This window comes from Lolium perenne, chromosome 2 (assembly GCF_019359855.2).
Source record: "Lolium perenne isolate Kyuss_39 chromosome 2, Kyuss_2.0, whole genome shotgun sequence".
Taxonomy (NCBI): Eukaryota; Viridiplantae; Streptophyta; class Magnoliopsida; order Poales; family Poaceae; genus Lolium; species Lolium perenne.
Window position 1 is genome coordinate 282485829 of NC_067245.2, and position 60948 is coordinate 282546776.

At 43.5% G+C, this 60948-nt stretch overlaps 2 protein-coding genes and 1 long non-coding RNA gene across 3 annotated transcripts; all 3 read right to left on the reverse strand.

Annotated features, from left to right (window-relative positions):
• Window positions 1–38643: 38643 nt before the first annotated feature.
• On the reverse strand, window positions 38644–42130 carry LOC127330738 (uncharacterized). The gene is made up of 4 exons (XR_007869408.2): window positions 42075–42130; window positions 41084–41200; window positions 40170–40203; window positions 38644–40088 (listed from the first exon to the last, which is right to left on the reverse strand). It is a non-coding gene; the product is annotated as an uncharacterized lncRNA (long non-coding RNA).
• Window positions 42131–53207: 11077 nt separating this feature from the next.
• LOC127336573 (E3 ubiquitin-protein ligase Os04g0590900) lies at window positions 53208–55265 on the reverse strand. Its single transcript, XM_051363400.2, has 2 exons — window positions 54997–55265; window positions 53208–54845 (listed from the first exon to the last, which is right to left on the reverse strand). The coding sequence occupies exon 2, from the start codon at window positions 54814–54816 to the stop codon at window positions 53635–53637; it is 1182 nt and encodes a 393-aa protein (XP_051219360.1). The 5' UTR covers window positions 54817–54845; window positions 54997–55265; the 3' UTR covers window positions 53208–53634.
• A 3136-nt stretch (window positions 55266–58401) lies between these two features.
• On the reverse strand, window positions 58402–60679 carry LOC127336574 (28 kDa ribonucleoprotein, chloroplastic). Its single transcript, XM_051363401.2, has 5 exons — window positions 60244–60679; window positions 60021–60119; window positions 59519–59794; window positions 58804–59034; window positions 58402–58696 (listed from the first exon to the last, which is right to left on the reverse strand). The coding sequence occupies exons 1-4, from the start codon at window positions 60565–60567 to the stop codon at window positions 58879–58881; spliced, it is 855 nt and encodes a 284-aa protein (XP_051219361.1). The 5' UTR covers window positions 60568–60679; the 3' UTR covers window positions 58402–58696; window positions 58804–58878.
• Between the last annotated feature and the right edge of the window lie 269 nt (window positions 60680–60948).

The following is a 60948-nucleotide window of genomic DNA, read 5'->3' on the forward strand; positions in this document are numbered from 1 at the left end:
TCGACCTTCTTCGGGTGTGATACACCATTGTGTTGTCGTCAGAAACCCACCGGCGGGCAGCGACGGGCAACACCGTAGAGCCGGGAACAACCTAGAGCTGCGGCTGGCTGAGGTCCCTCCGAGCGACGGCCCGCAAAGCCTTCTGGTCACACATCCGATGCTGATGCAAGGGCATGCCACCAGACCTATACCTGGTCAGGAAGGTGATGGAGATGCCTCGCTTAGTTTCCTGCATGGCATACACGTAAACATTAAATACGAGCCTCGATCGGCTCTCAGGTTATCCTGTGAATCGGCTCAGGGAGCCGATCCACCCATGATTCGTACGAGGTGCACGAATATATGGTGGTCCTGCTTGATCAAGATAAAGCTAATGAGATCTACGACGATTTAGGGTTTTCACCGCATAATCGGATCATCCTACTCACGGTTGGGCCTCGCGGCCACGCACGGTGATCGTAAGCCGATCCTAAACAAGGCCTAAAAACCAACACAAGGTTGATCCCCGGAACATCCTGTTTAGGGCCAGCGAACGACACCCTACGTGCCGCTGGATCCTCCACCCCTTTGTAAGGCCTAACTATTGCAGATATTAAACTAATCCTTGTAGAACAAGGAGCAATCGTAACGGATCAGATCTACTAAATAACGATCAAGCGGGGTGCCGCCCCCACACCTAAGATAGGTGTGAGGGCGGCTAGACATGCAAGGGTTGCACTACGATAGCATGTTACGCGAAGAACTATGCTAACCCTAACACATCTATGATAACTACGCTGCTCGCCATCAACAAGGCTTCAGTACGAGCAACGCATGAACAACGTGGAGCTTGTGCTGCCTAGATCGCAAGATGCGATCTAGGCAGCATGTTGCTTACCGGTAGAAACCCTCGAGAGGAAGGAGTTGGCGATGCGCCGAGATTGATTTGTTGGTTGAAGGTTGGTTGTTGTTTATTCCATAAACCCTAGATACATATTTATAGTCCAAATGGACTTTCTAATTTAGGCGTGCACCTAACCGTGCACGGGTAAAACTCTATCTAAGATACGATCTATTATATTACAGATATATGGGCAATCTAGCCCAACTTTGCATATAAGGCCGATCTACGTATTTTCTTCGTATATAATCTTCAGGCCCATCTTGATCGTGGCCCACCTCTGACTTGGTCAAATTTTGGTGATAACACATGCCCCCCTGGTTTTGGAATTATCAATTCCAAAATCACTCCGTTTTTTCTTCGTCGGGTCATGTCATGGCAGAGCAGAACCGTCGCAGCATTCTTCATCATGATGCCCTGTCTTCTCAACTATTCCGCGTGATTTGACCGTTGTCTTTGGGCACCGCCTCCTCGGAAACTGCTGTGGCATTGAATTTTTTTTTTACCATAGCCCCTTTATTTAACCGCTCTGAGCAGTTTGCCACTTCATCATCCTGCTCTGTTCTAGCCATCGGCACCCAAAAAACCCTCTTCCCATGTAGCAATGTCTTCTTCTCCCTCCGTCTCCTCCGACCTTTCTTTCCAATCTTCTTCCCCAAGCGAGCCAATGTCGGAGCCCAAGTGGGACTTCAATCTCATGTCAGACGGCGACATGCCCCTGACCGATGAGGAGGGCGACCTCCACCTCCTCGTTGAAGGGGAACTGGAGAGCGAAAACGAGGATGACCTCTCCTCCTGGAGGAATCCCACTTCCCATGATAAGGAAGAGGAAGACGAGGATGCGGAGGAAGAAAAGGAGGAGGATGATTCCTCCTCCTCCACTGGATACCCGCCAGCGAAGCGCCTCCGTGTCTGGGCAGATAGTGAAGATGACGATGACGACGCAGAGGAAGAAGCTCCGGTCGAGGGCTGGAGCAGCAGTGACGAGGAGTTCTCCGGAAGCAGCGCCGGTGACAGCTACGATGCCGACGACGAGGTCAGCGAGGATTAGTGACATAGCATCAGTAGTATGCGAGCAATCGGCTCTTCTTTTGTTCCTCTTTGAGCAATCGGCTCTTCATTGTAAAAAACCCTCCTTTGTTAATGAAGAAGCATTTCCAGTCAATTGTTTTGCCGATAGTCAAAGTCACACAATCCCCAAAAAGAGCCGATGGCATCGCATCGGTCTCTATCATAAAAACACGAGTAACGTCGACCTAGCCGCCCTCCAAACGGTAACCTGCGACCTCCATCTGAAAAGGCAAACTCAGATCCCCAAATCGCCGCCTGAGCAGTTCCAACCCACAACCACCTACACAGATCTCAACCGCGCCGCCCCCAGTTCCTTCAACGCATCCCATGGCGGAACCATCCAATACCGATACCACGGCTTCCGGACTGAAGGTAATCCTCAACCTCCTCTCGTCGTTCGACTTGACATGGGATTAATGGCAAACACCTGAATTAATGTCTCGCTCTGCTACTAATTTAGGTTTCAGACATTCTTCTGCCACATCCTTCTCTCGCAAATTCGATGTGCCTCGGTCCTCGTTCTTCTGAGAGTCCTGCCCTGTTAATTTCGTGCGAAGCTAACAGAATCCCCTTTGTGAGCCAGAACCTAGATCTGACTTCCTGGGCCGACTGCTTGCGAGCCTGGCCTAATCCTCCTGAGGGTTGGGTGGCATGGTACAATAGAGTATCAAAAACCCACTATGCCACTTGGGAAACCATAGGGATAGCCGATGCCCTGTCATTATCATTATCTCCTCTTGAGAAGAATGAGAACATCCTGAAAACCATCGGCTACTTCTGGTCTGATGCATTGAACTGCTTCATGTTTGGTCATGGCCCTATGACACCGACCCTGCTGGATGTGGCCATGATCATAGGGCTAGACATTGCATCCCCTAGCCCTTCTGCATTCAAACTGCCAAAAGTCCCTTTCACTCTTTCCTCTAAAAAAGAGTGTACCAGCTGGGGCGCCTACCTCAATCGTTATATGAAAACCAAAGGCCCCGTGACAGAGAGGGAGCACACAGCCTTCCTGAATTTCTGGCTGGAGCACTTCATATTCTGCGGCCCATCACTTGCTCCCACCAAGAATTACCTCTCCCTGGCCTATGAACTTGCTAAAGGCACCCAACTCGGCCTAGGCAAACTATTTCTTGGAGAGATTTATCGATCCCTTCAATTGATGTCTGTCAAACTGTTCTCTCGAAAGACAGTTAAAACTGGCGGCCCCTGGTGGTTCATTCAATTGTGGGCCCAACTATACTTCCAAAACCAAATCCCAGACTTCCCATCGCTGACCACCTGCACCTTTCCGGATGTAAATGGAAAGGAAATTCGATGCACCAGCTACGGCCAAGCCCTGTATGGTCTCCCGGGCAGCAGGCTGATCCCCAAGGAAGCAGCAGGGTGGTTTAAGATTTTCTTCCAAGGTTTGGACAACCCCCTGTTCCACCCTTATACTAAATCGGCAAATTTTGAAAACCCAGTCTCTTTCCGATTGGATGACTTTGCCGATGACGCCAGCACACAGCATTTGTACTCCCTCATGATTCGTCCCTGCTTCCTCCCTGTTGGCATGAGTACCTCGAACCGGATCATCAAACCCGGTTATGAGTGTTATCAACCAGTAGTAGCAGCCCGACAGCTTGGTCTCGGACAGGTGCCTCCACACTTCTTCTTACACCACCTGACAGCAAGTAGAGCTGAACTGCCTGACATCCTTACTGCCCAAAGGTGTTATACCTTCTTTGATGCTTTGGCCATCCCAATTCCCCACAACCTCCGTTTCTCCTTCACTACCGATGGTTTTGAAACTTGGTGGTATATGTGGAAGACCCACGTCTTCAGGAGGGCTCTAGGACCGCTGCTGAGAGAGCTTGACGCCGAATATGACATCCCTGCAGACCAGGTACCATCACTTAAGCATTTCTTGTAACCGCACCATGGTGATCATCTGTGACCTGACTCTTCTCCTGGCAGCAACAAGATGGTCCGGCTCCCACACAAGCCGACGGTTCCCCTTTCGTATTCCTTCCTCCGGCACCAGTGGTTCTCTTCTACCAGAGTTCGCCACCCCTGAAGAAAGTCATAATGCAGAGTCAGCCGATTTCACCGAAATCGGCTCCCAAGAGTAAAGCATCTTCGGGGCCAGTTGCCCCCCGAGCCTCGATTCAGGCGAGGACGGCAGTGAGGAAGGTGGCTGCCAGAAAAACCCTGAAGCGTAAGGCTCCTACCCAAGAAAGCCCACGTGTAATTTGGCTCAGACCCCGTCCATATTTATCCACCTTCAAAGACTTTTTACAATACGCTCGTATTCCTTTTCTACAGACTTCCACCGAAGAAACCTCCAGCAGGGCCGAAGATTCCAGTCAGGGGGACTCGAGCTCGGGCAATTCTGAGAGGTCCACCACCCAGAGCCAGACGGCTTCACCAGCGCCGGCTTCCAAGAAAAGGTCGATCACTGAACCTCCTGCTCCCCACGCCCCGATCAGATCGGGGTCACGCACGAAGCGCCGCTGCGTCAAAAGGGCTCGTAAGAACCCACGAGCCTCTCCATCAAGCCAGGAGGTCTCAAACGTAATTATCTCCCCGGTCATACTTCATGCTTTCCCATCGTCATGGGTGGATCGGCTAATCACTTCCTCTTGCAGGCCGAAGAAACTTCTAGCGGAGACGTTGAGGAGATACCGATGCCGTCCGCCACCCTGGACCTAGCCACCTCGGCGATCGCGGCTGCCCAAGTGGCTGACCCATCCCAGTCCACAGAAAAGCCGATCGTCACGACATCGGCTGTTCCTCCTACAATGGGAGAGGTATGCCCCTCCTCCTTGGCTCCATCAATTTCTTCATTGCATGCTAACTCACTTTGTTTGCCCTATCAGGGTTGTGATCTCTCGAGCTTGCTGACGTTCGATCCAGAATCCATCGAACCCACTCCTCCCAAGGCAAGCGGAGAGCCGAGTCCTAGTACGGTCCATGGTCCACTCCAGCGTCTCAAAGACTTGCTTTCTGCCTCAACTGAGACTTTGATTGAAAATTCCGAGGAAGCCAAAGGCATCCTCGAGGACATCCAGCCCCATCTCCCTATGACACTCCAAGTGAAGCTCTGGCCCGCTGTTACCCTGTCGGTCTTTAAGTCAAGGGTGCAATCGGCTCGACAAAGGATTACTCTTCGCCGCTCCCAGCTTTCGCTGAGAGCCGATATTGCTGAAAAGTGTCAACGGCTCAATGAGAAGAAGGCTGCTCTGGACGCCAAGACGGACACTTCTGCCAATCGCGCCGAACTCGAGACCCAGCGCAAGGAGCTGGAGAGTCTTGAAGAGAGGGTAAGGGTGACCAAACAGCTCATCCAAGACAAGGAAGCCCTTATTGCCCGTTCTCAAGACGAAGCAAAAGGCCTCACAGCCGATCTGAAGGCCGATCTGGCTGAAATTCGTACCCTGAGCAATCAGCTGGTGACGGGTAAGGACGAGGATGACGAGGCTGAGATCGCTGAGGCGGATCGCATCCGTGTTGACGCCCTTCTCGCCCTCGGCGTATTTCTTCAGTAGGGCCTTCAGAGACAGATGATGTTTCGCTGGACTGGATCTTTCTGTACTTGCTACATCTGTACTTGCAAAGTGTTTTTTTTTATTGGCCGATTTTCCGTCGGCTCCTGACATTCCTTGCCCATGCGTCTGTCTACTGATCATGTGCCTCCCCCGAGCCAAATCTGTCAGGTGACTGCAGATATCGGCCCTGTATCATGCCAAGGCACTGTATTTGCACGCCGGCTCCGTTGGGATTCGTGTAGCCGACGTGGCCGCCGTTCATTAGATCACCGTTGAACCCAAGCCGACCGTGTGGTGAGGATAATTTTAGCCGATTCGCTGGATCGAAGCGCTCCCTGAAGGCTTTGTAATATCCTTACATAGATCTTCGGAGGTCAACCCCAATGTTATTACTACACGGCCTTCGTCACGTCGATGCGCTTGTCGTCCCACCGGGCGTGCCAGAATGTGTTGTCGTCAGAAACCCACCGGCGGGCAGCGACGGGCAACACCGTAGAGCCGGGAACAACCTAGAGCTGCGGCTGGCTGAGGTCCCTCCGAGCGGCGGCCCGCAAAGCCTTCTGGTCACACGTCCGATGCTGATGCAAGGGCGTGCCACCTGACCTATACCTGGTCAGGAAGGTGATGGAGATGCCTCGCTTAGTTTCCTGCATGGCATACACTTAAACATTAAATACGAGCCTCGATCGGCTCTCAGGTTATCCTGTGAATCGGCTCAGGGAGCCGATCCACCCATGATTCGTACGAGGTGCACGAATATATGGTGGTCCTGCTTGATCAAGATAAAGCTAATGAGATCTACGACGATTTAGGGTTTTCACCGCATAATCGGATCATCCTACTCACGGTTGGGCCTCGCGGCCACGCACGGTGATCGTAAGCCGATCCTAAACAAGGCCTAAAAACCAACACAAGGTTGATCCCCGGAACATCCTGTTTAGGGCCAGCGAACGACACCCTACGTGCCGCTGGATCCTCCACCCCTTTGTAAGGCCTAACTATTGCAGATATTAAACTAATCCTTGTAGAACAAGGAGCAATCGTAACGGATCAGATCTACTAAATAACGATCAAGCGGGGTGCCGCCCCCACACCTAAGATAGGTGTGAGGGCGGCTAGACATGCAAGGGTTGCACTACGATAGCATGTTACGCGAAGAACTATGCTAACCCTAACACATCTATGATAACTACGCTGCTCGCCATCAACAAGGCTTCAGTACGAGCAACGCATGAACAACGTGGAGCTTGTGCTGCCTAGATCGCAAGATGCGATCTAGGCAGCATGTTGCTTACCGGTAGAAACCCTCGAGAGGAAGGAGTTGGCGATGCGCCGAGATTGATTTGTTGGTTGAACGTTGGTTGTTGTTTATTCCATAAACCCTAGATACATATTTATAGTCCAGCGGACTTTCTAATTTAGGCGTGCACCTAACCGTGCACGGGTAAAACTCTATCTAAGATACGATCTATTATATTACAGATATATGGGCAATCTAGCCCAACTTTGCATATAAGGCCGATCTACGTATTTTCTTCGTATATAATCTTCAGGCCCATCTTGATCGTGGCCCACCTCTGACTTGGTCAAATTTTGGTGATAACACATTGCAAGACTCCCGATATACTCCTCTTGTAAAGCTCGCCCTTAACCACGGTGAAGGCTTTGGATCGTCGAATAATTCGCCTTGCTTCTACCGGATCTTCGGGTATTTCCTTCCTTGAGATATATGCAATATAAGCTTGCATCCAAGGGACTTGCACCACCATCACTTCGTGTGACTCTTTGTCATCTCCCGATATATTTGCTTCTATTGCTGCAGGAGCCCCCGAGCCCTTCTCGACTTTTTCCTTTTTCTTTGGCTGTTTTTTCACCTTGGTCGACCTTTCGCTTATCTCTTCCCAAAATACTCCAGGTGGTATCGCCAAACATTGAGATCCGATGTTTGCCAGGACGTCGGCTTCATCATTGCTGAGTCTGCTGATATGATTCACTTCGCATCCGTCGAAAAGCTTCTCAAGTTCATTGTATAATTCTTTGTATGCTATCATACCGTCGTTGACTGCATCGCATTGATTCATCACCTGTTGAGCCACTAACTGGGAGTTACCGAAGATTTTTAATCGTGTCGCACCACAAGCTTTCACCATCTTCATCCCATGTATTAGTGCTTCATACCTGCTTCGTTGTTGGAGGCGTTAGAGAACATCATCCGTAGTACATACTTCAATTTGTCTCCTTGTGGTGAAACTAGTATCACGCCTGCTCCAGCTCCTTCTAACCTTTTGGACCCGTCGAAATTCATAGTCCAAGTTCTCGACAAATCTGGGGGTCCCGTATTTTGCAGTTCCATCCACTCTGCGACGAAGTCTGGCAATATCTGTGACTTTATTGCTTTTCTTTTTTCATATGTGATGTCCCGAGGGGAAAGCTCTATTCCCCATAGGGAGACACGACCCGTAGCTTCTGGGTTATTCAGTATATTGGACAAAGGCGCTTCATTGACTACTATTATCGGGTGTGCCGAGAAATAGTGTCGCAAATTTCTTGTTGTTGTAAATACTCGGTACGCCAGCTTCTGATAATGCGGGTATCGCTGTTTTGAAGGAGATAAAACTTCACTAATAAAATATACCGGCCTCTGTACTCCATGAAGTTTTCCTTCTTCTTCGCGCTCGACCACAAGCACTATGTTGACCACCTGAGGTGTGGCCGCGATATATAGCAAAAGAGGTTCTTTTTCCTTTGGTGCCACCAATATTGGTGGTGTCGAGATTGTGCGTTTGAGATCCTCGAAAGCTCTATCTGCTTCTTCGTTCCATTCAAATTTTTCTCCTTGCTTAATCAAGGCATAAAACGGCAACGCCTTTTCTCCTAGTCTGGCGATGAATCCGCTTAAAGCTGCGACTCGTCCAATTAACTGTTGTATCTCTTTTAACTTTGTTGGCTTCCTCATCGTCACGATGGCCTGAATTTTCTCCGGGTTAGCTTCAATTCCTCTTGCTGACACCAGGAACCCGAGAAGTTCTCCTGCGGGGACACCGAAAGAACACTTCGTCGGATTGAGCTTGAGGCAGAACTTGTCGAGGTTGTCGAGGGTTTCCCTGAGATCATCGATCAAAGTTGACCCCTTCTGTGTTGTTATGACGACATCGTCGATGTATACTTGAACGTTCTTGCCAATTTGTGTGGCAAGACATTTTTGCATCATCCGATGATATGTTGCAACCGCGTTTTTCAACCCGAAGGACATTGTTCTGTAGCAAAACACGCCATAAGGAGTAATGAAAGCTGTTTTGACTTCATCTTCTTCCTTTAATCGAATCTGGTTATAACCAGAATATGCAGCCAAGAAGGAAAAACGTTCGCAACTTGCCGTGGAGTCGATAATTTGATCGATCCTTGGGAGGGGAAAGTGATCCTTTGGACAATGTTTATTGAGACACGTGAAGTCGACGCACATGCGAAGGACCTCTGTGTTTTTCTTCGGGACCAGCACTGGGTTTGCTACCCACGTGGCCTCTGTGTGTATCTCTTTGATGAACCCAGCTTCTCTGAGTCGATTGATTTCTGACAGCATAGCTTTTCGGTTTGGCTCCGAAAAACGCCACAAGGGTTGTCTGATTGGCCTAGCCAATGGATCCAAGTTTAGGGGGTGCTCGGCAAGTTCCCTGGGTACTCCTGGCATGTCAGCTGGACACCATGCGAAGATTTCCCAGCGCTCACGGAGGAACTCGACGAGCGCGCTTTCCTATGCGAGGTCCATGTTTGTGGCGATAGCTGTCGTCTTCTTCAGATCTGTCGGGTGTATCTATACTCCCTTCGAGTTCTTGGTAGTATCAAAGGTTGGTTCTTTGAGAGGCCTTCCGACATCTGGCAACACGTTGTAATCTGTTGTCAGCTTTGAAGCCATGTATTCTGCCTGCATCCCGAAGGTTTCTGACAGTCGGTGAAAATCCTTGTCGCACTTATCTGCTACCGCAAAGCGGCCTTTCACTGTAATTGGTCCTTTGGGTCCAGGGAGCCTCCATAACAGGTATGTATAGTGTGGTACTGCCATGAATCTGGCATATCCAGGTCATCCCAATAGAGCGTGGTACTGTGACGGGAAATCCACGACTTCGAACTCCAGCCTTTCTATCCTGTAATTCTCTCGGGTTCCAAACTGAACGTCGAGATTGATCTTCCCCAATGGATAACTTGGCTTGTCTGGTGTGATACCATGGAAACGCGTATCCGTTGGTTTTAAGTTTGCCAGGGATATATTCATCTTCCTCAATGTATCTGCGTACATAAGGTTTAAACTGCTGCCTCCATCTATGAATACTCGTGAGACGTCAAATCCTGCGATCACCGCTGGTAAGATCAAAGCTGATGGCCCTGGTCGAGGGACTTGTTGCGGGTGGTCTGCGATGGTAAAGCCAATATCTTGTCCCGACCAATTTAAGTACTCAATCATTGGTGGAGGCATCTTCTCTGCCATAAAGACCTGTCGCGAAATTACTTTTTGAGCTCTATTTGATGGCTTGGCCTTCTGAATCATCGACACTGCGTCTCCATTGGTGTCAATATAAGGAGGTGGATTTGGTGTTGCCGCTATTTGTAACTGGTGTCGGTTTGCGTCTGTGATCGCGGGAGGAGGTGGAAGGTGAACCTCACTCCTTGGCCCCTAGGGGTATCTGTTTGCTGCCTGTGCATTGGCATGCCCTGCAAATCTGTTCAACGCCTGAAAAGTTCGACAATCTTTCTGCAAGTGTCCTGACTGCCTTTTTCCATTGTTGTCGAGATAAAAGTGCATTTGGCATGGTCCGTTCATCATATCCTCGGGAGATATGTATGGCCTCTGGAACCTTGGACCATTATTTTGCCTACTTGGACTTGGGCCGTCCTTGTAGTCGTTGCGCTGCTCCCCGCTGTTTTGATAATCATCGCGATTGTTTCCTCCGTTATTTCCTCGAAAGCCAGCCGATATTTGGCCGGGAGAATCATAATCTGAGGACTGTTGAGGGAATCGTCGTCTATTTTGGAAATTTCGGTTGCGGTCCTCCTGAGGCGACCTGTGCCGTTTGTTGTGAACATCATCTTCTCCATCTGCCCACCTATTCGCTATTTCCATGAGTGCTGCTATTGTCTTTGGATTGGTTCTCCCCAAATCCTCAACAAAGTCTCTTCTTCGGATACCAGCGACAAATTTGTCTATCGCCCTCTCGTCAGATATATTTTCTGCCGAGTTTTTTTATGATGTTCCACCTCTGGATATATGTTCTCATTGACTCGTCGTATTTCTGCCTGCAAGCCCTCAATTGCTCCAATGATACAGGCTTCTTGCACGCGGACCGAAAATTCTTTACGAATATGTCCTCGAAACTTTCCCAGCTGTCGATAGACCCAGGAGACAGCTTCTTTATCCATGATCATGCGGCACCACTCAGGTGCACTTGAATGCTCTGCATCGCTGTTGCTCTGGTTCCACCCACTAACTTTACCGTCTCGAGATAGTCGATTAACCAATCCTCAGGATCTTGTGATCCATCAATTTTTTTGTTATTATCGGGTAACTTAAACCCTGATGGAACTCGAGTTCTGCGGACTCGTCTCGTAAAGCACGGGAGTCCACACATATCTTCTTCATCAACCTCTGGTGAGTGTTGACGTTCCCTTCTTTCCTGTCTCGCTCTATCCACTCTTGCTTGCGTTGCTGTGTCTCTTGGTCCATTTGTTCTCGCCGGATCCTAAACCGCTGCTGCGGGTCGTGGACTATTTTGCCTTACAGATCCTTCGGGAGGCGTATTTGCGAACGCTGTTCCCATGACTCCAACTCCTGCCATGGCCATGTTATACAATGCTTCTCTTGGGTCTCCGGGAGGTGGCCTGGATGCAAGGATGAAAGCTTGTGTCGCCATGTATCCCGCTTCTGGTGTTTTGGGAATAATATTCCCCCTCGTGTCGATCGACATAAAGGACATGTCGAGGTTTTGAATTAAATTCTCTCTGTCAGCCTCAGGTATGTTTTGCAGCCGAGATCTTGCTCTATTTCGAGCTGCTCTGTGACTATCTCCCGAAGTACCTGATTGTCGGCTCAACTCTGCCCTTCGCCTGCTTGACTCGGCAGCTGCCTCCCTTCTTCTATTCAGATCAACTGTCTGTTTTTGTAATTCTCGTCCAACACGGGCGAGTCTGTATTGGTATGCTTGCAATTCTTCCGCCGTAGCAGTTGTGTTCATTGGTTCCGTACCATCCATGGCTCTTGCGGCTCTATCCCACGCTGCTTGTGGGAGTTGAACCCTTAGACGCGGTGTAGGCCCAACATATTTAGTGCCTAAACCTCGCCTGAGATCAGCGGGATCGACATATGGGTTTCCCGCATCGTCGAAAGCCTCTGACGTCTCCTCCGCGCGACTTGCTTCTCCAACTACATAGATTTGATGATATTTTGAAGCTATACCTTTGCTGGGATTTGGTGGGATTTGGTGAAGACCTCTCGAACAAAAGCAGATCTGTCGATGAGGTTATAGCTGTCGACGCTGTCCGAGTCGCTGCTTATATTGGAGTCCGCGAACGACTCAAAGGATATGCCGCCGAAGATCTTGATAATTTCCCCGCTTGTGGACGACTTGTCGAGACGCAACGATGATATTTCTTTGGCGTCGACCTTGAGCGATGATGATGTTCCCGAAAAATCGGAATCGGCCGCCGATAATCCCGACGATATCGGAACCTCGAGACGATACGATCCTTCCTTCTCGACGCGGAAGTGGAACTTTCCGAACGTCATCTCCATAGGCTCCTCCATATACGCATATGCATCCAAACGGGAGGGCGGGTGAGGAATAAAATCGACTAAATCAGTTTCGATCCGTTTACCTCGATCCATCGCGTTGCTTGCTACCGAGGAAGTTGACGATTTTGAACGTGCAATCAAGATCAGCTCCTTGTCGCCTCTAGTCCCCACAGATGGCGCCAATTGACAAGGAATCGACTTGTCAATGCCTACAAGTTGTAGACTAGGGTTTCGTTGGAAGTAGAGGGCAAGTAGATCTCGAGGGTTTCAGCCGGAAAAGTACTCGACTGCTTATGAAAACTAGGGTTGCGTGAACAATGACTTGATCCTCTCTTTGTCCCTCGACTCCCCCTTATATAGGAGGCGGAGCCGAGGGTTTCGTATTACACAAGTTTACATATTCCGGGAGACTCTTTGAGTCCAACCGCAAAGTTACAAATCTCTTTATTCCTAATACAACTCTATCTTTCCTTATCAACTAATTGGGCTTCCGATCTTCATATTCTTCGACTTCATGGGCCTTCAGTAAACCCCGGGTACCATCCTCGGCAGGCCCATTGGGGATGCCTATGTCAATCACGGATAAATAGGAACCCAAAATTCACATCTGCGGGGACTTGAATCCATATGTTGGGTTCCTACCACCATTCCCCCAACCAAGTGAACTAAGCCTAACCTTCATTTGTATAGGACATGCTACACAAATAAAACTTGATGTCATCAAAGATTCATTTAGTTCAAAATTATAACGAATTCATCTCGCGACCCATAAGTTAAATTTGTCTGTCATTTTCTCGTTGGTTTGGTTGTGATTGGGCTTCTATAAATAGATCACATGCTAATACCATGTAATATTTCTTTCGTTGACTTGTATAACATTGCAATGCCTAATAACATAGAAATCGTTTGCCGGTACTGATACGTCTCAAACGTATCTATAATTTCTTATGTTCCATGCTACTTTTATGATGATACTCACATGTTTTATACACATTATATGTCATTATTATGAATTTTCCGGCACTAACCTATTGACGAGATGCCGAAGAGCCAGTTGCTGTTTTCTGCTGTTTTTGGTTTCAGAAATCCTAATAAGGAAATATTCTCGGAATTAGACGAAATCAACGCCCAGGGGCTTATTTTTCCACGAAGCTTCCAGAAGACCGAGGGAGATACGAAGCGGGGCCACGAGGCGACGCCACACTAGGGCGGCGCGGCCCAGGTCCTGGCCGCGCGGCCCTAGCATGTGGGTCCCTCGTGACGCCCCCTGATACGTCTCCAACGTATCGATAATTTCTTATGTTCCATGCCACATTATTGATGTTATCTACATGTTTTATGCACACTTTATGTCATATTTGTGCATTTTCTGGAACTAACCTATTAACAAGATGCCGAAGTGCCAGTTGCTGTTTTCTGCTGTTTTTGGTTTCAGAAATCCTAGTAAGGAAATATTCTCGGAATTGGACGAAATCAACGCCCAGGGGCCTATTTTGCCACGAAGCTTCTAGAAGACCGAAGACGAAACGAAGTGGGGCCATAGGGTGCCCAAACCCTAGGGCGGCGCGGCCCACCCCCTGGCCGCGCCGGCCTATGGTGTGGGGCCCCTGTGCCCCCTCCTGACTTGCCCTTCCGCCTACTTAAAGCCTCCGTGAAGAAACCCCCAGTACCGAGAGCCACGATACGGAAAACCTTCCAGAGACGCCGCCAACGCCGATCCCATCTCGGGGGATCCAGGAGATCGCCTCCGGCACCCTGCCGGAGAGGGGAATCATCTCCCGGAGGACTCTACGCCGCCATGGTCGCCTCCGGTGTGATGAGTGAGTAGTCTACCCCTGGACTATGGGTCCATAGCAGTAGCTAGATGGTTGTCTTCTCCCCATTGTGCTATCATTGTCGGATCTTGTGAGCTGCCTAACATGATCAAGATCATCTATCTGTAATTCTATATGTTGCGTTTGTTGGGATCCGATGAATAGAGAATACTTGTTATGTTGATTATCAAAGCTATGTCTATGTGTTGTTTATGATCTTGCATGCTCTCCGTTATTAGTAGATGCTCTGGCCAAGTTGATGCTAGTAACTCCAAGAGGGAGTATTTATGCTCGATAGTGGGTTCATGTCTCTGTGAATCTGGAGGGGTGACAAGAACCTCTAAGGTTATGGATGTGTTGTTGCCACTAGGGATAAAACATTGGTGCTATGTTCAAGGATGTAGTCACTAGTTACATTACGCGCAATACTTAATGCAATTGTCTGTTGTTAGCAACTTAATACTGGAGGGGGTTCGGATGATAACCTGAAGGTGGACTTTTTAGGCATAGATGCATGCTGGATGGCGGTCTATGTACTTTGTCGTAATGCCCAATTAAATCTCACTAGACTCATCATGATATGTATGTGCATGGTCATGCCCTCTTTATTTGTCAATTGCCCAACTGTAATTTGTTCACCCAACATGCTGTTTGTCTTATGGGAGAGACACCTCTAGTGAACTGTGGACCCCGGTCCAATTCTCTTTACTGAAATACAATCTACTGCAATCGTTCTCTACATTTTCTGCAAACAATCATCTTCCACACAATACGGTTAATCCTTTGTTACAGCAAGCCGGTGAGATTGACAACCTCACTGTTTCGTTGGGGCAAAGTACTTTGGTTGTGTTGTGCAGGTTCCACGTTGGCGCCGGAATCCCTGGTGTTGCGCCGCACTACATCCCGCCGCCATCAACCTTCAACGTGCTTCTTGGCTCCTCCTGGTTCGATAAACCTTGGTTTCTTTCTGAGGGAAAACTTGCTGCTGTGCACATCATACCTTCCTCTTGGGGTTCCCAACGAACGTGTGAGTTACACGCCATCAAGCTAAATTTCTGGCGCCGTTGCCGGGGAGATCAAGACACGCTGCAAGGGGAGTCTCCACTTCTCAGTCTCTTTACTTTGTTTTTGTCTTGCTTAGTTTTATTTACTACCTTGTTTGCTGCACTAAATCAAAATACAAAAAAAAATTAGTTGCTAGTTTTACTTTATTTGCTATCTTGTTTGCTATATCAAAAACACACAAAAAATTAGTTTACTTGCATTTACTTTACTTGATTCATCATGTTTCCTTTTAATTTTACCACAAAAGACATACCGGTAGGACGTGGGTCTATAATTGGGAGAAATAATATAGGGGAATTTTTCAACCATGTCAGTACTGTTGACGATTTTGAGGATAGACACTTGGTAGACCTTGCCCCTACCTATGAAATTGCTGCTGCTGCTTTAGTTCGCATGTTGGAAACTAAATTTGTTAATCTCAATCCTATAATCCAACACATGTTTCTCACACTTGGTGATATGGAAGAAGGGGAAAAGAAAGATTTTGTTTTGGAAACCCTTCTTAGAGAATTTGGTGGTATAGCGAGAGAGGCTAGAAAGGTCTTTGCTAAATTTAATATGCTTGGTTCTTACACCAATTTTGTTAGTCTCTTTGAAAAGATGGACATGGATAGAATAAGATACACTAATAATATTGATGATGGTGGGGAGATCAAAGCACCAATACCATGTAAACTCTTAGCTATGAATGATGCACTAGAAAATAACTATGCTTGGCTTGTTCCTGAAAATTTGTTTGATGAGAGTAGCACACCTAAGACTAATGAACAGGGAGATGCTAAAACTTATGTATCTAATATACTATGCCTGGTTGAGAAAACTCCACACCCCACTGACAACACTTCGTCTCTCGATAATACTTGATGCACACTTTCTGCGCCTAGCTGAAAGGCGTTAAAGAAAAGCGCTTATGGGAGACAACCCATGTTTTTACCTACAGTACTTTGTTTTTATTTTGTGTCTTGGAAGTTGTTTACTACTGTAGCAACCTCTTCTTATCTTAGTTTAGTGTTTTGTTGTGCCAAGTAAAGTCTTTGATAGAAAAGTAAGTACTAGATTTGGATTACTGCGCAGTTCCAGATTTCTTTGCTGTCACGAATCTGGGTCTACCTCCCTGTAGGTAGCTCAGAAAATTAAGCCAATTTACGTGCATGATCCTCAGATATTTACGCAACTTTCATTCAATTTGAGCATTTTCATTTGAGTAAGTCTGGTGCCATTTTAAAATTCGTCAATACGAACTGTTCTGTTTTGACAGATTCTGCCTTTTATTTCGCATTGCCTCTTTTGCTATGTTGGATGAATTTCTTTGATTCACTAATGTCCAGTAGCATTATGCAATGTCCAGAAGTGTTAAGAATGATTGTGTCACCTCTGAATATGTTAATTTTTATTGTGCACTAACCCTCTAATGAGTTGTTTCGAGTTTAGTGTGGAGGAAGTTTTCAAGGATCAAGAGAGGAGTATGATGCAACATGATCAAGGAGAGTGAAAGCTCTAAGCTTGGGGATGCCCCGGTGGTTCACCCCTGCATATTCTAAGAAGACTCAAGCGTCTAAGCTTGGGGATGCCCAAGGCATCCCCTTCTTCATCGACAACATTATCAGGTTCCTCCCCTGAAACTATATTTTTATTCCGTCACATCTTATGTGCTTTGCTTGGAGCGTCGGTTTGTTTTTGTTTTTGTTTTGTTTGAATAAAATGGATCCTAGCATTCACTTTATGGGAGAGAGACACGCTCCGCTGTAGCATATGGACAAGTATGTCCTTGGTTTCTACTCATAGTATTCATGGCGAAGTTTCTCCTTCGTTAAATTGTTATATGGTTGGAATTGGAAAATGATACATGTAGTAATTGCTATAAATGTCTTGGGTAATGTGATACTTGGCAATTGTTGTGCTCATGTTTAAGCTCTTGCATCATATGCTTTGCACCCATTAATGAAGAAATACATAGAGCATGCTAAAATTTGGTTTGCATATTTGGTTTCTCTAAGGTCTAGATAATTTCTAGTATTGAGTTTGAACAACAAGGAAGACGGTGTAGAGTCTTATAATGTTTTCAATATGTCTTTTATGTGAGTTTTGCTGCACCGGTTCATCCTTGTGTTTGTTTCAAATAAGCCTTGCTAGCCTAAACCTTGTATCGAGAGGGAATACTTCTCATGCATCCAAAATACTTGAGCCAACCACTATGCCATTTGTGTCCACCATACCTACCCACTACATGGTATTTTCCGCCATTCCAAAGTAAATTGCTTGAGTGCTACCTTTAAAATTCCATCATTCACCTTTGCAATATATAGCTCATGGGACAAATAGCTTAAAAACTATTGTGGTATTGAATATGTAATTATGCACTTTATCTCTTATTAAGTTGCTTGTTGTGCGATAACCATGTTCACTGGGGACGCCATCAACTATTCATTGTTGAATTTCATGTGAGTTGCTATGCATGTTCGTCTTGTCTGAAGTAAGAGCGATCTACCACCTTATGGTTAAGCATGCATATTGTTAGAGAAGAACATTGGGCCGCTAACTAAAGCCATGATCCATGGTGGAAGTTTCAGTTTTGGACATATATCCTCAATCTCAAATGAGAAAATTATTAATTGTTGTTACATGCTTATGCATAAAAGAGGAGTCCATTATCTGTTGTCTATGTTGTCCCGGTATGGATGTCTAAGTTGAGAATAATCAATAGCGAGAAATCCAAATGCGAGCTTTCTCCTTAGACCTTTGTACAGGCGGCATAGAGGTACCCCTTTGTGACACTTGGTTAAAACATGTGCATTGTGATGATCCGGTAGTCCAAGCTAATTAGGACAAAGTGCGGGCACTATTAGTACACTATGCATGAGGCTTGCAACTTATAGGATATAATTTACATGATACATATGCTTTATTACTACCGTTGACAAAATTGTTTCATGTTTTCAAAATCAAAGCTCTAGCACAAATATAGCAATCGATGCTTTTCCTCTATGGAGGACCATTCTTTTACTTTCAATGTTGAGTCAGTTCACCTATTTCTCTCCACCTCAAGAAGCAAACACTTGTGTGAACTGTGCATTGATTCCTACATATTTGCTTATTGCACTTATTATATTACTCTATGTTGACAATATCCATGAGATATACATGTTACAAGTTGAAAGCAACCGCTGAAACTTAATCTTCTTTTGTGTTGCTTCAATGCCTTTACTTTGATTTATTGCTTTATGAGTTAACTCTTATGCAAGACTTATTTATGCTTGTCTTGAAGTGCTATTCATGAAAAGTCTTTGCTATATGATTCACTTGTTTACTCATGTCATATACATTGTTTTGATCGCTACATTCACTACATATGCTTTACAAATAGTATGATCAAGGTTATGATGGCATGTCACTCCAGAAATTATCTTTGTTATCATTTTACCTGCTCGGGACGAGCAGAACTAAGCTTGGGGATGCTGATACGTCTCCAACGTATCGATAATTTCTTATGTTCCATGCCACATTATTGATGTTATCTACATGTTTTATGCACACTTTATGTCATATTTGTGCATTTTCTGGAACTAACCTATTAACAAGATGCCGAAGTGCCAGTTGTTGTTTTCTGCTGTTTTTGGTTTCAGAAATCCTAGTAAGGAAATATTCTCGGAATTGGACGAAATCAACGCCCAGGGGCCTATTTTTGCCACGAAGCTTCCAGAAGACCGAAGACGAAACGAAGTGGGGCCACAGGGTGCCCAAACCCTAGGGCGGCGCGGCCCACCCCCTGGCCGCGCCGGCCTATGGTGTGGGGCCCCTGTGCCCCCTCCTGACTTGCCCTTCCGCCTACTTAAAGCCTCCGTGACGAAACCCCCAGTACCGAGAGCCACGATACGGAAAACCTTCCGGAGACGCCGCCAACGCCGATCCCATCTCGGGGATCCAGGAGATCGCCTCCGGCACCCTGCCGGAGAGGGGAATCATCTCCCGGAGGACTCTACGCCGCCATGGTCGCCTCCGGTGTGATGAGTGAGTAGTCTACCCCTGGACTATGGGTCCATAGCAGTAGCTAGATGGTTGTCTTCTCCCCATTGTGCTATCATTGTCGGATCTTGTGAGCTGCCTAACATGATCAAGATCATCTATCTGTAATTCTATATGTTGCGTTTGTTGGGATCCGATGAATAGAGAATACTTGTTATGTTGATTATCAAAGCTATGTCTATGTGTTGTTTATGATCTTGCATGCTCTCCGTTATTAGTAGATGCTCTGGCCAAGTTGATGCTAGTAACTCCAAGAGGGAGTATTTATGCTCGATAGTGGGTTCATGTCTCTGTGAATCTGGAGGGGTGACAAGAACATCTAAGGTTATGGATGTGATGTTGCCACTAGGGATAAAACATTGGTGCTATGTTCAAGGATGTAGTCACTAGTTACATTACGCGCAATACTTAATGCAATTGTCTGTTGTTAGCAACTTAATACTGGAGGGGGTTCGGATGATAACCTGAAGGTGGACTTTTTAGGCATAGATGCATGCTGGATGGCGGTCTATGTACTTTGTCGTAATGCCCAATTAAATCTCACTATACTCATCATGATATGTATGTGCATGGTCATGCCCTCTTTATTTGTCAATTGCCCAACTGTAATTTGTTCACCCAACATGCTGTTTGTCTTATGGGAGAGACACCTCTAGTGAACTGTGGACCCCGGTCCAATTCTCTTTACTGAAATACAATCTACTGCAATACTGTTCTACTGTTTTCTGCAAACAATCATCTTCCACACAATACGGTTAATCCTTTGTTACAGCAAGCCGGTGAGATTGACAACCTCACTGTTTCGTTGGGGCAAAGTACTTTGGTTGTGTTGTGCAGGTTCCACGTTGGCGCCGGAATCCCTGGTGTTGCGCCGCACTACATCCCGCCGCCATCAACCTTCAACGTGCTTCTTGGCTCCTCCTGGTTCGATAAACCTTGGTTTCTTTCTGAGGGAAAACTTGCTGCTGTGCACATCATACCTTCCTCTTGGGGTTCCCAACGAACGTGTGAGTTACACGCCATCACCCCCTGACCTGCCCTTCCGCCTACTTAAATCCTTCGTTGCGAAACCCTCTGTACCGAGAGCCACGATACGGAAAACCTTCCAGAGACGCCGCCGCCGCCAATCCCATCTCGGGGGATTCAGAAGATCGCCTCCGGCACCCTGCCGGAGAGGGAAATCATCTCCCGGAGGGCTCTTCATCGCCATGATCGCCTCCGGATCGATGTGTGAGTAGTTCACCCCTAGACTATGGGTCCATAGCAGTAGCTAGATGGTTGTCTTCTCCTCATTGTGCTATCATGTTAGATCTTGTGAGCTGCCTATCATGATCAAGATCATCTATTTGTAATGCTACATGTTGTGTTTGTTGGGATCCGATGAATATTGAATACTATGTCAAGTTGATTATCAATCTATCATATATGTTGTTTATGTTCTTGCATGCTCTCCGTTGCTAGTAGAGGCTCTGGCCAAGTTGATACTTGTAACTCCAAGAGGGAGTATTTATGCTCGATAGTGGGTTCATGCCTCCATTGAATCTGGGATAGTGACAGAAAGTTCTAAGGTTGTGGATGTGCTGTTGCCACTAGGGATAAAACATCGATGCTTTGTCTAAGGATATTTGTGTTGATTACATTACGCACCATACTTAATGCAATTGTCTGTTGTTTACAACTTAATACCGGAAGGGGTTCGGATGATAACCTGAAAGTGGACTATTTAGGCATAGATGCATGCTGGATAGCGGTCTATGTACTTTGTCGTAATGCCCTGATTAAATCTCATAGTACTCATCATGATATATGTATGTGCATTGTTATGCCTTCTCTATTTGTCAATTGCCCAACTGTAATTTGTTCACCCAACATGCTATTTATCTTATGGGAGAGACACCACTAGTGAACTGTGGACCCCGGTCTATTCTTTACATCTGAAATACAATCTACTGCAATTGTTCTTTACTGTTCTTCGCAAACATCATCATCCACACTATACATCTAATCCTTTTTACAGCAAGCCGGTGAGATTGACAACCTCACTGTTACGTTGGGGCAAAGTACTTTGGTTGTGTTGTGCAGGTTCCACGTTGGCGCCGGAATCCCTGGTGTTGCGCCGCACTACATTTCGTCGCCATCAACCTTCAACGTGCTTCTTGGCTCCTCCTGGTTCGATAAACCTTGGTTTCTTTCTGAGGGAAAACTTTCTACTATACGCATCACACATTCCTTTTGGGGTTCCCAACGGACGTGTGTTAATTGCACGCATCAAGCACTTTTTCTGGCGCCGTTGCCGGGGAGATCAAGACACGCTGCAAGGGGAGTCTCCACCTCCAATCTCTTTACTTTGTTTTTGTCTTGCTTTGCTTTATTTTATTTACTACTTTGTTTGCTGCACTAAAACAAAACACAAAAAAAATTAGTTGCTAGCTTTACTTTATTTACTATCTTGTTTGCGTTCTCCATATTAAAAACACAAAAAAATTAGTTACTTGCATTTACCTTATCTAGTTTGCTTTATTTACTACTGTTAAAATGAATACTCCTGAAAACACTAAGTTGTGTGACTTCACAAACACTAATAATAATGATTTCTTATGCACACCTATTGCTCCACCTGCTACTATAGCAGAATTCTTTGAAATTAAACCTGCTTTACTGAATCTTGTCATGAGAGAGCAATTTTCTGGTGTTAGTTCTGATGATACTGCTGCCCATCTTAATAATTTTGTTGAACTTTGTGAAATGCAAAAGTATAAGGATGTAGATGGTGACATTATAAAATTAAAATCGTTTCCTTTCTCCTTAAGAGGAAGAGCTAAAGATTGGTTGATATCTTTGCGTAAGAATAGTATTGATTCATGGACTAAATGTAAAGATGCTTTCGTTGGTAGATATTATCCTCCTGCTAAAATTATATCTTTGAGAAGTAGCATAATGAATTTTAAGCAATTGGATAATGAACATGTTGCTCAAGCATGGGAAAGAATGAAATCTTTGGTAAAGAATTGCCCAACCCATGGACTGACTACTTGGATGATCATCCAAACCTTCTATGCAGGATTGAATTTTTCTTCGCGGAACCTATTGGATTCAGCTGCTGGAGGTACCTTTATGTCCATCACTTTGGGGGCGGCAACAAAGCTTCTTGATGATATGATGGTCAATTACTCTGAATGGCACATGGAAAGGGCTCCACAAGGTAAGAAGGTAAATTCTGTCGAAGAAACCTCCTCCTTGAGTGATAAGATTGATGTGATTATGTCTATGCTTGTGACTGGTAGATCTAATGTTGATCCTAATAATGTTCCTTTAGTTTCATTGGTTGCTCAAGAAGAAAATGTTGATGTGAACTTCATTAAAAATAATAATTTCAACAACAATGCTTATAGGAATAATTTTGGTAACAACTATAGGCCATATCCTTCTGCTAATAGTAATGGTTATGGTAATTCTTATGGGAATTTTTACAACAATAATAGGAGTGTACCCCCTGGTCTTGAAGCCATGCTTAAAGAATTTATTAGTACACAAACTGCTTTTAACAAATCTGTTGAGGAAAAGCTTGATAAAATTGATATTCTTGCTTCTAAGGTTGATAGACTTGCCTCTGATGTTGATCTTTTAAAATTGAAAGTTATGCCTCATAAGGATAATGATAATAAGATTGTTACTATAGCAAATGCCATCCAAATTCGAATTAATGAGAATATAAGATTGATGGCTGAATTGCATGCTAGGTGGGAAAGAGAAGAAAACGAAAAACTTGCTAAAGAGAATAATGTAGCTAAAGTTTGGACTATTACCACCACTAGTAATGATAATAATTCACATGTTGCTAAACCTCCTACTATCAATGGTAAAATAATTGGTGTTGGCAATGTTTCTACTCCTAGTGCAAAGCGTGCAAAACTGCCTGAAACTGCTGAAACTGCTGAAACTACTTGTGATAAAACTGCTGAAATTTTTTCCAACATTGGGGACAATGATCCCATTGTTGTAGATCATAATGGTTTAGATTTTGATGATTGTCACATCTCTGAAGTTATAAAGTTCTTACAAAAACTTGCTAGAAGTCCTAATGCTAGTGCTATAAATTTGGCCTTTACAAAACATATTACAAATGCTCTCATAAAATCTAGAGAAGATAAACTAAAACTTGAAACTTCTGTTCCTATGAAGTTAGAAGATGGTTGGGAGCCCATCATTAAGATGAGGGTCAATGATTTTGATTGTAATGCTTTATGTGATCTTGGTGCAAGTATTTCTGTTATGCCTAAGAAAATCTATGATATGCTTGACTTGCCACCATTGAAAAATTGTTATTTGGATATTAATCTTGCTGATAATGCTATAAAGAAACCTTTGGGGAGAATTGATAATGTTCGTATTATGGTTAACAATAATCTTGTCCCCGTTGATTTTGTTGTCTTGGATATTGAATGCAATGCATCTTGTCCCATTATATTGGGAAGATCCTTTCTTCGAACTGTTGGTGCTACCATTGATATGAAGGAAGGTAATATTAAATATCAATTTCCTCTCAAGAAAGGTATGGAACACTTCCCTAGAAAGAGAATGAAGTTACCTTATGATTCTATTATTAGAACAAATTATGATGTTGATGCTTCATCCCTTGATAATACTTGATTCACACTTTCTGCGCCTAGCTGAAAGGCGTTAAAGAAAAGCGCTTATGGGAGACAACCCATGATTTTACTACAGTACTTTTGTTTTATATTTGAGTCTTGGAAGTTGTTACTACTGTAGCAACCTCTCCTTATCTTTATTTTATTGCATTGTTGTGCCAAGTAAAGTCTTTGATAGTAAAGTCAATACTAGATTTGGATTACTGCGCAGAAACAGATTTCTTGCTGTCACGAATTTGGGCAGGGTTCTCTGTAGGTAACTCAGAAAAATCTGCCAATTTACGTGCGTGATCCTCAGATATGTACTCAACTTTCATTCAATTTGAGCATTTTCATCTGAGCAAGTTAAGTGCCCCTGGAAAATTCGTCTTTACGGACTGTTCTGTTTTGACAGATTCTGCCTTTTATTTCGCATTGCCTGTTTTGCTATGTTTGATGGATTTCTTTGTTCCATTAACTTTCAGTAGCTTTGTGCAATGTCCAGAAGTGTTAAGAATGATTATGTCATCTCTGAATGCATGAATTTTCAATTATGCACTAACCCTCTAATGAGTTTATTTTGAGTTTGGTGTGGAGGAAGTTTTCAAGGGTCGAGAGAGGAGGATGATACAATATGATCAAGAAGAGTGAAAAGTCTAAGCTTGGGGATGCCCCCGTGGTTCATCCCTGCATATTTTAAGAAGACTCAAGCATCTAAGCTTGGGGATGCCCAAGGCATCCCCTTCTTCATCGACAACTTATCAGGCCACCTCTAGTGAAACAATATTTTTATTCAGTCACATCTTATGTGCTTTGCTTAGAGCGTCTGTTTGTTTATTTTTGTTTTTGTTTGAATAAAGTCATATCCTAGCATTCTTTGTGTGGGAGAGAGACACGCTCCTCTGTTGCATATGAACACATGTGTTCTTAGCTTTATTCTTAATGTTCATCGCGAAGGTTGAACTACCTCGTTCATTGGTATATGGTTGGAAACGGAAAATGCCGCATGTGGTAAATGGTATAATGTCTTGGATAATTTGATACTTGGCAATTGTTGTGCTCATATAGATCATGTTTAAGCTCTTGCATCATGTACTTTGTACCTATTAATGAAGAATTACATAGAGCTTGTTAAAATTTGGTTTGCATGATTGGTCTCTCTAAGTCTAGATATTTTCTGGTTGAGGTGTTTGAACAACAAGGAGACGATGTAAAGTCTTATAATGCTTACAATATGTTCATGTGTGAGTCTTGCTGTACCATTTTATACTTGAGTTTGCTTCAAACAACCTTGCTAGCCTAGCCTTGTATTGAGAGGGATTCTTCTCGTGCATCCAAATCCTTGAGCCAAAAACTATGCCATTTGTGTCCACCATACCTACCTACCACATGGTATTTCTCTGCCATTCCAAAGTACATTACTTGAGTGCTACCTTTAAACTTCTATTCTTTGCCTTTACAATACATAGCTCATGGGAAAATAGCCTTAAAAACTATTGTGGTGAAGAATATGTACTTATGTGTCTTATTTCTTAATAAGTTGCTTGTTGAGCGGTAACCATGTTTCTGGGGACGCCAACCTTTGTTGAATATCATGTGAGTTGCTATGCATGTTCGTCTTGTCTGAAGTAAGAGCGATTTTCATGATCAAATGGTTTGAGTATGCATATTGTTAGAGAAGAACATTGGGCCGCTAACTAAAGCCATGAATCATGGTGGAAGTTTCAGTTTGGACACAAAACCTCAATCTCTTATGAGAATATTAACTGTTGTTGAATGCTTATGCATTAAAGAGGAGTCCATTATCTGTTGTCTATGTTGTCCCGGTATGGATGTCTAAGTTGAGAATAATCAAAAGCGAGAAATCCAATGAGAACTTTCTCCTTAGACCTCTGTACAGGCGGCATAGAGGTACCCCTTTGTGACACTTGGTTGAAATATATGTTATGCAATGATAATCCATGTTAATCCAAGCTAATTAGGATAAGGTGCGAGCACTATTGGTATACTATGCATGAGGCTTGCAACTTATAAGATATCTTATACATAACACATATGATTTATTACTACCGTTGACAAAATTGTTTCTATGTTTTCAAAATGAAAAGCTCTAGCACAAAAATAGTAATCCATGCTTCCCTCTGCGAAGGGCCTTTCTTCTACTTTATTGTTGAGTTAGTTTACCTACTTCTTTCTATCTTAGAAGCAAACACTTGTGTAAATTGTGTGCATTGAATCTTACATGTTTACCTATTGCACTTGTTATATTACTTTGTGTTGACAATTATCCATGAGATATACATGTTGAAGTTGAAAGCAACCGCTGAAATTTATATCTTCCTTTGTGTTGTTTCAAAGCTTTCTACTAAGAATTTATTGCTTAAGAGTTAACTGTTATGCAAGTCTTATTGATGCTTGTCTTGAAAGTACTATTCATGAAAAGTCTTTGCAATATGATTCAGTTGTTTACTCACTATCTTCATCATTGCTTCGAATCGCTGCATTCATCTCATGTGCTTTACAATAGTATTGATCAAGATTATGATAGCATGTCACTTCAGAAATTATCCTTGTTATCGTTTACCTACTCGAGGGCGAGTAGGAACTAAGCTTGGGGATGCTTGATACGTCTCAAACGTATCTATAATTTCTTATGTTCCATGCTACTTTTATGATGATACTCACATGTTTTATACACATTATATGTCATTATTATGCATTTTCCGGCACTAACCTATTGACGAGATGCCGAAGAGCCAGTTGCTGTTTTCTGCTGTTTTTGGTTTTAGAAATCCTAGTAAGGAAATATTCTCGGAATTGGACGAAATCAACGCCCAGGGGCTTATTTTTCCACGAAGCTTCCAGAAGACCGAGGGAGATGCGAAGTGGGGCCACGAGGCGACGCCACACTAGGGCGGCACGACCCAGGTCCTGGCCGTGCGGCCCTAGCGTGTGGGTCCCTCGTGACACCCCCTGACCTGCCCTTCCGCCTACTTAAAGCCTTCATCGCGAAAACCTCTGTACCGAGAGCCACGATACGGAAAACCTTCCAGAGACGCCGCCGCCGCCAATCCCATCTCGGGGGATTTAGGAGATCGCCTCCGGCACCCTGCCGGAGAGGGAAATCATCTCCCGGAGGGCTCTTCATCACCATGATCGCCTCCGGATCGATGTGTGAGTAGTTCACCCCTGGACTATGGGTCCATAGCAGTAGCTAGATGGTTGTCTTCTCCTCATTGTGCTATCATGTTAGATCTTGTGAGCTGCCTATCATGATCAAGATCATCTATTTGTAATGCTACATGTTGTGTTTGTTGGGATCCGATGAATATTGAACACTATGTCAAGTTGATTATCAATCTATTATATATGTTGTTTATGTTCTTGCATGCTCTCCGTTGCTAGTAGAGGCTCTGGCCAAGTTGATACTTTTAACTCCAAGAGGGAGTATTTATGCTCAATAGTGGGTTCATGCCTCCATTGAATCTGGGACAGTGACAGAAAGTTCTAAGGTTGTGGATGTGCTGTTGCCACTAGGGATAAAACATCGATGCTTTGTCTAAGGATATTTGTGTTGATTACATTACGCACCATACTTAATGCAATTGTCTGTTGTTTACAACTTAATACCGGAAGGGGTTCGGATGATAACCTGAAAGTGGACTATTTAGGCATAGATGCATGCTGGATAGCGGTCTATGTAATTTGTCGTAATGCCCTGATTAAATCTCATAGTACTCATCATGATATATGTATGTGCATTGTTATGCCTTCTCTATTTGTCAATTGCCCAACTGTAATTTGTTCACCCAACATGCTATTTATCTTATGGGAGAGACACCACTAGTGAACTGTGGACCCCGATCTATTCTTTACATCTGAAATACAATCTACTGCAATTGTTCTTTACTGTTCTTCGCAAACATCATCATCCACACTATACATCTAATCCTTTGTTACAGCAAGCCGGTGAGATTGACAACCTCACTGTTACGTTGGGGCAAAGTACTTTGGTTGTGTTGTGCAGGTTCCACGTTGGCACCGGAATCCCTGGTGTTGCGCCGCACTACATTTCGCCGCCATCAACCTTCAACGTGCTTCTTGGCTCCTCCTGGTTCGATAAACCTTGGTTTCTTTCTGAGGGAAAACTTGCTACTGTACGCATCACACCTTCCTCTTGGGGTTCCCAACGGACGTGTGTTAATTGCACGCATCAGGTACCATACACTATTAGGGTGGTGACTATTCACGGCTAACATGGTAACCATCATGTCATAACTTGTAACCTACTGATTACAAACAAAAAGTATACACGTAATAAATTTCATTGTATTTAAACCCTCGTCCATACCAACTCAACGGTGAAGATACATCTCAAACCCATCAAGACAGGATTAAAAAAAATGGATAGCGATATTTCTTTGTGAGGGTCATAGTCACCGTAAATCTGTGAAATTAGACTACTTCTTCTCCATGATTTGTAGGAGGATCGCTGAAAACATAAGAACAACCCTCTATCATGCCCGGGAGTTGACTCTTTTAATTAGTTGCATAATTTTAGTATAAATCACTACATGAAGTCTCATTACGCAAACTGCCATGTGGATGTCAATCCCATAACTACCATGTTACATATATTCTAATAAAACAACACATAACCTTCTACAAATCCAACAACACTCTTGTTTATAAATATTTGACACAAGTATCAACAAACATTTCTATTGTATGCTACTATTAATGGTACACTGCGTTGGTGTTTGAGATTCGCTTCAATACTTTATAGCAATATGTCTAACTGGTCCAAGGAAAAATCACAAGGTTATGATCATTGTGAAAAGAACATATAATGCATACTTCAAATATTCTAGAATATTCACGGGCTCTCATGCAATGAAAATGCTATATTATAAAAAATATAAGTTCAATTTATATTTCAATGCAACAAATATTTAGAGGCTAGATATTTGGCATGAAGTTTTCATAATATCAATTTAGATTTGCTTGAGGTCTAAGGATAGAAAACACTAGAAATAAGATATGTATGAAATATCCGGTTAAAAGGTATATAGTAAATGCAGGGATATGACCTTGACATGTGTCAAGAAATCTTATTGTAACATCCTACATATTGACTCTACTAGGAAGCTACCGGGCTACAATCAAAACCATTAACTCTGAAGTTGCTAGAAATTCAGATATAATTTTGTGTGTATATGTCGACATCCGTGGTATGCAATCAAATATTTATGACAAATACTTAGTTGTGATTGGACATTAATAACCTTAAAACAATAGGGTTCCTCGTGCACCAGCTTCTAACTAAGGTGCAGATACATGTGTTGCCAACTTAACCCATGAGTAACACCATCGCCTAAACAAACGATCCACAACTTTGCAAATATTTGTACATATATAGGGTTGTCCGCCGCATTTCTTACATCCACAATAAAGAGGAGTTGCCAATTATGCGGGTCATTGATATGGGAAATAGTGGCATAAGTAGAGATACCTGGGTATTAAATTATTAGATAAAAGATTTGATGTGCCTTTGAGTGAAATGGTCTTCCCACTTTCTAGTTAGCCACATCGTGTGCATATTATAGCGCTGGAAGAAATTCCTATATGATAAAAAGATGTGAATCACAAAAACGTATTAGATCTACAATATTATTTTGTTTTAGCCTAATGTAGTAAATAGGGATATTAGGGGCTACAAACAAAACATATTGCAAGAAATAAAAATGTAAGAAAAATGTACCACCATGGGCATTATGTGTTATACAGAACTAAGAATCATGACATCGGCAAAGTAAAGAAACTCAATGTATTATGTCAAATTTAATATGATAGTAGTAGAGTAAGAAATAATTAAACTTCAGGGTGCAAGGGTGGAACCTCAATCCGGTGGCAGAGGAAACTTGCAAAGTGCATGTCCTGTGTCTCGCAAAGCCTAATGAACACATTAAATTTTTTTCAATTTTTTTCAGGCTCTCTTCTATCCGTGGTTAAAAATACAAATTAAATGTGCATATAGTTTCCATTTTTGTTATAGTTATCGGTCATCTTACCCCCCATTCCAAAATAGTTTAAGTTTATTTTTTATTTACATTGCTTTATGTTTGATTAAATCTATAAAATATGTATTTGTCTAAGTCTATAAAAGATATTTTGATATAAACATCATTGGGAATGTTATTCAGCATCCATGCTACATATTACGTTATTTTGCAGCCAGGGTCTTTTGTGTTTTTTACGTTAACTTTTTACGGTGTTACATTCACACCAAAAAAGTTGACATAAGAAAAACAATATATGTGACATATGATTGAAACTTCTAACCGATATGACTATATTGGTGTTAAGGTCTGAAAATTAAATTTACAAACCTTTTTTTTATAGAATCAATAATTATTTGGTCAGATCCAATTTATCTTCTGAAAATCCTTATTTTTACAAACCATAATATACGTGCGTTCATCAAATTTCGTGAAAACCCAATATTTTTATGGTCTATGTAAAAAGAGAAAATTTATCTTCTGAAAATCCTTATTTTTAGCATTGAATTTTCGCTTTTTTACATACACCCCACGACAAGTTGATTTTCCATGAAACGACTTTCTGAGCATGTAGCACATGAAGATGTATGTGTGATTTTTTTATTTTTTTTTAAATTTCAAAATATATGTAAGATGCATTTTAAACTAAAGGAAGCATATGCTCCTATGTGCCAAAATACCACTCCCGAATGCATGGCCGAGATAATGTATATAATAATTATATAATAGCAACAATACTTGTGAGAAATGCATGGTGGCTCTAGGGTGCCACACACCCCCATACTTGGAAAAAAATATCGAACTTCTTTTGAAATCAAAGATGATCAGATATTGTACTTGTATAAAAATATTTCCCTAGGGAATTACTTTCATTGTATATTGGGTATAAAAAAACTCGAAATGCCCCATGACTAGGTACTATTCACTATATATTCATCATAATTTTGTTTTTCCCTTGAAGTCCATGGGAATCATTTCTTTTCCAAACATTGGTTTCCAGGAAGATTCAATTTTTTTGACTTTTCTAAATTGCTATAATTTTTTAGGTGTATGGGGTGTATAGCACCTGAGAGCCAAAAGTCTGTGTTAGAATACTTGGTTTAAACTTAGTTGCATGTAGATGTGTGTTGCTATCATAGTTGCACGTGCTAATAAGAAACTTGCACAACATATTTGGTCCTACGCTCCCATTTTTTTCGAGAAAACGCAAAGGACATTTACGTTTCATTTCATTAAAAAGGGAGAAGTTTGTTTACAGGTCTCCTAGAAGACATTTTACATGAACTTAAGATATTCTAGTGTACATCCCAGTCTAGAGGGAGCACTACTCTAAGCCCAAGGGCGCCAGCCTGAGCCCATAAGGTAGCCTCCTCCTTGATCTTGGCCATCAGCTGCTGGATACATGGCTGTGCCCTATCAAAGACACAGTTGTTTCTATGCTTCCATATCATCCAGGGTAACAGCAAGGAAGCGGTTCCCAGCCCCTTACGCATCGGTTTCGGAGTTTCTTGCATAGCTTCATCAAGCCAATTGGTGAGCGTGGCGTCGTTGTTGCTGGGGATTCTGCAGGTCATCCGTAGCCACGACAGCGCCTCGTGCCAAATTTGCTTGGAGAAGGGACACTCGATCAGCAGGTGTCGCATGTTCTCCGGGTCCTGGTCGCAAAGCAAGCACCTTGGGTGATGTCCATTTTAGCAAGGCCACTTAAAGAACGTAGTGTAATTAAGGATGAAATTTTCAAGACATCCAAATTAAAGCATTATCATTTCACAAACACACATAATTTCTTAAATTAAAACATGACTCTCTTGTTGTCCCCATGGTATTATACTTTAAGGTTCACAGGTTTCATATAATAATAGGTGTCACATAGTGCAGACTAATATCAAACTCATACTACCCCTGTTTCAAGGAATAAGGCGTTCTCGTTTTACGTGCTTTTTGTTTGACCAAGAATCACTTCAAATATATAAATATTGTTTGTATGAAATTAGTATCATTAAGAAGTGTTTCTTAATACGAATCCAACGATACTAATTACATATAATATAATTAAGATTTTGTTGCTCAATTTTTATGATCAAAGTTCGTCTTGAAATACGTGAGCGCCTTATTCTTTGAAACGGAGGTAGTATATATGATGAAACAATAAAAATTGACATTGTAGTTAATTCCCTATCAGTTCTTTTTTTTTCCTTTTCATTAGGTGCAGAAAAGCTAGAGATTTTGTGCCGGCTGGCCTAGATAACTGCCCACACACCACCCCTACCCCATTCCCCATAGTGTACTGGTTGCCATTTTCGCGTCCAAAGCAACGAGAGTCTGTACAGACCCATACAACTGTGTGGCCAAGGAAACAAAATCCTTTGCCATCTCTTGTTGCCTAGGTGAACAAAAACCATGCCATGGCAGGTCAGGAATCCCCTTCTCCGGTGTGGCGCAGACCAAAACTCCGGTGGTGCCATTGCATCAGTTCCACTGCAGAGGTCCGTCTTTGACAGGCATTGCTAGATAGGACTAGTAGCGGGTCCTCCTTCACCATACTGGCCATGGCTAGGAAGAAGATCATGCAGGCTAAAAGTGGGAGATTCCGGAATCGTTCCAGATGCACTCTGCTCTGCCCTGCTCTCCTAAAAGCATCATTAGTAGTACCCCCTAAACCCTCAAACCCTCAAACTATTTTAAGGATTGAGAATGGACATTTTTTTTGCACTTTTAGAGGTTGAAAAACTGGGGCAAAGACTAGAACCCTCAAACTTTTAAGGATTCGAGGGTTCTAGTCTTTGCCGCAACCCTCAAACCCTCAAACCCGCGTCTTGGAGAAGCCCCGTGAACGACGTCGCCGTTGTGGGCATTACATCGAGCACCTCGTGCACGATGGGTTCTTTGTCTCCATCGAGCACCATCAAACACGCCAAACAATCCGACAGTCTCTCCGTCGACACCATCGATTCTTCTCAGGAGAAGGCCCTCTGGATTAGATGCAAGATCCGTTAATTAGTAGTGACCCAAAGACTAAATCCCAAATTAAACATCTCATCCCCGAATACGCGCCAGCTGAAAATTTCACCCCAATAGATTACCTGAGCCTGTGCGCATGCGGAGAGGACGACGATGCGGCGGCGGGCGCGGCGGCGCGGGGCAGGCGGTGGCGGGCGCGGCGACACGGAGCAGTGCGGCGGCGGCTCGGGGAGGCGAGAGAGGTGGGGAGGCGACCGGACACGAGGGCGGGCGCGGCTCGGGGAGGCGGCGGCGGGCGCGACGACTCGGGAGGCGTCCGGCGGCAGTGGTCGGGCGGTGGCGGCGCAGGCGGCGGCGGGCGCGGCGACACGGAGCAGTGCGGCGGCGGCTCGGGGAGGCGAGAGAGGTGGGGAGGCGGCCGGACACGGTGGGCGGGCGTGGCTCGGGGAGGCGGCGGCGGGCGCGGCGACTCGTGGGAGGCGTCCGGCGGCAGTGGTTGGGGCGGTGGCGGCGCGGGCAGCGGCGGCGGGCGCGGTGACGCGGGCAAAGCGGCAGCGGCGGGCGCGGCGCGGCGACGCGGGGCGCGAGCGGTTGGGGACGGTGAATGTTCCCTCCCGCGCGTGTTGCAATGCAAGTGCGGGTTGGGGCAGTTTGGCCTCCCCAGCCCCCACTTCTACATGTTGGAAGGGGGAGTAGGGGTGGACCTCTAAATTTTTTTAGGGGTTTAGGGGTTCTAGTCCTAACCGGTTTTTTGCCGAAAACTGCAAAAAAACGGTTATTTTTACAGATTTGAGGGTTTAGGGGTACTACTAGTGATGCTCTAAGCTGTTTTATTTGTCCTGCCCAGTAGGCTAAAGTAAAAGCTCGAGATCGCGCCATGGGGAATCTTCGAGCTGAGCTGGGCGTAGATGATCGACAGATTGACATGGCGATGGCCAGATCAGCAGTGAAAAAGAAAAAGGCTACAAAATACGGAGTTCATTGTGCGGTGCTGCTGCCTTTTTTCATTCTGAGCTGCTGGCGACAGCGTCGATCGATCGTCCAGGCCCTCACCGGAGAATCTAGCTTGGAAAGAGCTTTTCGCCAGGTGTATCAGTCACCTGTTCACCTGGGCCTCTTGCGTTCTGGGAACAACCCTTTGCCTCGCTTGCATCGGCCGGATGCCATTCGCTTTGTGCTGCAAACTTTGTTCCCGGTGAGCGGCAATACGGAAGTTCGGGACTTATTTATTTTGTGTCTGTGTGCCTTGCAGGTGGAGGAAGGTTGCGGCCTGGCGATGGCGGACAACGTCTCGGCGGCGGTGCACTAGCTGCTCTGCTTCATCGATGCCGAGACGACGTTGCAGCGGCTGCTCGACTGTCGTCAGCCTGTAAAGCTAATGGCACAGCTCAGTGGTTGGGGTTCCACTAGCGCATCCCAAAGATCGAAGTTCGATCCTTGGTAGGAATGAATTTCTGAAATTGTTACGTTAAGCTCCGCTTCTACTATATTGAAACTATGTTTGTGCGGCTGTAAACCGAGTCAGTGGTCGGTGATGCAGAGCAAAGAGCTTTTCGGTCCGGCAAAGACGAGCGCAGTAGTTAATGGTAGTGTTATCTTTGATGATATCGTTCCGTGTTTAAGCCGTGTTACATGGACTGAGATCATGACCCGGTCCGGCACAAATGCGCTTTACGCAGAGCCAAAGAACGGGGGGCACTATGCAGCATTACTTTTGGCATTTGCTAGTTCTCAGGTAGACACTATGCATCATTTTTTTTTTGGCACTTGTAAGTTCTCATCTAGCTGAGAATTAAGTTTATGCTCAGTAAGTTCTATAATATTTGATTGTATCGTGATTCATGCATATGAATCGTAAGTTAGGTTGCAACTGAGCTTTTTCAGTTGCAAGTATAATTGTAATTAAGATTTTTTTAGCTGCAAGTGAAGATTCAACTACGAAAATTGCTCTGAACCGTTAGATTTTCTCCGTGATTCGTGCTAGTCATAAGTTGAATATAAATTGCAACTAAAATCTGATGACATATCATCTGAGTAAGAGCAAAGTTACTTCTCAATCGATCGAGAAATAGTCATAAACTTTTTTGTTTCTATAGACGGCCCTATATTAATGTCGACCCGCTACACTCGTTTTGTTACACAATATCAGTAGCTACCAGTACCACTACCAAAAATGGGGTATTCCATGTGGGTCATCAATATCTCTATCAGGCCTGAAGCAAGCCCATAGATATAGCACAAATCCCTCTCGGTAACGTAAAAACCCGCAGGGAAATGACCATCCGTGTCAAATAAGTGGACAACCCACAGGAAAATAACAGTCTTGTCAGTTTTAAAGGAGTAGACAGGTTTAAGATGGAATCCCTCTCAGTGAGGTAAAAATCCATATGAAAATCACTATCCTTGTCGATTTTAAAAGAGTGGACAGGGTTAATATGGAATTACCCCTAGTTTTATTTTCTATTTTTTTAAGAACCAAGTTTTGATCGATTTTTCTCTCTTGTTGAATTGATCTTCTACCTAGGAATTCATTTGACATATTCACAACGAGGATTCTGAAGTAATTGCATGTAAAAATATAGTTTCATTTTTTTCATTATTTCAAAATGGGGTCAAAATGACCCCATTCACTGTTAATAGCAAAGGGTTGAATCTTTTGAAAGTTTTAGTTGTTCTTTGATATAATGACTACATGTGCATCTAAAAATGATGTTTGAAAATATTGAGGAGAAAACTATCACGCACTTACAGTTCAAATTTGCATTACTTTCGTAAAATCGACATAAAATCATATAAATGGGCGAAAGTAGCTAGAAATCTTGAAATTTCATAATAAATGGGAATTATATACCGAATATGGTCTACTCTTTGTGAAAATAGGATTGCTGTATTTTTGATTCATACTTTTTGTACATACTTGACAAAATACTTGACAAATTACTTTCGCAAAATTAATATAAAGTCATCTAAATGCGCAAAGTAGCTAGAAAGCTTGAAATTTCATACAGAATGGGAATTAAGTACCTCGAAATTAAATAGGCATTAGCTTTGCGGAAAGCCAAAACTGATCCTGGATGCATATGCTCCCGGTATGTACAAACCATATTTCAAAAACATAAAAGATTTGGGGAAAAAATTAGCATATAGAGAGACATGTTAGTGTGCACGTAAAGTTTCACATAAAACCAGCAATTTTTGTACCCTGTGTAAAAAAACAAATAATGCCTCGAGAAATAGACTATTTTAGCACCAAAAACTTCTCTTTTATGCAGCCACAGAACATATCGGTTTTTGCTGAAACAAGTTTGTGAGCATGTAACATGTTAAGGTATACACAAGGCATTTTTATTTGTACTAGATGACCCGTTGCGTCCCGGCACAAAGGCAAAAGCGAGATAGTATATTTACCATCGTAAGCATATTACAGAACCTAAGTGGTGGCATTTGTACGTACATTTTAGGGAAATTTAGCAAAAGTTCACAAACATTGTACAAACTCAGGAGGGGCAAGTATCAGGGCCAAAGTTGAATTTATTGCTTGAAACTCATATTTACAACACAAGCTACTACCAAACGGTCTCATTATGTACAAACTCAGGAGATAGTAGCCAACATGATAAATTACCCTTAGGTAATATGTGGAGAAAACTCACTTCAACCCTATCCCCGTTTTTGAGCTTGGTTCAGGGAAACACATGTTCTCTATTGACTGAAAGTAGCTTCCCGTCCATGCCCATTCGTTAACCAGCGCAAGCAATGTCCAGCGTAAAAATGGATACAAACATATAAAAGGGAAGATGAATGTGTTGCACATCATCTCATGAAACCGGAAGTAGATGGAACGTGTAGTGGAACCTCATACAGTACCTATGTGTTTGCACCGTATGTATCCATAATAGTGTGTAATCTTGCTCCAATTCACAGTTCAGCAAAGATATCACAATTGGTATGCCTTGGCACGAAAAGGGAAATAGAAATATGAAGTTAGAAATAACTTATCCCCGTTAAGGAGCTTGGATAACACCATTGAACTGCCAAAGAGGAAAATCACAAAGACTTTGCTCTACCCTAAGATATATATAAGCAACAAATACCAAATCAAGATTTTAAAAAGGTCATGATGAGAACCATAGGAGACTAAGTTTCTGGAAATTATAGTGTTCAGACTAATAGGACCTCAGGTAAGGAACACTAAAATAGCAAGCAGGTCAAGCAACAGAAAACAAAATTGCTATAGTACCTCACACGCCTTAGAACCTAACACACAACCTGTTCTTATATGTACGGTGAAATGAGGGGTATGAGCATCTGCGCATAAAACTGTTAAATCAAAAGGTTATGACATCATGTTGAATTGTGTAGCTGTCAACATGTGCTAAGTTCAATAATACTAAAATGACATATCATATGCTACTATTTTGCTTTACCACTTAATTATTGTGTATCTTTAAATTGGAAAAGCTGAACATACATCAGATTGCCCAAAAAATTGTAAAATCTTCTCGCTGAGAAAGAATGAATCTCCATTAGACGTAGTAGTGTTTAAGAGTATCGGAGTGAGTCTGCCAAGTACATAATCTCTTATTTAAAAAAAAAAACCTCTAAGAAACATGAATGGCCTTGAACCAACTCAGAAAAATTCTCTCCCGCCTCCATCGTAGCATCCATCTATCCCCTGCTTCCCTCGTCGGCTAGAGATCCCTCAAGTATTATAACAGCAACCATATTGAACAGCTAGCCCAACACAATCGGCAAGGATCAATAAAAATCTAGAAATAATATATTGGCAATTTGGTGTTGGCTCGAGCATACTGAAGACTGACATTTAGTTTGCTACTAAATTATCATTGTTGGTTCAGTAAAAGTTTAGAATATATAGCTCCGAGCTGAACATACTGAAGACTGCATGCGAGTGTTAAGCACACGATCTGCAAAACCAATTCTCTTCAGAACATACTAGAAGGACCTCGCGCACGTTGTTGCGCGCGTTTTTCATATGATGGTTGTGTATTTTCGACTTCATCTACATACCACATGTTCATTTCTTATTTAGTCAAGTGCCGGAGTAAAGGTTGTATGTGTAATAGATGCATATCGTTTGATCCAGATGCATTTGAGTCTTTTTTTTATCTACAATTTATGCATCCGCGGCAAAAGAGACTCGGATTTGCCTAACTCGGATTGGCAACGGTATAATAATGCATTCATGCCGGAAACTCGACCTGCTTCAGGGCTTGTTTAGGACCGCTCAGCTGTGGTTTCAAAATCGGACTTAGCATTGGCAGAATGAGTCATTTGATTTTTGCAATGTGCCCCCTTTGTCGCCTCCTCAGTAACTATTAGAAATGAGAAAGCTTCCTGAATTGCGGAGTATTTGCTGCCCTCGTTTTCGCTCTTGGCATGGATTCCCCTACTATATGTAATAATTAATGGGCTGTACATTGAAATGATGGAAGTCATATCCAAACTATTTCCTTTTGCTTGCAAGACCAGCAATGGGTAGTAAAATGAGCTTACAAAGAACTCTAATTTGTAAATAATAACATGGTTTTCAGTTTCACAAAAAATCAGACTTCTTTCAGATTATGGTTGTGAAGATAATAATGCAAGCAAAAGATAAAGGAAATGAAACAAAAATTAATTAAAAAATGTTTGCTCTTTGTTGAAGTTTCTTACAAAATAACAGGGAAATCATGATAAACACATGTGAGATACTTGTACAATGAAACACAAATTTCAAAACATCGAGTCACCTGACAAACATCGGGATAAGAATTATCCTTATGCGTTGAATACATCCATCATTTTCCATTTTGAGTGTACACATGTCCTTTCTTCAAAAATGAAACTGGTGTTATCATTAATCAGAAAGAGAGTTTTGATTACAGATCAGCAAGGCCAATTCCAACACGCAGGGAGGCAACTTGCAACACACCACCACTACCACTCACACAGATAAGTTTTGCTAGTCCATGACCCAGGACATTATCATGTCTACGAATCTTCTTCAGTTTGAAGTCTGGAAGTTGCTCTAGGGTTTTGCTTGATGTCTAGCAGGATGCTGTAGCAATCCTCGGACTATGTCTTTCACTATTTGAAAGATTTTTTATGAGAGATGCACAATCTCTCTCAACAATGATTCCTGTATGAACTATCATGAGCACCTGCTTGACTCCCACCAGGCAGGCAATGGATTTTGCAGCTTCTACGCTCTCAGAAAAAGGAATAACGTCCCAGGCTAAGAAGGTAAATTGACCTTTGTCATTCCTTATTGCAGCAGAACATGACCTACTGTTGGTGTCTTTAATAAAGCTTGTATACACATATCCTGAAGGGAAAACACCACGGGCTGCGTTTCAAATTTGTGCTTAGCTATCCTAAACAAGAATCAAAGTTATATCATAGACATAAGGTGCAAACCCATACAAATATCATCTAACGAACTATATATACATAAAGGCTGCACCTTTTGAGTATGAAGACCATAACTACTTTACAAAACCATAAATAGTATATACTTATTTGTAAAAATGTGACGTTTTTAATCTGTTCTCCTGCTTCGTCATTATTGTCTTGGGCTTCTGTAAACTTTGATCTCCAATATTTGCATGCAAAATTCATAAACAAAATATCATTCAGATCACTCAATAGCTCTCACATTTGTGCTAAATATATGCCTCCATAAAAAATAGTAGCCTAGGTATTACAGATGTTCGAGCGAGACAAATAAGAAATTAATGATTACATACTATCAATTCATCCTTAGTTACATGGACTCCATGCATGGCATACATGCCAACTACCACCTGACCTCAAACAACTTACTGTAAAATGTAGAACTACTTTTTGGATAAGGTAATGATCACTTTCAGCAATTGTGAAAAACAGATAAGCCCAAATTTATTAAAATTTCTACTTGGTTCAGCTCTGACTCTATCAACACCAAAATGCTCACGAGAAGGTAAATATTGTTATGATCTTACATTCACAGGAGGACACGAAGGAGTGTTCATTGGTGTGGTGGTTTTCTATGATGTGAGTGACAATCTTAATCAAGCTGGGGTTTGGGCTGCCAAATGGGTTCGACTTGAAAACGAAAATCATCACTAACTACAATAAGCACAGCGGGGAGATCGCACATATAAATTGTTCAATAAACCAAAATCATTACCTTGCAGATCAATACTTGTCCCCCACGCCCTGCCTCTGCCCGACTGAACATTGTCTGTGTCTCTACTTGTAAACCACACCCTCCTAGTAATAAGGAAACACCGCCCTAAAATCACATCAGTCAGAATTTTGAAATATGTAAGATAATATATGGGGAAAACTTCAACAAAGAAAAAAAAAACAGTACCAGTTGAACTGCATATGCGAGAAACCGAGAACACCTGACAAAATTTGGAAGTTGCAGCATATAAGGAAAACACCAAGCTAGAGGAGTATACTTTACTGGGAAAATTCTTCAACCAATATTACATTATAAGAATAGATGGATCTCATAAATGAACATGATCACGGTGAAATCGTTCGCCAACAGAAATTAAATTCAGCTCTCGGGCAACCATTGATAATTACACGATAACTACATGGAAAAAATCATTTTGAACTATCAATGGTTAAATTAAGTAAATATTAATTAGTACAAAATGGAAAATAGGTGGAGACCATGTACACACCTGCAGACAAAGGTATCATGCATGTGAACTAAAAAAATCAAGTTAAGATAAGATAACCGGTGTTTGGAATACTAAATTATACTCTAGTTGTCTATCATATATTATACTACCTCTGTCCATAAATATATGCTAAAAGTTTGTCAAAATTTGAATGTATCTAGCCATGATTTAGTGTATAGATACATCCGAATTTGGACAAATCTTTGGCATCTATTTATGGACGGAGGGAGTACGAACTTTTTAATATGAAGTTCTAACTGACTACAGGTCTTTAACAGCCATGACCAGAGAAGAGATCAAATTTTTTGTTCTTTGTTAGTGTACCATTATACTGACACCACCAGGTGGAGCGGTGCTGTCTTAAGCCTTTAACCATAAATCTCTATAAATGAGAATAGCATCCTAAGACCTCACAGTTCTTACACACACAAAACTGCAACAAATGTTCAATCACGACCTAACCGAATTAACACCTTCAGAAATCACATGGAGAAATAATAAAAAGAAAACAGCTCAAAACTCTAACTGTTGAGAAAACTAAAGCGTGTACTGATAGAAGAGTAATGCAACTTGGATAAAATATTTTCTTAACTGGCTGCTAATTTGTTCTAGCTCTATCTATCCAACACACTCTCATTGGTTTGGTTGAAATGCCTCCTTTTGCACTGAATAGCTTTAACATTGAGTGTCCCTTGCTTTAGTAGTTTATCTGTTCAAGTAGCATGAGAAAAACATGTCGTCAGAATAGTACAGATCTGCTTCAAACGAACATGCACTTGGTGAAAGAACACATGCTTCTTCCACATCGGTGGACAATCTACAAATACATGTACCAAAGTCAACTTTATCTTGTTGAAAGGGAAATGACAAGACCTTGTGGAAACAAAATAGCAGCACCAAACGACAAAAGAAGGGTAGGAAAATTACACCCAACTAAAGAATGAAAGAAAACTGAATGAGGATTTAGGTACAAAATTCTAAAAAATGGTGGAAGAGAAACAGTATAGTGTTTCAGGGTTAGGATGATCTAGTTTTGTGTTTGGTTGAAGTGACGGAGGTGCATGGGTTGTTCTGATCACCTCTTTCCCATTAGATGGTGACACTGCGCCTAGATGCATGCAACTTTTGCAACATAATTTCACAAGTCCACAACGATAATGTCAGAAAAAATTAGGAAAACATCTCGCAAAATACAAATTGAATTCTCTCATCAAAAGAATCAGTTGTACAGGCTATTTGAAGAGAACACAGACAGCTACAATAACCATATATAGTCAAGTTTCTCAAATTATCTAACCATGTGCGACTCATTTATTCATTAAGGTACACTCTAAACAACTATTAACCTTTTTTTCTGAAAAATAATTTAACACATCCAGATAGTGGGCTGAACAAAGCATATCTCGGAAGACAATCCATCAGCCCAATCAATGGTGGTAACATGCAAAAGTTAAGGATTTGAAAATTTCAACCATATCTGAGCTAGGGATAAATATGTTGGCTTATATATGCAAATACCTGAGACAATTGTAGCACATTGAGGTAAACATTAAATCATACAAGGTGAGTATCCAAGCACACACCTCTTGTTCTGCTGGACACTGGCTCATTAATATATTCAGGAGTAGCTGCAGGTTGCAACAATCGAAGTGGAGCAAGCACCGTATAGCATAATAGAAACACTGACCATTAGAAAATAAGGGAAAATAAGAACGCAGCTCTAATATGACAGAAAAACGTAGGAAAACAACCCATCCGAAATACAACAGAGAAAGATTGAATCTTGACAGTAAACCCGTGCTAAGTAAGACAGAACATAAACCTACAGTAGAACAATTTATATCACTGCAATCCATGAACCACCACAATCAGACGACATGGATCTGCAACCCTACTACTAAATGCAGTGCTCACAGCGCGGACGGCAAGAACTGCAGACAAATGCCGCACGAAAACGTTGAATCTACAGCAAGCACGAACCAAACGAACGCAGACCAGCCCAATCCCCAAGAAACGGATCCACACACACAAACATCACCGATTCCAAAACACAAAGCTAACAGAAGATAAATATACACAGAATAAACCTGAATCTTAGAAACCGGACACTAAATCACGCCACAGATAGAGAAATAGGGATAGGGAACCATACCAGGGAGAAGAAACGGCCTCGACGGAGAACGCGGGCGGCCACGGCGGCGCCACCCAAGCCGATGCACCCCCGGAGAGCAGGCACCTCCGCAACCCCCACCCGCACACAACGCCGCAGCTCCAAGAACGAAAAGAAGAAATCGAGCGACTCCAAACACCCGCGCGGCCGAAGAAAAGAAGAAGAGAGGACTACAGAAGGCCCGGTCAAAGGAACAGAAACCGACTTCAGCGAGGCTCTGTGGCTCGTACACGTGATGCCGAACCGCCTCAAACACCGAGTCGCAACGACACGCCAGCACGCGGGTAGGACCCACGAAAGCAACGCGCGGCTCTCCCAGAAACGCGCGCGACCCTGGGAGCTTAGTGATCTTCTAAGATAGCTCCGAGCTTGTAACATTCTCCAGGACTAACCACCAAGCTTCCTGTTTCACCTACAGAAAACAACATGGAAAGGCTCAATGTGAATTCATTTATCCAGTTTCATACCAAATACCAACTTTGTAGGCTATATTTGTCATGTTGGATTACTGGTACACAACGAATAATGTACAAGCTCATGCAAGTAGTGCTCATTGGCATGGTAATTTTACAGTCGCTAACCTTGGGGATTTAGGGGAAAATGCTCTTGACGAATGCCATGAATTTTTATGTGCATTCTAATATTCAACATTGGAGGTTTTGACTGCTCCTTAACTTCATTCTGTAACTTGACATTTACATCCAGGCGAGGGAAATGTTGCAGATCCTGCATAATGCAAATATAATTTTTCAAATATGATTGTCATTTCCATCTGGGAGTATGAGTAGTCCAATTCTCATCCTTGAACTCTTGGGAAAGTTCACTTTCAGTCCCAAAATTTATTTTTAGTCTAGAATGAACCTTGAACTCTCGTAATAGTTCACTTTTCATCCCTTTGCATTTGAGTTGAGCAAATTGAAAAAATAGGGAACCAACCAAATTGATTTAGAACCAGACCAAGCCCAAGCTAGATGAGATGTCGAACCAAACGTCACAATGCAAAAAACAACGAAACCCTTGGGTCCCTGAACCAGTCTCTCGCTTGATTTCTCTCCCTTCTAATTCACGTGAAGCGTTGCGCCACAAAGGTTTGCTTGTTTGCCTATCAGCATCGTCCCGCCTCTCTACCCTTGCATCGTTACCTTGAGTTTTTGGCCACCTATGGCAGATATTTGACTAGCTCAATCGGTGTAAGGACTAAAAGTGAACGATTCTGAGAGTTCAAGGTTCACTTTGAACCAGACGAAAGTTCTAAGACCAAAAGTGAACTTTCACTAGAATTCAAGGACCAAAAGTGGACTTTCTTCTTATACCAATGAACTTATCACATAGATTACGCAAACTTTCCAGTGATACAAGATGTAAAGGTGTCTTTCGAATTTAAGTCGTAAAGGAAAACGGAGAAAAGAGAAGGTTGACCGCAACACACTACATGAAAACCAAATCATAATAGATGCATCTACTTTGGGATGACAATACTTGGCATATCAACCTTTTACAGTCAGTCTACAAGCAAACAAGTTCACAGCATGTCAATATCCTGGTTGGCAAAAGAAGCCTAGATAAAAGTATTAAAGTTCATAGTATGGTTCACATAGTGAAGTGCCGTTTGCCCTTCGTTATCCTGAAGAAGGACCAACCGAGAGCAAGAAACAATGAAACAACAACCACGGAGGAGGGAACCACCTCCACCACCATTGGCGGTAACCATCTTGACGCAGGCGGGATTGTGAAGTTTTTGTCGCCGCGCTACACTAAGACGCCACCGTCCCGGCCGTCCTCCGTCTGCCGAAGATGGCTTAGACAGGCACATATCTAGCCCGCCTAGACTTAGATGAGGCCCAAAGGGCCCAGATCTGGGTCGGGCGAGCGCCGCTACCAATCGCCGATCCACCCTGTAGCCGCAACAGCGTCGTCGTCGCCACACCACCTGGAGCTCCGTCATCCCAAACTACGCGCTACCACTGGAACCATCATCGATCGAGGAGCACCGCCGGCGGGGGAAACCTCACACCTCCTCTCCATGCACACGGGTAGAAGCAACACCACCTCCGCTGGCACCGCGCGGGCTTTTCCCAATGTCAGGAGGGGGAGAAGGGGGAAGCTCGGACGAAGGAGGGCTAGGGTTTTGCCTCATCGCTTGCGGAGAGCAACAGGAGCGGAGCGCATTTTTCTATCTTTAGAGTAGAACCGTTGAAAGTTATCTAATTGTGTACCAAATATGGTATATTTGTTGCGAAAATTGGGCCATTTGCAGGCTATTTACTGATAATGGGCTACAATCATCACAAAAGATAGAAAAAAGCTTGCAGAAATGGGTGGGCCACAGCCCACTATGGCCTACCTGTAGCACCACCACTGCTACTTGGGGCGTGATATTCACTTCAATACTTTATAGCAATATATGTGAACTAAACCATGCCAAAATCACGAGGGTTGTGGTCTAGGTTGTGACAAAAACATACAATGCATACTTAAATAAATCTAGAATATTCACGCGCTCTCATGAAAATCAAAACGTTGTTTTATAAATTATAATAGAAAATCAATTGATATTTCAATGCAACAAATATTTAGAGACTAGATATATGGCATGAATTTTTTGGAAGACACTAGTGGAAAACATGGTTTTTGTGGCGGGTCGTAAGGGCCTTTTGTCGCGGGCGGCCATTCGCGACAACGAAGGCGCGATAAAAGGTTGACCTTTTGTCGCGGGTCGCTTACCACCCGCGACATATAGTCCACCATGTGGCAGGCGCGGGGCGCGCAGGGGACAGCCCCTTTTGTCGCGGGCGGTATTATCACCCGCGACAAAAGGTCCTCTACGTGGCGCGCGTAGAACGATGCTGCTTTAGAGTTTGAGGGGTGCAGCACCCCCCCCCCCCCCCCCGCCACCGACCCCCTTTTATTTCATTTTTTTCATTCGAAAATAAAAGTTGCATATATTTGTACGCTACTAGAAGTTGTACACGTTCATTCATTATATATAGATCGATCAAACAAATATTGGAAGCAAAAGTCGATTCCCCTTACATATTCGTAGATTCCCCTTACATATATACATGGAGATCACGACTACCGGGACTAAAGACCGTCTATTTGGAGGGAGAGGGAGAGCGCCTATTTAGACTAAACAAGCCGTTGTTGTCTATTACTTCTCTAACCAAAAGTCCCGCCACTTCCTCCGCAATTCCTAGTAGGTGTTCCTTTGGTTGGAGTGTGTCCCGCATGAACTCGACCTATATAGGAAAATGAGATGAGTATGACTATATCAATCTTGATAACGAAATATTGACGATAATAAATAAAGTTGTGAATGTTATTGCTTACGTTGAATTTATTATTGTTCTGCTTCTTAGTGGTTAACATGTGAATGGACTCGCAAACGTAGTATCCACATAGATTCGTCCCTTGTGGTTGCTGGGCGCACGGTACATGAGTAAATGTTAGCCTCTGTGCCCAGGTACCCTTAGTATGTTTCCTGAAAGCTATCCAAGCCCTGCCAGGCAAAAGAATGATTGAATGAGTGGATAATTAATTGATATCTCACGAAAGATATAGCGCGGCGATGAAGGAAATTACACTTGGAGCAACTTCTGCAAGTCGCGGAACCCGTCCAGGCCTCTACTCATTGGGTCCCTTACTTCAACTATTCCCTTATCAACTTGAATGTCTAGTAGAATCCAGTGGAAGCTGCACATGTTATGTATATACGTCAGGAATTACACTTAACATCGAGTAAGAAAAATTAAATGTGCATAAAAGATCATTAAGACTCTCACTCGTAGTTGTAAGGAAACAGTATTGAATCACAGAAATGTTGCTCCCCCAAAAACCTTAGTAGGTTTCCCCCCGTTTCTTCGCCTTTATGCTTTACCGTTTCAACATGTACTTTATCTGGGTCAACAAACCCAATATTGATAATATTATTACTTTTTCATTCACTGATCTTCAGTCTGCATAAGAGAACACATAAGATATAATGAGTATATGCAATGAAAACGAACATGGACTGAATGAAAATGAACTTATATGTAGTTAACAACTTACAAGCAATAGCAGCTCATGAGAGATTTGTCGAGGGCTTCTAAATTGAATAACTGCCAGAGTTCATTCATCTCAATATGGATCTCCTCCTTTCGGTAGTAATATTCAAATGGGATCTTCGCCACGATGTAAGTTATGTTCTCCTTGCACGCATCAAGGTACCACTGATGCAAATTTCGCATATGCGTTGGCAGTTTAAGCAGCCGCTCTCTGCTGACCAAGTTGGACCCTTAGACAAATTTAGGAGCTACTTCAGCAATGGGTAGTGCAGCATCTGCGGCACTCAGCAATTCCTCCACGGTACAGCACATCGAAGCCGCTAGCGTCGCAGCTTCTTCCATATTGAAACCACCACCATGTTCCAGGTACACCTTGGGAACATCAAACACTTTGAGTGCTGGGATCGATTGTTTGGGCTGTTCTCCGAGCTGGGAAACTTCCTTTCTTTTTTTTGCCTTTTGTCGTTTGCTTGGCCTTGAGGGGTGCACTTGTTGAACTTGACTTCTTCCCGGCTACACTTCTAGCTGATGATTTGCTCGTGCTAGCACTATCCTTCTCCTTAGCCTTGTCATCCTTCTTCTCCTTAGCCTTGTCATCAGTTACCCTCGCAAGGTAGCGTGTATAGTCATCCTTCTTCACAACCTGGGTAAAACAATTTTTCAAATCCCGAGTCAGTCACACCGACCTCTGCCTTCCATTTCAGCAATTCCAATATGCTACCCAGCTTTCTCTACCCATCTTCACAACCTGGGTACAACAATTTGTGGTGGTCCTCTAACATCTTGTCGAACTGCAACCTCTCCTTATCTGTGCCACAGTCTCTTCTTGCATCAGAAATGGCCCGACGAAGATCATCATCAACAGGATCATCTGCTGCATGTTCTTCACCTCCTTCTTCTTCATTGTCTTCCATTGCGGTATCATCGCATTCAGAGAACATAGATCGGTACTGGTCATCGTTACCTTCTTCTTCATCACCGTCTTCCATCATAACCCCTTCTTCTCCGTGCTTGGTCCAAACATTATAGCTGGACATGAATCCAAACCAAAGTAGGTGGCTCTTAATGTCTCTTGAGCAAGAGTAATCCTTCTCGTTCTTACATTTCAGACATGGACAGAACATAAAACCTTGCTTCGACTTATTGGCCTCGGCCACAAGCAGGAATGAATTCATGCCCTCTCTGAAAGCGGGAGCACATCGGTTACCGTACATCCATGGATGACTCATCTGCATCATAAGTACAATTATGTATCAGATGCAATCACCTTGCTAAAATTAGTATTGTACGGACTATGTATATACGAGAAAATAGTTGCTAACCTTTTAGGATCAAAAAGAGGAGAAATCTTATCAAATAAAATCAAGTGGCATCCCTCACAAGCATTTCATCAAACACCTCTTGTGCACATGAAGAAAAAATGAGCTAGCATACACCTCCACCTTTCACCACCAAGAAAAAAAATGTAGGGAGGTGGGGGGGGGGAGCTGGCTGTGTGTATATATTGTGTGTATATATAGGCATGGCCCTTTTGTCGCGGGCCGTATTACGACCCGCGATAAAAGGGGTGCCGGCAGGAGGCGCCAAAGCTCATACCCCTTTTGTTGTGGGTTGTGATACGGCCCGCAACAAAAGTGCGCGACAAAAGGCCCGGCTTGCTCCAAATGGTTCCGGGGTGGCGTGGCCACGCCATTTGTCGCGGGTGCAGTCGCGCCCGCGACAAAAGGCTCCCACGAAAGCCCTGTTTTCCACTAGTGAGAACGATTTAGATATGCTTGAGGTCAAAGGATAGAGAAATCTAGAAATAAGGCTGTGTATTAAATCATATGGTAACATTCTAGATATCAATTAATTCTACTAGGTTGCTACCAAGCTACACTCAAAACATTAAAGGTATTAGAAATTCGGACATAATTTTGTGTGTGTATGTTGACATCCACGATATACAATCAATTATTTATGACAAATAGCAGTGATTGAACACCAATTGCCTAAAATTATAGGGGTCCTCATGCACCCGCTGCTAAAAAAGGCGCATATCCATGTGTTGCCAACTCAACCCAAACTGAGTAAGACCAACAAATAAACAAACCCTCCACGCCTTATATAACAGTGATATGCAAATATGTGTACATATATATAGGGGTGTCCGCAGTATTTCTTTCATAACCAATGAACAAAAAGTTGCCAATTATGTGAGTTATATATATGCGGACATAAAATTGTGATAAGTAGACATACTTAACAAACTTGTACTAAAATAATACACAAAATAGTTGAGTTAAACCTGATAAAAATTTCCTATATGATAAAAAGATGTAAACTTCAGTAGTAGATGTATTTAGTAATGAGATATCACAAATAATAGGACCTAGAATTACACTATGTGACACAGAGACATCGAAGTAATCTATGATCTAGTAAATAAATCACAAAAACATGTTAAAATCTGCAATGTGATTTGGTTTTGACCTAATGTATTAAATAGGGATATTAATTAATAAATACATACAAAACATATTGTAGAAAATAAAAATAGACGAGCATTGTACCAGAGTGGGCATTTCTTGTTATACATAGAGAGTCGTGACATTAACAAGGTCAAGACTCAATGTATTATGTCAAATTTAATATGATCTTAGTAGAGTAAGAGATAATGAATCCTGAAGGTGCGAGGATGGAACCCTAATTGAATGGCAGAGGAGCGACTTTACAAGATCGCTTCGTAACTCTAGATTGCGTGGAGTAATGTGCCAGGGTGGGACCTTAGTCTAGTGGCTACGAATGAATAATGGAGCGGATTCTCAAGCGAGTGGGAAATGAGATAGATGTTTTATAGACTTTTTTAGATGGAAACCACTCTTCCATTAACGAGATCACTGGCCACTAAATCATGTACGAAGTCGGGAGCACCGTCCGGACATATGGCTGGGGACTCATGCCCTAAACTCGCACCAAACGTCGCCAAAGCGTCCACAACATTATTACACGCCCTTGGGTAGAAAGATATAGAAAAACTGGAAAAGTTCAGATTAGCTACGAATTTAATTTCAGGAAACAAATGTCCGTTGACTGAAAGATCCAGTGTCTTAGTTGAAATGGCCTGCCAGCTGTCACATCATGGATCTTACTCATACCCCATGACGAGTCCTGCCAAACAAGCTGCTGCTTCAGTTTGTAGTGAATCAAAAGCATATGAAATGGCTCCAGAACCTGCACCAACAGCCTGACCAATAGTGTCTCGCACGATAAGACCCCAGCCTCCGGTATGGTTCCCAACATGAAAGCTTCCATCTATATTCATCTTCAGTCACTCCCCGTAGGAGTTGCCCATTTTTTTTCATGTTAGTCTTACTTTTCTTTAAGCAGAATTGTTCGAACTCAGCCATTGTTCTTCTAATCAGGATGACCAGAGCTGTTTCAGTGTTGCGCTTCTCACCAGCCACAATTTTGTTCCGATCCTTCCACCTCCACCACAACAAAGCAATGGCATGAAGTTGTTTGTCTCTTGGCAAATGCATTATTTTCTCAATTACCTCCTTTGAACCACTACTTTCAATCAGATGTTTACGCACATCATCTAGTCCTAGCATTTTCCACAGAGATTTGACCTGCTTGCAGCACAGGAACAGGTGTCCTCCATCCTCATTCAGTTTCTTACACGACGGACAAATAGGATCAAGCTCAATCCCTCTCCCCTGGAGAAGAGGGGCATGCTGGTCATAAGCCTTGTTAATCCCAATGAACCATTTTGTTTTTTCCAACTTTTCAGGTCAACTTTCATTTGTGGATAAAAATATAAAGAGTGTGCACAATTTGCCATTTTGTTCCCGTCCTCTAATTCATCGACGACAATGTGTTGCATTACTCCACAGTTCCAAAATTTTACCTTTTTGTTAAGTTATAAATATGTTTGGCTAAGTCTACAAAATATATGTTGGTATAAACAACATTAGAAATGTTATTTAGAACCTATGGTGCATATTACATGATTTTGTTCGAAGGGTATTTTTACGCTGTTTAATTCACAATTTACGTTGGAATGCATGCTCACGGTGATCGTCCCACGCTAATGGAATATACTTCCCGTGGTGGTACGAAAACAAACTGATCGATCTCCCTATAAAGAATCATGTCACAATCAGAAGCACTACGCTTTATAATCTATCAACATAGTAAAAGATTGAGAAAAGAAGGAGAGATCTCGCTCGCCTGGCCCACGGCCTTTTGACTCGTTTCTTCATCACCGAGTGCCATTCCGGGTTTCATTTAGCGGAAAGACAGCACAAGTACCAATGGTCTCCCGCCCCTGGCCGCTGCAGTACCTTTAGAGTTTAGACCGCAGCGATGCAATATACATGTGCCACTGCAGTCAGCACATGTAATGCTCTCGGCTCTCGCTGACGGCAACAATCCAATTAGCTAGGACTCCTCGAGCTACTAAACTTGAGCAGCGTATGTATCTGCGCGGGCAGTGTTCTACCCCGTGTAAGGTGGGTTCCCATGGAAGTGATCCGACGGTAGAAAACTGACCGGTGGCAGCAGCCATGGCTATCAAAGCCGTTAATGACCACTGTCACCGTCGCCTCCGCTCCGTCGACATTGATCTCGAACATGTGCAGGCCTGCGTCGGCATTGATGGCCAGGGTTACTTAAACGGGCCTTGCACCCATCTCTCCTCCCTACTCCTACGGCCAGTGTCATTGCTAGTAAAACAACCGCCGAGACAACCACCGATGAAGATGTCGACGTGGCTGAAGAAAACGAGCAACGACCACGGGGCGGGCTCCTTGTCACGTTGCCGGTCTTCTTCGCCACGGCGATCACCTCCACGCATTCGGAATCTGCCTCGTCTCCACGGGCGGCAGATGTCTTCGGACCGCAAGCCGCAGTGGCGGAGGCGCGCCACCAGCCGCCACAACAATGGGAGCGCAATCTACAGTACGCCCCGATGCTGAAGTGCCAGCGGCGGTGGGCACAAGCTGATATGTGCCAGCAGCGGGACGTGTCATTGCCCGGTGGATGGCACCTCAACAGCGCAAGGTTCACGATGCCACCTACATCGACGGACGGGCCGACACTGGATGCCCAGATGCGCCGCCACATCCCTTGGCTTCCGCACGCCATGCGGTACGACTACGCGTACCAGCGGGCCGATTTCTGGCATGCCTTTCTCGCTTGGGAGCACGAGGCGCAGCGGGCAACCACGGAAGTCCACAACTTCCAGCCCAGCGAGTACTACGGCGACCTCACCGTGGCCACTAGTGAGGAGGAGGACGAGGACAACGATGACGCGCTTGCCGTTGCGGTGAAGCAGGAGGCGCTCCTGACATCGTTTGAGCCATCGAGCAGTCAAAGGAGGAGGAGGCGGCTAGGTGGACGTGGGACGGGCTAGACGAGGTCGCCCGGCTCACAGCCATGGTGGCAGGGCACACAGCCTTGCTACCACTGCCGCCGCACGCGCCACCGCAAGTCGCGTGGGAAGGACAAATAATGCCGCGTTCTACGTAGTACCTCCCGCCGCCGGCTCCACTGCATTACGTGTCGCGTCTCCCTAGCACACGCCGCAGCTGTAAGCGGATACCTCCACCATTCGTCCACCTCACCACCGACGAGGAAGATGATTAGACGGCAGAGCCGTCGACTCCGGCCCTAGGAGCTAGGGTTTAGATTTTTTTATTTCCTATGTAAGTTATGTTTGAATGGATGCATTTTTTTTCAAAAATTTGTGCACTTTTAATTCTTAATAGGACCAGGCCACATCAAGCTTCAGCATGGCTATGATGCAACATGCCAGGTTTCTAGCGAAGCCACCTTCAGGTATGCAATCAAGTGTGTTGAAAGCCACGACATTTTCAATCTCCCAGTGCTCTTTGCGAGCGCGAAACACTAGAGAAAACAATCATCTCTACTGATATTACACAGAGCTTTACGTGGATTAATAATTTGCCCCAGCCACATCAACCAACCCCAGCCAGAGATTTGGAATATCAGAAACACATGTTATGCAGCCCAAGGCCTAACCACGAGATTCCAGCATGATTGCTGTTACAGAAACTAGCTTCCACAGCACTACTGTCCGTAACCTGCATTCACCTAGGAAAAAAAGTGGCCACTGGCCGAATTAAATTAACATTCCTTTTGCTGCAAAGTGGATGCAGGGAATCAGGTTCCTGTTAATCCGAGACTGAGATCTGACTAAGAAGAACCATGCTGCAAGCATCACGAGTCCCGGATAGAAGACGTGCATTGTATAATTCAACTTCGGGATTAGATCCGTGTCGGTCTGCGACTTTGCTAGGACTAGACTAACTCATGGATCGCGACAGAAAGACCGGAAATATACTTATATCTGCATGTCTGCTAATATAAATAGCTCCATCAGTGCTATAAATATAGAACATGTCCCTGAATTTAAGCTCAAAAGGGTGCCGTATGCAAAAGAACAACGAAACTCTTGTTCTGTTCTTTAGAACAAACTACTACTACTACTACCAATATTTCATACTAACATTTGATCCTTCGGATTCCACACTCACTTTGCAACGAATGGTGAAGGCACAAACACACAAAAGGCAAGAAAAACAGGTCAGGCCGGAGAAAACTTTAGCCTTCTACTGCACTCACAGTAAAACATGTTCACTGAAGGAATGAAATGTGTGGAGGAGACGACCTATGTCATATTGTAACACGGAAGAGCAAAAAACGAGAAGATCCAACGCCTGCCAAACTATCATCACAAGAGATCTTACCCAAACATCGCCAAGGAAGGGTTTGGCCGTAGCATCACATGCAACTGCGGGAAATCAACATTATCACAAGACGACGACATCTCCAAATTATGATGATGGTCCTTGATTCCCTATTTTGCATCCCATCATGCAAACAGACGGGATCCTAGCTTGTCCAGGATCCTGGCTAAGGACATCACGACTGACCACCTCGCACTGAATGATCTGAATCATTTCCCCTGCCACTCTTGCTGCTCAAGCAAGACCTGCCACTGGGCGGCAATCTCTTCATCGGCAATGAGTCTGGGGCGTCCTGCAATGCACGCCTGCTGCGATTCCGTCCATGGCTGTTCTCACCGCGGCACCGCCTTGACGTGCCATGGTCACCTGCAAGGAGCCCACTCTGCCTGGCTGCGATCAGCTCATCTTCCATGGTGGACTGCAGCACGTCAGCAATGGACATCCGGCTGTCACGCTGCAGGTTTGACGACGATGAACACCCCATCTTTGGTGGAACGCCTTCTTCTCTGATCTCGGCTATGCAATTTGCCTCCTCCATTCCCTCCGGACCATCCTTCACCTCATGATCATCACTGTCAACACTGCCGCTACCACTGTCCTGCTGCTCTTCACACATGTTTTCCAAGTCTTCCATCACCACAACCACCTCATGTGTGCCTCTCCCGCTCTGGCCTGGGGGACAGAGCTCTGGCTCCGGCAACACCTCACCAGCGGCGGCAAATGTAATGTTGGAGCGGCAGAGGGGGCAATTGGAGTGCGACTTCAGCCATGTGTCAATGCATTGCTGGTGGAAGGCATGGCTGCATTTCGGCAGAAGCCGAAGGCTCTCCCCATCGTGGAACTCGCCGAGGCAGACCGAGCAGTCCGTCGTGTGGACGAACCCATCGCTGCGCCTGTACTTGCACACTGTGATCTTGTTGATCAGAGTCTCATCCAGCCCGCTCGGCGGCGAGAGATTCCATGATTCTTGGCTCCTCGACTGGCCGTGGCCGCTCCCACCGCTACCACCGCCACTGCCTCCACCACCTCTGGCACCGGCAACAGAGTGGGAGCCAAAAAATCTCCCCCTGAGGGAGCTGAAGGTACCGCAGTACTTGGAGATGAAGGTGTAGTAGCTGACAAGGAGGAAGGCTGTTGCTAGCACACCGATGATTGCAATTACAAGTGGCGAGAAGACATGGCCGGAGGAGTCGTCCTGGCTGGGGTCGGCGAGGTCAAAGGGCGGCGGCGGAGGGAAGATGAAGTAGCACCACTGGGGGCAGTACATGCTGCACAGTCCCTGGGAGCAGTCCCTGGTTGGCTCGTAGGGGACCCAGGTGGGCTCTGTCCCAATAATTCCAGGAGGTGAAGAAGCCATTGCCTCCTTCTAGCTTGAAATCTTGGCAGCTGCAACAGCAGAGTGGCGAAAGGTGAAGGACGAAGATGTTAACTACCACACTCAGTCCGAGACTGACTATGTGTTCAAGTACTAGCAGAGGATCTCTGTGAGTTTCCAGGCCAAATCATTGTGAGGATGAGGTGAGGGAAGAAGACGTACAGATGAGCATCTGTGTATGTGCTCGTTCTATGGCACTTTCTCGAGATTGGGAAATGGAATTGTGATGAGAGGATGGGAGAGAGAGATCAGATGATGCCACTGGTTGATGGGGATCTTTTGGAGAGACTAGAGAGATGGGGAGAGATTGCCTGCAAAGAAAAGTGAGGGTGGTGGAATGGAGGTTGTTGGGGCCTTCTCTTCTTTTGTTTTTGGTGCTGCCGTTCTTCTTTCCTTTTCTTTTCCTTTGGCCTGCTCCCGTTCCTTTCCTCTTTAACTTCCTTGGTTCTTTGCCTCACACGACAGAAGAGAAAGAGAACATGTCCATTGGATATAATTATATAACATACTGAACAGGAAACATAAGCATAATAATAATACGCGAGGGGTGGGGCATTGCTCATCAAGTATTTAAGTGTACCCTACCGACACAATATTCTACTGGTAGTTCCCAAAAAAATGGAAATCAAATCTCTTGAATTCTCCCAGCCTGACAACTCGCAAGGTCTTGTGTATTCTATCTTTTTTTTTTCATTCTCCACTAGGGCCTAGAATGACAAGGCTATACGATTTTCATTTTTGTCATTGATTTGGTGTCTGAAAGCAAAAGTTTGCTCTAATTCCAAAGTTATCTGATCAAAGATACTTAAGGGAACATTTAAAGCTTTGCTAACTGTCAAAGAAGTAACTTTCATCAAAGCTAAACTGCTAAACCTTCACTGTCCTTTGAAGTCTCTCCCTAAATGGTACGGTTTTTCTCTCCTCAAGCAATTGGAGACAATGATTACCAGTACTATTTGACAGCTTTCTTCACCCTTACTTCTCCCTTACTGACACCAATCTTGTGATTGTGTCAACTTAAGCCTTTAATTGCTTGCTTTGGTATGAAATAAACTGCCCTCTTCTATTTCTTTAAGTGAAAGGACAGTGTCAACTAAGCTCAGAAGGAAATTTGGGTTGAATGCACCCATACAACTACAGTTCATGGCCTCGCCCTGTATGCAGATCAAGCCTAAATGCGCGCATGAATCAGAGAACTGTAAATATCTTTCAGACAAGAAAAGCAGAAGACAAACCAAGGTTTTACAGAGAAAAGCTGGTCAAACTGTGAATTAGTTTAAATTGTAAAAAATAGGTTCCTCTCTTTTCTTTCAGTGATCAACACATCATTGTCACGGAACAGGGACTGACTGTGACGAATAGTGCATGAAAGAACCAGGGAATGAGGGAAACATAAACACGCGGAAAAAGCATAATTGGTTTTTGTGTTCACATTTGAATAACACAAACAGAATTGTGTTTCAATTTAGACAAAAGGAGATTATACCACATGTACCAAGGTTAGTTGGGAACAGTTTATCGGCAAGTGATCTAAGCAGATTTCCAACCATAATTGATCATAAGAATAAACACAAAGGAGTCTAACAAGTAATTCCAGATGATTTGGATAGTTATACTTGTAAAGCAAATGTAACTGAAGACGAAATATAGAAACAGGCAAACAGCAAATAATGAAAGATCGTAAGGAAACAATGAACATTATATTCAATGGTGACATAAGTTAATGCGCCATCAATACTTTTAGAACACATTGGGGCTATCAATGTTACATCGAAATACAACTGCTCTCTAGATAATATAAAGCACTATATTATCTACTCACTCTTTGTCCATATCAATTTCTGGAAGTTCTGGATACTATTCCTAATCAAATTAAACAAAAGGGAAATGACAATGCAAAGCGTCAGCACCAACAAAGTAACTATATCAAGAGAATCAACTCAACTGATTTTGAGTTCCACCATGATTGTATCCATATAGCCCCTCATGGAGAACAATTAATGCACATTAAAAATGCTATCTTAAAAATTCCTCGATTCCCCAGGGCATGGACATTCCTTGAATTGGTTAAATGGAAGGTTTGTTAAACAAGTCAGATGAAGTGGTGGACCAGAATAGGACCATCCTTTACTTTCTCTAGAGCACAGTCCCACAATTAGCGATGACTTATATAACTATGACCTTACGAATTTAATACTCCGTATTTCAAAGAAACCTCATCACTTTTGGGAAATGAAAGATCTCAATTTAAATCGATCTCTTTAACTTTGCCCTCAAAATCTGCGAAACCGATGCTTTAGCATTTGAACTATCTTGAATTGAATACGTTCGAACTTCCCACCCTATTCCTCCAATCCTCGAACAGACACCACAGAAAGTTAGTTTTGTGCTACTTACTTCTGCAGCCATGAGGCATGAGCCTACCAACATGTATCAAATTCATATCAAAGGGGCTCAACTGAATTCAGTTTATACTTTTCAGTTACTTTTTTAAGCAGTATCAGAATTATAGCCTACTATTGTGGACTAAGATCATTCCTAGACAACTTTATCTGGGACCAATAAATGAAACAAATGCCCTGGTTCTAACATACCATACAGTATTGAGTGATAATGAAATTACCATTAACCAACGATTAGGTGCTTAATTAGTATATTGAAGTTGGTAGAGAAATACCTCAAAACAGAGTTAAAATTAGAGTAAAGCTTCAAAAGTATTGAGCTAGATTTTTCTTAGCCTAGGCAGATTTGCAAATTGCAATTGGGAGCCCCTTATTAGGCTTGCCAATGAAGCCATCAAGCTTTGGAATTCAAGGTAGCAGCCAATAGCATCATTAGCAAGCAAATCAGGACTGGGATTCTTTACTATTTAGTGTGCAGTAGTGATGCTCTAATCTTAATATAAAATGCCTACCAAATTCACACCAACAACTATAATTGAGGTATCACTGCCTACCATTAGTGTATATATGCTAGTGAAAACAAAAGAAATCCTTAGCTACGGTGTACTCCTATACTGTGTGTATTATCTTTTGACTGTTAGTGGTTTCAACATTGTTAGCATTTCAGATCTTTGTTCGTTGAATGATTACTTGTAATAAAAAGACCAGAGATGAGAACTATCTAGAAACTGACAGGGAAACCTATGGCAGAAATTACATTCAAAGGATGGGCCGTCTAACACGGCAGGTTTGTGACAAAGTAGAAGATAAACTTGTTAAGCAAGACTCGAGTTTCAGTAGGAACAAATATGGGCACCTGTGCTTTCCATTCCCCAAATAAAATGCCTTTATAAGAATAAAAAAAAGTCTTAGCTGTGGCAGTTGCAACGGGTGATCCAGACATTCAGTGGTTTTTTCATCTCTGGATTTCATTTTGATGGCCATGCCTTGATGTTTTGCATGGCATGGTCTGAGAACGTTTGGTTGCCTGTTTCTGTTTCTTTTTTTCGCAAGACCTTGGGAACTGGTTCTTGGATTTAATAATCTAAATCAGGAGGGTTTCCCCTTTTAGATGGAAAAAACAAAACTAAGATACAAAATTAACTTGCAATTTGAGAACACCTCATTGCCTAAAGCTGATTGGCAAGCTAAGAAATATTATGGTGAACTGAATCCAAAATCAGGAAACTACAAGTATCTCAGCAGGAGGCAGCTCATGGTCATAATGAACTATAAATAAGTACAGACCATTACAATAAACACATCACTCCCTTTAAATATTGAAGCAAGATGCTCAGGGACAATGTTTCACCTTAATTTGAGCTAATAAGTTTTGTTCCCATTTCCCTTACCAGCATTGAGGCAGAAAGCGATTTGCAGTCTTTCAGTCCTTGGTTACAATTACCACCTCTATTCTGTATCTACAAGAAAAAAAGGCACCATATCTGAATTTGTACCAAATAATATGACCAGGAGAAATGATAAATATGTTAGTCATGCAACAGGTAGCACAGAAAAAAACTCCTACCTGTACAATGAGTTTCCGCAACTGCACTTTATCAATAAGGTTACTTCAACTTTCTCCCAGCACAGTACTATTAGACTATTCCTGTTTATCTTCAGTATCCTCCTCAGCACCTTTGTCAATCACAGCACCTTCTGGCTGATCGCTAACCTTCACACCTTCAACTTCACCATCAGCCTTTACAACTTCCTTATCCTCCCGCCATCTCAGGAGAACAGGCCTTCCCATAAGTTCCTATCAAACAAAGAAATATAAATTTAAACACCATAGTAGTTAATGTGCTTGTAGTCTAACATCTCTTCCATTTGATTTTCGAAGTACGGAAAAGATAGGCCAGAAGACTGTTATCATCTAATTGTGCAGTAATTTTTTCATGTCATTCAAGCAAGCGACCTTGTAATGCATCTCATAAACAGATATCTGGCAAAGCATTTCGCCGCTACTCCAGAGAAATTTAAACCTAGAGTATACAACTTGAACAAATTCATAACAAGGGCAAAAATATACAGTCCAAGTGCAGAAGGATGCATGCTAATTGCTCATAAAAAAATAAATGAACATAAGAAACCAGTACAGATTTCTGAACTATAGATAAAGACAAATCTTTGCATCAAGCATGACAGGTTAAACATTACTGCAGAGTTAGTTAATGAATGATCAATCTCAATCCTTGGTGTGAACTGTAAAACTGATAGGTAAGTGTTTCTAAGATTATCACCTTTCCATCAAGCTCACTGAGAGCAGATTCAGCTTCCTCTTTCGTTCCAAAAGAAACAAAACCATACCCAGCTGACTTTTTATCGTCAAAGACTACATTAGCAGAAACTGGATTATACTGTAAGAAGAACTCCTTCAGATTGTTTGACCTTGCTTTCCATGCAAGATTGGACACATAAAGCTTGTACTTCGCCACAATGGTGTCTGGAGATGGAGGTGGGGCAGGTTTTCTGAAGCTCTTCGAAAATTCCACCTTGATGATCCTTCCCATGAGGTCCTACAAAGGATTGGTGATGCAAAACACTAGCATAAGAAATTTATGCCCAAATTTTCAAATACTTCGTATCAGAAAATGTACATAGTTAACCATCAAGTGTGACCCTACTCATGTATATTCCTCAAACTGTAAGTTGTAGCCTCAATACCATTTCCGGTGGAAGGCATGTTAGAGCAATGAAGACATGAAAACCAAACATGTTTAAGCAACAGCTAAACACACTCACGTGTTCGTTGAACTTCTCCACTGCAGCAGCCGCCTCTTCGGTTGTGGACATCGTGACGAACGCGAACCCCCTCTTCCTCCCATCCTTCAGCTTGATAACCTTGGCCAAACAAACACAAAAACTCGTTTCTCAGAAGCTCGCAGCGGTACGAAATTCAGAAACCGCGGGCATAGGCTCGAATAAAAGTCGGGATGTAGCAGTCGACCGTGCCATCGTCTCTCACCTCGACGTCCTTGACGACGCCGCACTCCGAGAAGAGCTTCTGGATTTCCGCGGCGGAGAAGGTCCACGGCATGTTGCCCACGAAGACCTTCCGCCGCGTCTTCCCCGGCTCCGCGTCCCCCTCCGCCGCCGCGGCCGTGGGCTCGGCGGCCTGCGCCTCCGGTGGCGACGAGGCCGCGACGGCGGCGGCCGGTAGGCGGAGGCGGAGGCGGAGGCCGGGGTAGGGGCGGCGAGGGGAGTGGAGGATCGTGGCGAAGTGGGAAATGCGGGGCGCCGGGGGCGCCGCGGCGGGGTGGGGGCTGCTGCGCGCGAGGGAGAGCGCCATTGGTGGCTCGCCGGAGGTTGCGACGCGGGCGGTTTCTGTCCTCCCGGGGTTTGGGTTCGGGATTGGGGGAGTTGGAGGCGGCGCGGCGACACTGCTGTCCTCTTGGACTGAAAACTTCCGTCTGGTAGTACTCTTTTGGTTGCGGATAAGCGAGCGTGGCTGGCGGGATAAGGGAAGACGGCGATGGTTTGTGGTGGCGGCCGCCATTTATGAGCTTCGATTTGGGCCTCCATTGAAGCAGGTTTCGGGCCTTGCTAGACATTAAGTTGGGCTAGGATTCAAACGCTATTGGGCCGCACCTGACCGGCTAGAAGCCGCACCAGGGACCGCACAACCTCGATTTTTTTACAATGGTGGAGATTATGAAGGAAGAAGCACTTG

Bases quoted from the DNA above. Each gene is read 5' to 3' on its own strand.
- LOC127336574 (XM_051363401.2), bottom strand. From the start codon at position 60,567: ATGGCGCTCTCCCTCGCGCGCAGCAGCCCCCACCCCGCCGCGGCGCCC. The intron at 60,120-60,243 runs GTGAGAGACGAT...TGTTTGGCCAAG, and splicing joins GCGTCGTCAAGGACGTCGAG to GTTATCAAGCTGAAGGATGG. The intron at 59,795-60,020 runs GTGAGTGTGTTT...AATCCTTTGTAG, and splicing joins TGGAGAAGTTCAACGAACAC to GACCTCATGGGAAGGATCAT.
- LOC127336573 (XM_051363400.2), bottom strand. From the start codon at position 54,816: ATGGCTTCTTCACCTCCTGGAATTATTGGGACAGAGCCCACCTGGGTC.